Below are 69252 nucleotides of genomic sequence, written 5' to 3'. Positions count from 1 at the left end.
TGATTCCCTGTTTGCGTGTTACCAGAGTAAACTTTATTGGCTGGTTCGTCTAGAACGCTGCCACTCACTTCGGATTCAACTTCGGAATCAGGCCATTCCGATTCCGGTGATGTGGAACGTTGTGCGTGTGTTTCCATTTTTTTCGTCGCTGGCATTTTTTTTTTTTTGATACTTAACTGCAGGACAAATTTGTAAATGACAGTTAGCGAACTCTCAATTTTTTTTCTGCTTATTTATTACAAGCATAAACTCTAATGTGCTTCAATGAACGTCTCGTTCCACCACATCTCTCACTGTTTCTAATAAACATTATTTTGATGGACGTCTCATTACATGAAGTCTTAATTTAATGACTCGAGTGTCTCGCGCCATCGAGCTACTGGTAGCCGAAAATACTATCCAATACTACTCCGATGGGCGTCTCACACGGCCGTAATTTACAGCACCTTCTGAGATCCACGAGGTTTTGTGTCGGAGTTGCTGTTATGTAATAGTCCCACACATACATCATGTACTCATTTATTGGCGCAATTGTTCCCATGTATTTTCTACCTGCCACACAGACCATTTTGATGTGCTTGCTTGGGAAGTACGCCAGAAAGAGCGACAAAGCCCCCTCGTACCAACAAATTTCTTACGAACGCTATTAAACCTAATCCAATTTAATGTCTGTGTTAGGGAAGTGTGCCAGAAAAAATAACTAGAGTCCATCGTCCCGACAGACTGCAAATTCTTTACGGCAAAACGATTAAACCTAGACAGATTTGATATCTGTGTTGGAAAAGTGCGCTACAGCTGTAGTGTTCGATTATAATATGATTCTGTATGGATTCGCATGTTTGCCGTTTCATTGGAAGTGTACTTTTGAGCGTATATAATGTTACTACTTTGATGTTACATACATACGCATGTAGGATGTACATATGCTGCACATAACATGTATACATGAAGAATTGAATTATTACATGCATGGATACATGCTACTATCACTACAAAGAGACTTATTGTACACAACCTCTCTGATTTTTTGAAAAAATTATAAAAAAACATAGTTTGTTCATTTTTAATCCTCTAATTTTGATCCACTTAAACTTCCTAAAATTTGTAAAATTACTCCCTTGTCGTAATGCTTCAACAACAGAAATAGTTTTCTTAAAAAATGTACGAAAAACATACTTATGCTGGCCATAGCCTGTATGCAGAAGTACAAAATATATCGAAAGATTAACATAAAAAGCGATTTTTATGCATTACATTATATTACTTAAAGCTCGATGAAAACATGTCGCATTATAAATATTGACGAGCATCTCACGCAACGTAATCTTCCGCTGTTTATCATAGATTGAATCATAGGTAGGTAGTCGCACAACATGTGAGATTTTGGCTCTTTTCATACGCAGGAAATACTAAGTTACTAACACTTCATTCACGCACGACTACCGAGGTTAAGTTGTGACGACTGATCATTTGATTTGATTGATAATTTCATAATCTACAACTTCATGGTTCGGTCGGTGCGATACCAATATCTTCTCAACATGAAAAAATTTGCGTAGAGGAAAACGCAGTTATGAATCATATTTTCCTCTCGCTTACGAAGGTTTTACGTGTAAGATAGCCGGAATTCTTTGAGCGAATAATTCAGAAGTCCCCAAGTTTACACTTTCATTGTGTCCGGAAAGTTGCTAATGATGGCTTGTGAATTTAGAAGTTCATCTGATGGAGTCGACTAGGCAAAGTCGCTCTTATGGGAACTATTGGTTGCTAGGGGATATCGATTTAGTAGAAGATTAGCGTTAGCAATATCGAAACCGGTTTCGAATTTAAATATGATGGGTTCCACCTTGTCACGATTGAATGATTAGCTTCTGATTTTCTCTGGATTGCTCTGCAATAATGCTATGGTACCTATGCAAAAAATATATTTAAGTTCAAATTTACGATGTGATTCCAAGTGATAATGTATGTCGCGAAAATTTTGTGGTACCTAATACATTCATATGTTCATGCTTTGCTCTATAAATCATGAATTGAAAAGAAGTCCAGAAAAAAAATCCATAGAAGATCAAAATCAAAAGCTTTTGCCAAATTAGTTTGTGAGGCAAAACTTTGTAGGGCCATAATTCATTATCTTTCATATTTTATCAGTCATCTTTCTAAAATCCCAACCTTGAAATATTAGGTTTACTAATGATGCAGGTGATATACCCGGAACCATAGTGGATTTGTTGGCTCTATTTTATGAGCTTCAGCGTCGAGTGGATGACTATATATTTTTGTAAAGAAAACAGACCTTGAGACCGCATAACGGCAGATTAAGCTGTCAAACCGGTCAAGAACCGCGAAGAAAACACACAGGAAGCTGCGTGCGATGAACCGTTCCATTTCAAATACGTTACGTAGCCTTTATGAAATACGTCTATTATTAGAAAATATTGCGATAGACCGAAATCGCAAGTCGGAAAATATCAAATTTACCAATCTGTAAAAAACTGAGATTTGTACTTCCTAAAAAAGTACTTGACTAATAACACCGTTTCAAAAAATATCCATGCAAAGAAATATCATAAACACCTGCTCTCATGATTGGGTGGTACAAATTAAAACAACTAACAGATTCGCAATAAACACATTATCATCTATAGGCTTGATTCCGCTGGCCGTTGTACCGGGAGCGGCAATAGTTCCTTATGCGGTTCCAGTTCCAGTACCGGTGGCTCCGCTAGCGCCGGTTGCAGTTGCTCCAGTAGCACCAGTCGCAGTTGCCCCCATAGCACCGGTGGCTCCGGCGGCGGTTGGTGTTGCAGCACCAGGTAACAATAGCATGAGAGTGGTAACCCAGGTCATGATTGCACAATTAAAGGCATGAAAGGTTTATTATGGAATGTCTGCTGCATGCATGGTTTGGTATTTGGTCTTAAATTTTCGAACAAACAGGCGTGTAATTTTAAATAAAATGATATGACTAGTAAGTTTATTATCTGATCAACAGCTTTCGGAGGCAGCAATGCTGAGGCACAGTCCGCATCATTTAGTATAGGGCTCGGAGGCATAAGCGGTTCATTCAGCAAATCTGCTGCCAATTCAAATTCTTTTGGAGGCGGTGGATTCGGAGGAGCCGGCTCAGCTGCTAGTGCAGCTGCCGAATCAGGATCGTATGGAGGCGGTTTCGGTGGATTTGGAGGTTCTTCGTCGAACGCGTATGCTCAATCAAACTCGTACGGAGGTGGAGGCGGCCTTTTTCCGTAAATATATTTTTTTCTTAAATATACCGTTATAACAATTAATGTGTACTTGTAGATTTTTTGGCTAACTACATCCTGAGATGATCTGGAACGTAATACTCACATTAAGTTGGAGAAAAGATTGGATTCTACAGTGCGCTTTTGTAAATAAAAAATCAACACGGGTACATGTTGTTATAAAATCAGTGGAAAAATAAAAATTTAAATCATCGTTGCAAAATATGTCACATAATTATGTAATAGACTTTCCATGAAGGGTTTATCGGATGGGATAGCAAAAGGGACCAGTCGAGCAGTATCTGGTACGGAAACGAAACAGAAAAAACACTTGACGTTAAGACTGGTTCATAGGAACTAAGCTAAATACGAACGACTTTGTACTACGAGCGATTGGAATTGAATTTTTAAATGTGAATGGCAAGCGAATGCGTAGCGCAATACCACGCGGACTTTATAGGGTTCCGTGCTACTACGCATCATATTTTCATGGATTTCAGGGCAGCACACGATACAGTCAAGCGCGAATGTTATTCAAAGAGAAGCTGCTTAGCCTTCGCAGACGACCTCGACATTATTACCAAAAACTTTGGGACGGCGGAGGCATTCTACGCCAGACTAAAAACGAGAAGTGCAGGTAGAAGCTACCTCTCCAAGTGTTCCTTACATACTTTTTTTCAAATTCTGTTTGACTGAAGTGATGCAGTGATGTCAAATGAGCAAAATTAATGGAAAATATCAAACATGCTTACTAGGTAAATTAACATCTGAAACGTAAGTTATCCTCAATTAAAAGCCATCGATAGCAATTATTTGGAACACACCAGATGAATCGAAATTTTTGTTTTGCCAGTAGAGATAACGTACGGATACCAAGCTGTTCTCAGCTGATTTTTAGACATCTTCGCAGATAGCTTTTCCTCATGTTCTCGCTTCAAAACTCTTCCAAGACACTCTTGCTCTGAAATGTCTTTATTCTATGTGCATGGTCGACATGATGCTACACTCTTAGACTAACAATATCTGTACCTTTTGTTGATAACTTACCGAGATAAGATGTGTAGTTCACTGTGTAGATTGGAAATAAGGTATCATTCGCCATTGTATCGTGTGTATCCTAAGGAAGTAATCTCAGATCTTTGCTATTATCCACATATTTGAACAATCTCTGTTTTGTTATTCTACCAGAATGCAAAGTACTGCATATGAATGCCCTCAAAATGTTTCTTGTGATATGTTCATTTGCTTTCAATTTCGCTCCAGAAGACAGGAGCGACCGGTAGTGACGCTAAAGTTTACTTCACCGTCAACTCAATATAAAGCACGAAAATGCCCAAAATATATTGAAAAAAAAAATCGACTTGCAAAAATTTGAATTTCTCAACCTGCAGCACAGCCAACCCGATCAAATGAAATTAAAAAATTTACCTAAAAACCTAATACCTAAACGCACCTAATTCTGCGCATTGTGGCTAATTTTGAGCACCCAATACTTATTAATTAAACTTTTAGGGAAACAGTAAGCGTATTCATTTGGCTCCCTTTTGACAATTGAATTGGCGAGAATTAGCAAGGGCTGTCCCGAGCAGGAGCAAAGAGCAAAATAATATCAATATGTGTTATTGGAAATCGAATAACTCATATCAAAATTTGGTCTTGTTTTGGCTGACATAGTTGGTAAAATAACAAAAAATAATATCAAAATTTTACTCCTTCAAAGCCAAAAGAATAACTACTTGTGTTATTTGAATAACAAAGCAATAATATGACTGCATTCAGAGTTTGTAACAACATATTTTAGTATTATGAAGGTATTGAATAACACGTGCAGTAGTATATGAGATATTAAAAAATCATTTTATAAAATAGTTATAATCTAAAATCTCTTTAATCAATTAAAAAAATTGTATGAAATATATCGAATGTCATTTTAAGGCCAAAATAAGATATGATAGCAAAATCAGTTATTAAACTCATCTTACAACCACTATTTTAAATATCTACTCAATAACAAAATGTGTTATCAATGTATCTTCATATCTATTCAATAACAAAATATACCATTATAACACAGTTTGATATTGTTTTTATATTATTTTGCTCTTCGCTTCTGCTCGGGGTGAACTTGCTATCTACAAAATTGGTTTATTGTTTCCTATTAGCAGATTAGATTTACAAATCATAATACACTTGTGAATTTGATACTATTAATTGATAATTATAGTTCAATAATTAAATATCCTAAATAAAATTTTAATAGTGTCATAGCTAGTTGGATAACAATTTAAGTTTTGCTTGAAATTCTGATACTAGATTTGCAATTGTCCTGTGCTAGTTTTTGGCCTCAATTAGAGGCTAAGGTCAGAGAGAAGTACAATCCCGTTGGCTTCATTTCGCAACCAATTGGTTAGTATTGCGAGTGATAGCATTTTACCCAAGCAATCTGAAAAGAAAAATAATAGAATGTAACAAAAATATAAATTAGGGCCCGTTTGATAAATTCGTACAAAGCTCCAGCGCCCAACGTTCCTAATGCACCAAGTGTACCAATTGTTCCCAGTGTTCCCAGCGTTGATATCGTCCCTATGTTAGAAGGTGATTGAAAACGTTTTCCAATGTCATTAACAGCATTTACCAAGCGTTGACCAAAGGATCCGCCTTGAGGGCCACCTTGAGTACCACCTTGAATTAAAGTTGTCAGTCTGTTGACTAAAATGTCTACAGGTATCTGATACAAACCATAATAGTTTGGTCTTGGTCGGACAACTGTCCCATCAGGATATACGTATGCACTGGGTGTTTGGCCACTATATTGAGGAGACGAATAATAGGGCCTATTATAGCTCATGTAAATAACCGGAGACTGTGGCCTTGCGGACAGTTGTGTTGGTTGTGCCGGCTGCACTGGAACTGTGGGAAAACAATTATAAGTAACCAAACAATTAATGAATGACAAAAAATACAAAAGGTCGCATAGATAATAATCTTACCAATTGTAGTTTTTAATGACTTTTCATTTTGTTTTTTTTATAGCGACATGCCTATAATTGCAAAGACAATAGACAAATGAAATGATAGAAGAAAGTAATGAAACATAGGTGTTTTATGGTATTTCAAGGTCATTAAAGGTACAAATCTTCGCAATGATTTTGAGGAACGTGCTGCTCGACCCAAAGATGCTGTATTATGGTATCCAGGCTTGGCATGTACTTTTCGCTTCGATTTTACTCTTTCGATTACTGCTTCTCAGCCAAGCAAAATTAGAAAAAGTGGTGTATGAGGCATTTATAGAACAAGTAATTGTCTACAATATTGCTCAAGGAAGTAATGTTATTTTATCTTTTGCATTGTAGGGCGCTATAGAGTTGTAATGCCGTTGGCAGCAAAAAGAGCGCTCTTTTTCCACGGATTGAAACACGCTATAACGGGAGCCAACTATAACCGGATTCGAACCTTATGCTACATTATTTTCTTTTACCATTCTTCTTCCTTTGTCTATTAAAAAGATTGTCGTTTTTAAAAACTACTAAAATGTCAGACTTCATTAATATGTCAACAAAAAACCATGGAGTTGATCTATTCTAAAAAATAAACTTTGGATCGCATTTCATTACCCATTAAAAGTTTGCAATTTTTTACAAGAATAATTTGCCCTACGATTTCTCTGTTGATAACTTTTTTCATAATTATCGTGAGAATTTAGTTAGAATGTTATTCTAAAATATTGATTCTATAATTCTGGTTATGCCATGATGCATGGCATTGTGATGCTGACAATACCCAGGCCAATCACAAATGGATATGTTCGGTTTCGAAACTTCCTGATCTGCTTCATGATCCAAAAATTGGACAGAACTGCATTTGGAAACCAATACTACTACATATTGACTTGACCGAGTTAAGGCCAACTTCTAGACGTATTTTGTTAGGAAACTCGTCACAGCACTTACTCGAATAAGACGGAACTTGATACTGCACTCCCACATTTGTGTTTCCTTGACTGCTTTGAACACCACTGGCTTGACTGGGATTTTGAATAGCTAAAAATTAGTAAACGAAATTTAATCGTTTCTTGAAGATTTTTTTACGTAATACCTACAGAAGTAAGCCGGATCTTCATTCTGCACTCCACTGTTGACGCTAACTTGATTGGCTAAAATACCACTGATTTGACCGGGATTTTGGTTAACTAAAAAATCGACTTTTAAATCACAATTTTCCAATAAATATTGAATGTACCAACCTGTTGGGGTTATAGGAATTCCAGGTGAAAACTTTTGCGCTGGAATGGCTAGTGCGGTAGCCAACCACATGCCGATTAGAAGCACGCTAACGATATAGGATCCCATTTTCGAAAGAAGCTTGCCATGAACTGGTGGGTTAAATCATTTTTTACGAATGATAAAATTGTGCGTGAACCCCTGTATCACTCTCCTCTCGAGATGACGATCACAAACACTCGGAGGTGTTCACGAGATGACACATACGAATATTTTGAATATACAATTTAGTGTCTGTTGATACCTAAGAAGCTAATATTGATTTCAGAGAGCTACGTTAAATGGTGTGATAAAGTTTGCGTATTTTTAGTTCTACCTAGTCGCATATCAGCTCACCAGCATGCGGTGTGAAATGATATAATAGGACATGCCCAACATTTAGATTAATTGCCATAAGCTCAAACAAGTTTGTATTGCAACGCAAATATTACATCATCAAAGCTCCTGCAGTGTCTTCTGTTTTCCTAAAAAACTGATATAGGGTAGATGAACTAGTAATGGTGGATATTCGAAATATTTTATTATTTTGGTTTCCCGATATGAGATCTTCCTTAGTATCAATACTCAGTATTCATACTAAGAAAGGTCTCACGTTGGAATCCCAAAATAATGAAATATTTCGAATTTCACCATTACTGGTACACCCACTATTACTGGTACATTTACCTTATATTAGCGTGAAAATTATATTCAATTCGGTAAATGTTATGGAACAGCAACCTCAAATTTCAACTCAATCGAGTGATAGTCGGGTTCAAATGCGATATGTTTGCATAATTTTTAGATTGGTATTCGTAAATAACCATAATTGCACATTTCACGCCGCGTGATTTGCGGTGGTCTCAATAGGACATTTCACGAAATATAAAACAGAACGTTCAACTTCATTTTTGAATAATTTCTTTATACTACTTATACTTTACACTGCATTTTGATTACTATAATAACAAAACAATATTGCTTTCAACAAAAACGAAGTCCATCTTTAATAAAAAAAAATTACTTTCAATTATCACACCTGTTCTTGAGCGTATCAACAAATCTATTCATAAACTGAACAGAAATGATTACTAATTTTTAGCTAATATTCAATAGAAACTTCACATCATGACTGGCAAGCTTTTCTCTTATCTGAGATTCATTCACTGTTAAAGTTTTCGATCACTAAAGTTTTTGATCTGAATTTGCAGTTTCGCTCTTTAGTAGGCAAGAAAAATCTTGAATACGCGATCAGAATGCTATGACAGAATAAGCCAGAATAGATGAACAGAAGCCAATTAAACCGGATTTGAACACAATCTTTCTTTCAGGACACAGGGCATATTATAGTATTCTTTGGTTTTTACTTTTTCTGACAAGTTCATGCAAAAATTCGGGCTTTAATTAAGTAACAAAAAGACATATTTATTACAAACAATATTTTACCAGAATTAATGCCAAAGATAACAATACCAACATTGCTGTGGTTTTGTAACTTTTTAAACACTTCCTCAAACAAAAGTATAGATCATAAAGAAGATATGTATAATGTATGCTTTAGACGTTGTCGACTGTTAGTTTCGTAATTTTTATCGTACTTTTTTGGCCTTTTCAGTCTTTTACGGAAATTAGAACTGGCTTTTTCAATTCACTCCGACGTTTCGACTATTTATTTTAGTCTCGAAACGTCGGAGTGAATTGAAAAAGCCAGTTCTAATTTCCGTAAAAGACTGAAAAGGCCAAAAAAGTACGATAAAAAGATATGTATAATTACCGGTTAATATTGTAGCGAATTTTCGCAATTTCTGGCTTTTCAAGAAAATTTTCGAATATCCAGGTTAGTCTCATATAACCGGTGCTTACATACTGAATGTCGTTTCGTCTGGCAATTTGGTATCGTTTGCTTTCGTACCTCGCTCATTGTACTTTTCCGACTACGGTTGCTTTTGAATTCGCTTGGGCATACTTAAAAATGACGCGTTCACAAACCAGACTTATATTGAAGTGTTATAAATGAGGTATCTCATACATTCGAGTCATGACATCGCACAATGGGCAAAAACGAGCTCGTAATCCCAAGTATTAGAAGCCGCTGGTTTGAAATCTTACAAGGTACCTATTCTTATGTAAAAAAAATGCGGGAAATCGATTAGTGAAGGTTTCAACTTGCGCAGACTTCGGGAAGTGGTCCATTTTACCCTATTTTCCCCAAAAATCATGATAAAAGCTAATTAAACAGTATAAAAACTTATATGCCGCTCGTGAAACGAATTCAAATAGCTTCCAAATTTTGCCAAAATATCAGAAGAATCAAATTCCATCCATTCCATACTGTGCGAAATGCAAGAATAGTCCATTTTGCCAATTCACCCCCATATACATAGATAACTTAATTAAAGCAATTAAAACTAACTCAAAGGCAAAAACAACCTTCAAAAAAATGTGTATTTGATTATACTGAATAACTTCGGAGAAAGGTGAAAGCAATAAATTAATTGGATGCGCAGTTATTGTACAGAATTGATTTTTAAGTGTACTTTTTAAATAAATCTTTATATCTCGCAACTAACGAAAGATAGATAGTTACTATATTCAGCAAAGTTGCTCATTTTAGTGTGTTCTAAAATTTTTCTGCATACAAAAGTTTTTTTGGACGAATTAAAAAAAAACAAAAGTTTGTATCACCCTGATAGATGAATATGAGATTACCTTGATAGTTTGAAAAGATGCGCTGTATTATATTGATAAACTCCTCCAAAGACACCATCGTTGAAAAATTACGATTTTTACGCAACAGCAAAAGAACGTGTTTTTGTAGATCTAGGAGAGAATCAGGCAAAACGGACCGATTGTGAATTCAACACGCTACTAAATCGATGACAAACAACTCTCCCGATGTCTTTCGAGTAAACTGGTACTATTCGAGTTTCTCCCCCTGTCTTTGAATTAGTTTTAATCGCTCTAATTAGGTTGTATTATGTATTTAGGGGTGAATTGGGCATAATGGACTATTCTTGCATTTCGCATAGTATGGAATGGATGGGATTTGATTCTTCTGATGTCTTGGAAAAATTTGGCAGCTATTTGAGTTCGTTTCACGGGTGGAAAATAAGTTTTTATTCTGTTTAATCAGCTTTTATCATGATTTTTAGGGAAAATAGGGTAAAATGGACCACTTCCCGAGGTCTGCGCAGGATGAAACCGCCATCAATTATTTTCCTGCATTTTTTGACGTAGGATTACGTCTTACGGCAAGTTTTGAGATAGAGTGTCATTCCAAAAAATCGAAAAATGCGAACGTCACGAAAAATGATAGGTTTTGAGCGCTAATAGCTCAGCGGTTTTCCGATCGATTTTCAATATTCTTACACCAATCGATCGGAAAATCTTCTAAGAATTGACCCAAATGAAGAAAAGTATGGATTCTTGATGTTGAACTATTGAAAAATTGAAAATAATGAACCTATGTTTTACCAGAATTCTTGCTTCGTGATTGGTTGTTGGAAATGACGTCATCAAAGTAGAAACGCGTTTTCACGCTTCGGCTTATAATTCAGTCAATTTTCAATAGCTTTCCAAGATATTTACACCAATTGATCGGAAAATCGATTTTGAAATTTTGAAAGTATAGAAAACTATTGATTTTCAATGCGGGTCATTGAAAAATTGAATATTTTCATATTTTTGCCTTCCCTCGTCTATGCTTCCCTAGCACGGATGACAGAAATATATACGATATAAACTATGGGTTAAGCTTCCTTATGATTGTATTTAATTTACGCCCTATAGAATCCGATCGAAAATTGTTGAGCAAATGCTGAGCGTGTGTTAGAGCTGGTGGAGCCCTCGTTTCGCTGCCGTGAAGGAATATCTGGCTGCTGAAGTTCCGGAATTGGCAGGAAATATGCTGCTCGCGACAACGAATTGACCAGAATTATCGTCACTAATTCAAAGACAGGGGGATAAACTTCCAACATATCACGTCGACAAAATGTTCTTTTAAGGACAGAACATAATGTTCATGAAGATTTGAGGAATTTTCGCTTACTGATTTTAATTCTATTTAATTTGTTCAATCCAGGTTGGAACTTGATGAAATTTTTGTGTTCATTTGCTCCTGTCTGACAGATAAAATTCATCCAGTTCCAATCCGGATTGAATAAACAAATTCGCCATTAGACTGATTCTAATTGTTTGCTTCTTATCAAATAATTTAAACCGATCACCTCTCGAGCTTCTGTTCGCTTGTTGCTGCTGGTTGAATTGGCCGTCTCGGAAGGTAAGAAGCAGCCAACAAATATACCAGCTCAATGTATTCGGTCAAGCGTCAAAATGCATAAAACCATGGGTTTGATAAAATGACAGTTTTAGTAACATCTTTTGCATCTACATATAAGAATTGGTTTGTTATTCAAGGAACAGTTTTCGGTTTTCGGCTTTTCACTCGGTTTTCTTTAGCAACACAAATTTATCCATCACCAATGCCATAGTAATAATACGCAGCGTAATTTTTCTTTGGCAGCAAAAGGCGAACGGCTCACTGAATCACTGGTAACTTTGCTCTTTTGTTCAGACTGAAATTGAAATGCTCTATTTTATTTAACGTAGATGATAGAATGAAGGACCATGAAAAATAGGTGTGGCCGATTCTTGTCGCTTGCTCTGGTACATAATACGTGGTAAGCCGGCGAACAGCATTATTCAAACGCTAGCTGAGCTACTGCCAACATCGTTTGCCAGGGCAAACGAAAGTCAACTCGTGCACGTTTGCAGTTTCCGGTCGGCTACTGAGCGTGTGTTGGAGCTGCAGCACTCATTTCGCTGCCGTGATGGAATATCTAGCTACTGAAGTTCTGGAATTGGCAGGAAATATGCTGCTCGAGACAACGAAACGAACAGAAGCATCCCACGTCACTTGCAGCTGGCCACTTGGAGTGGTATTTCATCGTGATTCAAGACCATACACGAACGGCTTCGTTGATCGCATAGCTGCTAAGGCTTTCCGGTTGCTCCGTTGCAACAAGCCGTGCCTGGTTAGCGATTATCGGTACTTCAATTTACCGAATAGAGAACAACGTTAAGTGCGTTAGTGCAAGTTTATTGCAAGCAGAAGTTATGATAATCAAACAATCGGTCCTTTTAAGGGCCACACAACGATTAAAGAGTTTATTATATTTTCTTGCCCAGTTAATACCATAATTACAGTCAACGAGGGAAAAGCTGAATTTTTCACCATTGCGGACGACTAACCAATGACGGTAATAAGTTTTCGGGTCACGGGCGACATTTTCTGCGACTTCCAAAACGTCTGCAGCTTGTTAATGCTTTATTATCAGTGTTCTTTTGTAAGCCGCAGAAAAGTTGTGCAAAACTTTCAACTTTTTGAAAACTCGTGTACCGTCTACCGATTAACTGAGGAAAAGCACTATTCAACGTAGAAATAGATAGAAAATTTATTTACTGTTTGGTTCAGTTACTGCCTTGTTCGTTTTAATAAAATAGATTCAATCAATTAATGGAGATAACTCCAAAATCGGTTGAGGATTGAACCTATAAAATGTTACTACTTTGATAAACGCTACGTATGTAGGTTGTATACATGAAGAATCGTATTATTACATACATGGATACATCCCATTATCGCTACAAAGAGACTTACGTGGTCCTACGTCGCCTATGCGGTCGTGTCTTGTGCACAACCCCTCTGATTTTTTACATAAGAATAGGTATCTTGCAAGATTCCAAACCAGCGGCTTCTAATACTTGGGATTACGAGCTCGTTTTTGCCCATTGTGCATCGGTTGCTGGGGCACATCGCGCGCGTAATTTTCCTGTATGATTGTATGATTGTTGAATATCATAAGCTTGATGGCTTTTATATAGATCCCTGACAAATCAGTCAAGGTTTCTAAGTATGTTTTATGACCGAAGGAAGCCAAAAGGTACCTCGCGTAGCCATGGTTTTCGAGGTAATTGCCAAATAGACACGTTTGTCTCAGGACGGCTTTGCTGCAAAGCAACAAATGTCTATCGGTGTCTAATAATAAGGATTCCAACGGGCTCTAGTAGACCTGCAAATTGACCTGCATTGAACATGTTCAGCTTTGCTATTGGCCATCACAAAGAATTGGATCACCAGAAATGAAACTGCAAAAATACCAAAGGAAACATTTATAAAATTAGGCGTAGGGGAAAGTAGTCAATAGTGAGACAGCAGGACCAATGAGACAACGGGAATACCCGAGCAGGAGCGAAGAGCAAAATAATATAAAAACAATATCAAACTGTGTTATAATGGTATATTTTGTTATTGAACAGATATGAAGATACATTGATAACACATTTTGTTATTGAGTAGATATTTAAAACAGTGGTTGTAAGATGAGTTTAATAACTTATTTTGTTATCATATCTTATTTTGGCCTTAAAATGACATTCGATATATTTAATACAATTTTTTTTATTGATTAAAAAGATTTTAGATTATAAATATTTTATAAAATGATTTTTTAATGTCTCATGTACTACTGCATTTGTTATTCAATACCTTAATAATACTAAAATATGTTATTCTAAACTCTGAAAACAGTCATGTTATTGCTTTGTTATTCAAATAACACAAGTAGTTATTCTTTTGGCCTTAAAGGAGTAAAATTTTGATATTATTTTTTGTTATCTTACCAACTATGTCAGCCAAAACAAGACCAAATTTTGATATGAGTTATTCGATTTCCAATAACACATTTTGATATTATTTTGCGCTTCGCTCCTGCTCGGGTAGTTTCGCCAGAAAGCATTCAAGATCCATGGAATTACATTGGCAAATCAAGCTTGTGAACATACATCACGTGATGTAGTTTGAGAAAAAAATTAATATATTTTTTAACAAAAATCAATTTTGGGGAGGTCAAAGTAAATTTTATTGCAATCATTTTCAGGTGATTTTCAACAACAAAATGCATATTAAATCCAAATTAAATTTACTACATGGTATCATGTAGTAAAAATAATAATAAAAAAAATATGCCAATTGAATGGTTTGCTAACATCACTATATCTCCATAAAATACAAAACAAATAGACGTGGGCTTTCGCCATGTAATTTTTAAGAATTTTTTTTGTGTTGAATTGCAGATCAAACAACTAAAAAAAGTATTTAAATAAACTTTGTTGTTTGTTTTGTTTATAGATATTAAGGAAAGATTTCAACAGCTTGTGAGCGTTTCAAATGAGACATAGTTTGACAAAAATGAGTTTGAGAAAAAAGAAAACGAATAAAATGTGGCCGAAAAAACAAAATTTCGTCTTTTTTTTTGTTTCTCTGACTTTGTTCCGTGTACAAATCTGAAAAGTTTTTCTGTCATTTAGTTCAAATCTTGTGTATTGGTTCTTTTTAGGAAAATTTTAGACCTGTGTTATAATGTTTAACGCTTAGATATGCCCTCTCCCTATCCGGCCTCCCTCACCCTCAGAGTTAGAGTGGTAACAAAGATCAAAAATACATAATTCTTCACAACTCGACCGATTTTGATGTTTATTGTAACAAATTAAACATATTACAATGTGGTTTTCAGAAAAATATAAGATTAATTTTTTTAAGTCGCAAAAATAATAAAAATATTTGTTTCGACATGGTTTAAAGCCGAAGATACACCCATTTTTTATATTTTTTCTAGAAAGCTGAGATTATTTCACATAACATCAAATACTCAGAGATGTATTTTTTTTAGTTTTGAGGTACAATTGCTTAGAGAAATCTAGTATCAATAATGCAATGAAGGCGCATAGTGTTTTATGGTTACCGGAAATGGACATTTTTATCAAGCAAACAGATACAGCAGATCCCCAAATAAGGCGATGGGTGGTGCTATACTCCCACCGCGATATCTCAGCTGCTCAGTTGATTTTGAGGTTACGCCAGATAATAACAATGTACCAAAAATCAACTTTTTTTATTAATGAACAACTATGAAATCAACATAGGCGTGCAGCACCACGCACCGCCTTATTCGGGGGACTGCTGTACTTCTGATATCCGTTTATTTGCAGTTGGAATCAAAACACCACGCGTCTCCACTGCATTATCGCAACTATATTTCTTGTGTGTTTATGTCTGAAAAAAAAAACAGTTTGAATAAGTATCGAGCTATAACAATCTACATCAAAATTTCGGAAGCCAAAACTAATTGAATGATGCTCTTTGAATAGTTGAATATGCATTATTCAAACGAACAATGAAATTAGATATAGAAACAATTTGGAATATGGATTTAAAATCCCTTGATTTTTGATACCTGTTACGGAATTGAAAAAAGTGTGATATTTGTTCCAGAATTAATCACTCCAACGTGTTACACTTCGAAGTCTTTTGTATTTGAGCATATTCTTCGATCAGAAAAGGTTTCAATTACAATAAATACTAATTGTTTGTTGCACATCGCGGAATCCTATAGCTAGTCGACGTTTTGCACTTTTTTTACTTTGTAAATCTACGACGGAATTGGTTGCACTTATCAATCTAGGGCGCTTGACTGGCCGAAAACACCTGTTCAGTATTTCCGTGCACGCAGCTTGGCAGGTTTCTTTTTCAATTGAGCGGGTTGGGTAGCTCTTCTCAGCTCAGCTGCCGATGGGCTACCGTAGGCAGTGGCGGTGCTGGTAGCCGATCCACCCTTTCCCGTGCTGTACGAGTTGGCAATGGCAATGGCGCCTCCGCTGGTACCACCGAAATTGATCGGGAAATAGCTGCTGGGTTCAGCTGGACGATTGGCACCACGACGGGTTGGATAGACGGCAGTGTCATCTTCGTCGGAGTCCAACTGGACGGTAACCTTCTTCTTCTTGTCTGGGACAACAGCTGGAACAGCTGGAACTGCCGCCGGAATAGCCACTGGAACATCAGCAATTGGTTCGACAGCTTCCTGATCATTCACAATTGGAGTTTCATACTGAGGTTCATCCTCAACTGGGAATTGCTCTTCTGGGTAGGCTTCAGCAGTGGACTGCACGTTCGGGTCGTTCTGAACGGGCTGCTCAGCACTCTCGATATCTGTAGTTTTGCAATCTGGTGATTATTCGGCATAGGAACATGGATTGGAGAGAGTTTACCAGAACTCTTTTGCTACTTACACTTACCTTTCAGATAGGTTCCAGCTGCGATACTATTTCCGGCCGCGAAAGCAGACACTCCTGCTGAACGGTGTTGATTCCTCAGCTGTTGGTTTTGATAGTGAAATCCGTACATCGCTTGGTGAGGTACCATATAGGGCGGCATGGCGTGACGGTAGTACATGAGGGCTGCCAATTGAAAACATTTGAATTAATATCACAATCTTTCACTGAACACTTTACAGTAGTCCTTTTGCTCACTGATAACGCACCATTTTGAATTGGGATTGAATATCCAACGCTGACTCCGCAAAGCACAACAAACAAAGCCACAATTTTATTCATTTTCACTGGATTGGGTTTTCTAAACTTCACTTTCTGATTTTTTGATATATAATTTGTGTTCGACCGGTCGCGATTTCGTTGTCAGCTGACAATTTCGATACAAAAATCAGGAGCTAAACTTATGTAATGCTTCGATAAGTTTCCACCGATTACTGATAATTCAGGTACCGGGATCTGGTGCTTTTATACCAAAAAGTATCGAAAAGATTATTTGGTATTCATGCGAGGTAAATTATTATTGCCTCCTTTGTTCCCGTGAGCGCAAACTGATTTTGCATGTAAGACTATCCTGTTTATTAGATTTTAGAATAAATTTGAATTCAACTGGCAGTCGAAAGCGCAAGGCAAACACAGCCAGCAGCAGCGCCAGCAGCGCGTGGTGAGCGAAATGAAAGAGAAAATTACGCGCGCGCGTAGAAGAAAAGAGAGACGCCCGATTGGAGAAGAATCCTACTCAGCGACGTCTTCCTTCGGTGCCATTGATAGTTTGGAGGGCCGGCAGGTACAATGTGGTTGCCAAAAATCAGTTCACGTTAGATGCCATTTGAAAAACTAGTGCAGAGGTTGATGGTTTTCAAATTGAAACATTAGGAGCATTCGGATAAACTTAACAAGGAATTTTCAATATAGTAGTGTTTTTAATAAATTTTATATAGGTATCTGATCTTTTAAAACAATCTATGCATATGCCTGATTGGGTAATTTAAAACAATAATATTTGGAAAAGTGAAAACCTTGTTTTGTGAGCTTGTATCAAGTTCAGCTGTATGCTCTGCTATAATTTTGCACTTCGCAATTTAAACCGTGGATAGTTTATTTTGCCATACTAACCCTGGAGAGTCTAACTTCTCCAAATTCAAATTCAAAGTTAAACTTAGGTAAACTCCTCTTTCTATCAATGTAGCAACATGCTGTTAAAATCTACTAAAAATTAAATATAACACATTCTGAGGTTGTTTCATATCTGATATTCCTTGTAATTTCAATAAATTCACCCAAAAATTTAAACTAATCAGTCAAACAAACTCATATTTGTATTTGGAAAACATTTCAAATATGGAAAAGTGCAAGATTTAACGAATCTATACCAACGAGCTGCTTATGCAAAAATTGCCTAGGTTGAGTTCTTGTTAGTTCCCTGTTTTATAGTAAGTTCATCGCCACGGTTCTCATTATACAATAAGTTTTGTTAAAGAGTGTCAGAGATATTAAATATTCAGTGACTCTAAGGACGTAGAGTGACCAAAATAAATAAATTTCTTATTTTTCAAAAGTAAAAAAAGTAGTTTTTGCAAAAAAATACTGTTCTATTTTTTGTAAACTGTAAATTCCTTAAAAAAATGTCATACATTAGTGCAAGGTGAATATAGATTGGGTGATATAACATCGACAGCTTGTCGATGAGGAGAGCGCAGAGAAAAATATGGATAGCCAAACTAGCCAATGATTTGGTTTACATACATTCCAGGATTTACCTTTTTTTTAATCTACTCAAACCGGGCAGAAATTTCATTTGTGAACGTTGATTACATTCAAACTTCAGTGATTATCTCTTCGTAATCGATAAAAAGACAATGTAAGAAAACCGCTGTGAAACACAGTAACTTTACAGAATTTAATAATTACATTAATTTCTGCTGAACTCATCCTTTGAAACAAGGATGCTCTTCTGTTAATGTGCTCTTGAGATGAGATGTTTTTAAGGTGTTTTCTGTATTCCACACGTCATTTTAATGCAGTTTAATTAGTGAACAACTTGCAACCAACATTAAATGTAAATGATAATCTCAGAGGTTTCATCTGCTATAAAAGTAGTTTTAATAAAGATTTTGTACATCGATTTTCAATACTAGATATCGTATTACGCCAAGAAGGCTACTCATCGAGCTAATTCCGTAGTGTTGTGGCTATGAGCGATGAACGTAATTTGGTCTAAAGTTTTTATGTCATATAGCGTTTAACTCAGTCTTTTTTCTGAAACTTAGTTGTAATTATGGTATATCTCAGTTTTAAAAACTTTTGCAAATTTTAGTTTTATTTTAGACTCAGCTTGTTTGAATTTCAATAACGGCTGCTTTATTTTTGGTTAAATTTGCTATTATAATTATATTTATTTTACAATCATATTCTGTTATAATATTATAGTTAAAGATATAACTATTTTCAAATTATATCATACTCGACTAATTGGCATTAACATAGGTTTAGTTGAGAAAGGCATGCGAAAAGTTTAGAAAATTAACGTATAAGCCTTGTTGGTTTACAATAATGTCATCATTGCAATGCGATAGCATGTGTCAGAAACTTACTTCCTAAATGAACACTTGATCTTTACTATACCAAAGTAGTGAACAAGTGATGTACAATTCTTTCATGCCAACACTTTCAATCAGAGTATAATCAGATAAGCTTCAGCGCTTTTGGACGAATCCAAAATAATTTAACTAAATCTGCAATTGAACCATTCCGGTGTCTATATTTCTCAATCAATTTCAATTGCTCTGCTGCAGCACTGTTTAGCATGAAACTCACGTGCAGCCAAAAAAAAAAGCATCATATAAATCCTCATTCTCAATTTCGAGTGTCCGAATCAAACAGAACCCGCGTCATTCACTTGGTAACATCTGTTTGAAGTCAAGCGGATGTTCTGCACTGAGACCAGCGCCACCGCACCGGCCAACTGGCACTGCTGCAGTACGTGACCGACTCATAGCAATAAATGGTACCCATGCTGGACTAATTGGCGCCTACATCAGGACAGGACAGGTGACTCTGCCACCGATTTGCAAACCAATAGGCTTTGCGGGCGAAATCGCTTGCCAAACACTCATCTTGGCGGCGTTCGGTTATTGAAAAGAAGCGGCCTAAATTAACTTAAGCCGCTGGTATTGTATGATAATTTCTCCAGGCAATTTTGAATATGCAAAATATTGAATGTGATACCAAGGTAGAAATATCCTAGTCCAGAATGCTGGCTACCAACCGACAACGATTTCTATCTGATTGATTGGCGATAAAATTGGGCTTTTATGAGCCGGTTTGCTAGAACACAAGTGACTTGCGAGTTTATGAATAGGTTTCCATTGCAAACTATACTGAAAAATGTGTGCAATATACTGAGGGATATATTGAATAACGGAAACATTTGGGGGTTATTGAATTGTTAAGGTTTGTGTTTTCCATGGCGGTTCGATGTTCTAGAGATTGATAAAACAATGTTTTATGAAAGAGGCGTATCTAACACAACCTGATGATACGTGATCTACAATAATCTAGTCAGTATACTTGATTATCAATTTATACGTTATCATTTCTAAACTAATTTTGTGGAATTATCGATAAAGGAAAGGAAAATATTTCCAAATGTATACACAATTATGATTAAACCAAATTTATTTGATAGAAATTAATATGCCAAATTATTTAACAAAATGTAATGGTAGTTTTTTCTTCTTTCAAATACTGGATATTATGTCATTACTAATGGTTTCTTACCATTACTGTAGAGTTCTATAAGTTCTATAAGAAGTCGGAACTTTCCAACGGTTCTATTGGACTTTAGCTGACCGATTCACCTCTGTTCCACATTCCTACGAGTTCTTCATGATTTCTGTTCTCCTTTTGGTGTTAATTCCTTCACAAGATCGTGGCTGCTGGTTTCGCGTCCGTCAATTCTTGACATGATTCTAGACAAAATTGTCCATTATGACAATGCTTAGGTAGTCTTCCTTTTTCTTTTCATCGCTTGCTAGTATTCCCTGTACCCGGTTATTTCGTGCACTCAAGGTCTCAAGGCCTCACCGTCATGAATTTTCACACCTTCTCGCCATTGTTATATATCTTTGCAATGTAATTATAGGAAATTTTAGCGTTTTACAGTTTCCGGTACAGAGCCTGCAGTTCATGTGCTTATTTCGATGCCTGGATAATGCTACCGAGTTTCATGATGGAGTTTTTTAATTCAGCCGCCGCGGTCTGGGTCAGGCGCTTTCACGGGTTGCTTCTAATATGAAGTACAGACGCTTACTAGGTTGAAGAAATGATGTTCCGCCTTGCAGAGGAATCACCGTCAAAAGCCACTCCTGGCATGCGAAAGACGCTCAAAACTTGCATGCTACTCCTCATAATAACAACCAGCATTCACATCAATAAAGCCGATACTCGAAAAAATAGGACACCAAAATGGTCGCCAAAAATGCAATGAATTAGATTTTCTTCTAGCTTTCTGGGAATAAATGTTATGGTAACGTTACAGTTTGGTTTCTACTTCATTGATTTATTGAATCTTCGCTCCATAAACAAATGTCCGCACGTTACCCTTGACACCTAATCCATACGATTTTGGACACACTTTCGATACTTTTACCCACTGTATCTTCAAAGTCAGCCTGTTATCCAACACTTTACGTATTTCACAAAGTCTGGCCATCATGATGGTCCAAAACTTCTCAATTGGACGAAGTTCCGGCGAGTTCAGTGCGTTGTCAACCATTGATTTAAAAACAATATTGTTATGTCTGCAGGCACTTCTTAACGCACTCGTCCCGATACATTTGTTAAAGGCGAAAATACGATGAAAACTTGACGAAAAGACGACGATAGACATCAAAAGCATGACGAATATATGTAACATCAATATATAATGAAATGACATCAAAACAGTGACATAAACAAACAAGAAATACAACAAAAACGATAAAAAAACGTTAAAAAACGTTAGAAAATGAGGAAAGAACGACGAAAAGACAACATTTTGGATGTATTAACAATAAACCGACCAACGAAAAATAAATAGCAAAACAGAAAAAGCGAAACAACGACAAAAAAGATGACCGAAAACGTAGAAAAGCTGACCAAATAACGCCGAAGAGACTCTAAGACTCAAAAAGGCTACAAAAACGCCAGAAATAAATGTCAAACCTCGACGAATGGATGACGAAAATACGACAAATAGATAACAAAGAGACCATAAAAGACGACATTAATATACGACACTGAGATGACAAAAAGACAACGAACACGAATTAAAGTCAACGAAGAAATGACAAACAGATGATGAAAAGGCTTCGAAAAAATAACAATAAGATGACGAAAGAACGACATAGAGACAGGAAATAGACGACAAGAAGACGGTGAAACGGCATTGAAAAGACGACGAAAAAGTTGCCACCTGAACATTTGTTATATGTTGCTACGTTGCTTGGAAACATTGAGCAACAGTTTGGGAAAATTTGCATGCCACATGTTGCCAATCTAAAAGCACCTTAAGGTTTACCCAGTTAAAAATGCTACTTCCGGTTTGTCAAAAGTTGTAAGAGAGTCTTACATTTCTACACAGTTATTTAAAACTAACTATTACTCTAATTACGATTCCAAAAGTCGATGCAGCCTCTCTTGAAAACTACTTCGGAATTTGCACGTGACCAGTTCCAATTTATTATACCCTGGACGAACAATGAGTTGGCGTAATTCATGGTCAGGGAATCAAAATATCATTATCCGTACGCAGAAATAACCGACAAAAACGAAGAGCGACAAACCAGTTATTCTCTGCCTATAAAACAAACATACGTAGCAACCAGAATGTGTCGCGATAACAAAATATTGGGACAAATGACTATCCACTCACACCAGCAAGCAGGACAACTTTCGATGAGAATATATATTGATACACACTCGCTCTCACAAGCGCTTGTTGTTGGTGATGTAGGTATACAATAAAATATGTCTTTGTCGCCAGTCGGCTGGTTGAAGACAATACTTTATCAGCAACTTGAACTAAAGGAACGAAAAGCCCAAACCTTAAGGAAAAAAATTAGTTTGCTTTGACCTAAAGTCTTATGTATAAAAGTTTCCGACATTACCTTGGTAACTACCAAACACTACCGCTGCCGACACAGTGTGGCATGATTGGGATTGCTTTTGTTGCGTACAATACGTATTGTATACAGCAGTGTGTCATTTTCGCAGGCAACAACATAGTTGTCATGAAACATCTGTATCCACGACAAACAGCTACGATAACTTGTCTTTGTCCTAACTTCCATCTCCATGCAATAGTGACAAACTTTCATCATACATTGTCGCAACTTTTTGAAGTAGGGACAATATCTTTGTCTCTTGTGCGTTCGTGATTTTTGATTCCCTGTTCATGGTGTTATTTGCCGGAATAACTAAATTTTGCAAACGTCAACCGCGGGCATGCATCAATTTTCGGTACAGTGTGGCTGGAGCTTGTGTTGCTATCAGCTTCCTCAGGAAGATGCAGGAACGATACGAGTCGTAGACTTGCAAAGGGCATCCCAACAAGTTTTTTTGGAGGTGGGTCACGTGATCATACCGGCTTAGTCCAAAAACGAAGCGCACATAGCAATAGCTAGCAAGAGCTATTCGAAGGCGATCGAAGCAGGCTGTACTGAGGCGAATGTGGAAGACATCTCCGAAAAGAAAATGCGGTAGTATTAGCGATTTGGACATTTTTACTTTGTTTTAACCGGTGCCGCAGACATACACACATATAACGTCCGCAAACCAGCGTTAATCTTTCCGCACTGCTGTGTTATTAGGCCGTCTCATTGTAGATCGCTTTGGAATATAAATCCCAGATTACTGAGTTTTTCTGACCACTGAATATTCTTGCCGTCCATCTTGATGTCGGGCATCGTTGACCTGTCAGTTTTTCGACGTCTGCTTGTAAATAACAGTGAGTAATTCTCGCTGAAACGGGGCCACTACTGACACGAGGTCTTCAATTATTGGAACTTTTGCGCTTAATTGGTTGAAAATGGTGCATAAATAAGAATTACACTTTTGATATCTCGAAATAGTGGACCCCTCGTTCGTCGAGGGGCCTACAGGTTCAAAAAAAGTTTAATTTTGAGCAAACCTTGAGATCTACATCATGTGATATTTCATAAATTTGCCATAAAACAACTAACAAATGGCCCGGTTCTGTAAAGAAGAAGAGCCCTGTTCTTCTCATGGGATCATGGCGAAAACGGCGATTTTTTTATAAAATCCATCATGGCCAGGGATGGAAGATCAGTGATTTTGATAAAATCTGTGAGTTATCGCCACACGCACAGATCACGATCCGTTCAGATCATGACAAACAGTGAATCATTAGCATTGATCACAAGATTTTGTTCTCTAAACAGTTTCAGTAGTCGATCACAGTGTTACATCTTACCTAGCTGCGAGAAAAAAGGTCACACATGTTGTTTGTATTGTGTTTCATACGATGCACACAACCAATCGTCTGTATCTGTTATATTTCTCAACGCAATCATGCAATGAACATGATCAGACATGAGGTTTGTCATAATCTGCACGGATCGCGACAAAGTGTTTGTCGCTTACAAGTAGTGATCTCAATGAATCTGAATCTGATCGCTTCTACGATCTTGATCGCTAGAAGCGATTTTTTTCCATCACTGATCATGGCGGCCAAATCCAAGATGGCCGCCAATTTTTTTTCACTTCGTTTATAAGCCCTATCTCTCCTGTTTACAAAACCGTGTTGTTTGTAGTTTGTTTCATAGCAAATTTCGGAAATATCACAATAATTATATGAAAATTATGCACCTTGCTACAAATAACTGATTGTTTTATCAGTTAATGCCATTGCACACCTAATTTCATGAATGTTTCTTATAGCATTTTTTCTCAGCTTTCCAATGGTCTTAAAATGAAAATCGGTTGGGGGGCTCATGGTGAAAACGGCCATTTTTTTTATAAAATCCAACATGGCGACCAAATCCAAGATGGCTGCCAAAAAAATGTTTACTCCATTCGAAAGCCCTGTTCTTCTTCTTTACAGAACCGGGCCATTTGTTAGTTGTTTCATGGCAAATTTATGAAATATCACATGATATAGATCTCAAGGTTTGCTCAAAATTAAACTTTGTTTGAAACTGTTAAGCCCCCTGGCGAACGAGGGGTCCACTATTTCGAGGTATCAAAAGTGTCATTCTTATTTTTTAACCATTTTCAACCAATTAAGAGCAAAATTTCAAATATTTGAAGACCTCGTGTCAGTAGCGGCCCCGTTTCAGCGAGAATTACTGCTTTTGTCAGTATTAAACACCAGTCCATTTCGCCGGGATCATTCTAGGTCTTCATTCACACTGCTGATTATATAGCGCATACACAGGCCGCGAGTCGTCCAATCTAGAGTTGAACATGATCGGCATACATTTGGATAGAGCAATACCTGAAAACCATCGGAAGGCCGTTTATGTCGCAACAAAACAACAAAGGGCCAAAAACTGAGCCTTGGGGTACACCAGACGTTACTTTTACCATATTCGAGAAGCGGCCGTTGCAGAACACCGTTTGTTTTCATCCTTAGAGATACGACTGGAGTAAGTTCACTACTGCAGAAGAGAAGTTGAATTGTGATCCCAATTTGTCCAATAGTTTCCGATGAGGAATGGTGTCAAAAGCTTTCGAAAAGTCCAATAGAAGCAGGATTCCTACACCTTTTTTATCAATTATTGCTGTGAATCCTCAGGACGGCGCGGCGGTTTCGATTTACACGAAAACCAGCTTGGAATTCACTTAGTAGATTGTTTCTGTCAATATATGAAGTAATTTGCTGTTTGAGAAGTTTCTCGAATATTTTTGACAATCCGCATAATATGCTTATAGGACGTAAAGTTGTGATGACGTTTAGATGAGGTTTCTTTTCTAGTGGCAAAACCTTTGCTTGTTTCCAACAACTCGGAAACGTAAAGGACGCAACGAGATGGTTATATAAGTGAGTTATGTGTTGGATTACCAACGGTAAGATGACCTTAATAAATATGTTGCAAAACAGAAAGACATAAATGTGATTAAAAGACGCCGAAAAGCGTTAAAGAAGTGACCAAAAACGACAATAAAAATCTTCGAAAAGACTGTAAATAAAAGGAGCAGAGGCGATGAAGCCAAATCATGAAACCATCAAACCAAATACGCAAAAGATAATAAAAAAATGACAACAAAACACTGAAAAGACACCTGTTGGCCTACTCCATTTGGCCAGCGCGCTAACCTGCATTATCCCAACCCTGCGACTGACCTGATCGCTCACAACACTGGGGCGGTGATAAGAGAGTGACAGATAACGAACGACAGATCACCGAGATAAATAAAAAGAGAACCGTATTGGAGCAAGCGTGCAAGTAAAGTTAACTACCGCAATAGAATTTTATATTCCTAAAGTTATTAAAAGTAAGCCAACGCTAAATTTGACTTAGTGCTTATTAACTAAAACCCTAACTAGTGCTTATTAGCTAAACCTTAACTAGTGCTTATTATCTATGCCTTATCTAGTGCCTAATACGCAAACGTAATACTTTCATAACCTGCATTTAATTTGTTAATATACCGAAACCATCATTGAACGTCCCGTAGACGACGCATATAATAGTAACGATACATAAAGGGAAGTAAACGTAAGTTAAACAATCATTATACAAACCCAAAGTAAATTAGTATATTTACCAATGTTATGTAAATCCTTAGGAAAATTATATTCTCCCAGCAAAACAGATCTGTCTTTCATTTCAATTCGCGGAGAATTATAGTTTTGAAAATCCCGTTGAACTGTATTCAACAACACCAAAAAACGATGAAAAAATGCCAAAAAGTCAAATGTTAAAAACAACGACTTAAAAAGACTAATGTTAACTGCATTTCTGGCATATGTATGTTTATAAGAATCTGTGAATGCCATTGTTTAAGGGAATGTTTAAAAGAGAAGAGCGAAATATTCAGATTCAATTCTTCATAGAATGCAATGGTGGCTGTGAAAATACGTGGACGGGGTTCATAAGTACACTCAAGTCGCTTTTTACGCGCAGGATACGTCCCGCGTAAATCAAAACCGCGTAAAAAAACCGCGTAAATTCCGAAAACCGCGTAAAAAAACCAAAATTTCGCGTAAAAAAAACTTTGGATTTCAACACTACGCGAAAAAATAGACGTTTTGAGCAAATCCGCGTAAATTCCGAAAACCGCGTAAAAATAGTCGCGTAAAAAACCGCGTAAAAAGCGACTTCAGTGTATAAGGTACGACGCCTGCAACCATTGAGACATAGAGATTTCTTTTAAAAATTACTTGTGTGCATCATAAAGGTTGAAATAGTAATGAATGTCCAGCCCACAGATTATTGTATTAAATATGTAGAATCAGTAACAATTGAAGATTGTTTCATTTTAACGTATGTGATTATTTTTATCTGATTTTTGGGATATGATACGTTCGTTGACAGTCAACCATTTCATTACAGACAGCCATTAAAATGTGATTTATAATAGTTACCCCGAAGGTAGATAGATAAGAGAATGATTCGCTTTATTCATATATTGCAAAAGGTTAATAGAAAATCTGAGATAAAAATTAATATTAAAATTAAAAATATCAGTCAGTATGTTTTTGCTGCTTACATAACAATGATGTTGTCCATTCCGCATCGTACATTTGTATTTTAAGACAAATTATAAATTCTGTGCGTCTCCTATTAACTAATGATAATCAATCTTAAGAGTCTATATTTCTTTCACACAATTCCAGTTGACAGGTAGGTACAACTGTATGGAAAGACTTCCAGGAACATCAACTGTAGCCGCAATGTCTAGCGGTACATGGGATGTATGGGAATAACGTTGACACTAATGGCATGTTGCATCGTTTTTTGTCGCATTAAAAGTGTGTCTTATCTGCATATTTGTGCCCACAAAATCGGGAATTCCACGACTACTTATGCAAGATGGCCGATAACTCATTCAGAACCCAGGACTTGTGGACTCGCAGCTTGCTACGAGACGGCTACGTGAGGGTACTCACGTAGCAGGGAAATCAAATATTGCTACATCTTGGCCTTCTCTGGTGAATTTCAATTGTATGGTTTGATTGATTACCGGTCCAGCATAAATCATGTTAGACTGCAGGCTTTCGTAGTAACCTAACTGCGCTGTTTTTCGATGGGACTCTCGACTGAAGTCCATCTATCTACACGGATCTCAGCACGTACCAAACCGATAATCACACGATCGTGTGCCATCAAAGGAGAGGATAGTTTTGGATTTTCTTTGCACGAACTACGGCTAAAAAATACTACCCATCGACCATGAATGAATTGGCACAGTACAGTCCTTGTCGTTACCTTTTACCAAATGTACTATTGAAACTGCCAATGCATAACAAATACGACCAAAATGGCCAGACGACTAGTTCTGTGAGTACGGTTCAATAAACAGGTTCACTTATTCACCGTAGGTAAAGATCCGCTATCGCTGTCTACATAAAAGATACAATAAAGGTATGTATAAATAGAAAAAAAATTATTGTACAGGGACGAACGAGACATGAATTTTGAATCGGTCCAATTTTATGACGGAAGCAGTGTCTATCAAAATACAAAATGAAGTTGCCCTAGTCTCATGTCTCGTTCAGACATTCCATTAGTTTACAATTTTCCAAGTAGGTACCTGTGATATCAAATTCACAAACGATATTATTATAGCCTAAGCGATCATAGTCACTTTACAAGAAGTTATATCGTCAATCGATAGTTACATCACAACAGTTAACCTTAATATTCCTTTATAATAACCTCAAAATTAAACGTATTGTTTGGGTATTTATAAAAAATCTTTCAATTTTCAGCAATATGTCCGTAACGTAAACAAAATTTTATTTTTGTTGGCCACAAAATTATTGACCTAGCCCGGGTTGGTAGCAAAGGGATGTCAATTGGATGTTGTGAGATGAAAGTTCGATTGAATGTAAATTCGCGATCAATCAAAATGCAGTTTTTGTCATTCATTTGGAATTAATTTACTGAAGCTGACAGGCAATAATTACACACAAAAATTTCTTGTAGAATTTTGACCGATCTCTAGTGTTTCTATGAACGATACTAGTAGAATTTAAGGCTCTTTGTTAAAGAAGACAATCTAATGTTAGTCCGACACATGTTACTACGTTCAAACAGTTTGACGCATGCAGCCGTCCTTACGCCAAGCCTCCGACAAAATCAAACCAATTAATCATGTATCGAGCTCCCGCTAACAACAGCTGTATAAGTTTATTCAAATGAACCCGGTTGTCATGCTCCACCGAGGAGGTCCGGCTTCGGGAACGCATCCAGAATAACAATCGATCCAGACGACGGTTTGACCATTCCTCGCTATCTCCAAAATCGCGGATATTACGCAGGTTTCGCACATGCGTTCACATACGATTAATTTTTTACTTGTTCCTGTACCTATTAACTGCTCCACTAAATCATCTCTTTCGGATTAACACGCAATAAAACACACTTTAGTGAATAAATTTCCATATATTTTAACATATCCTGAAACGGCTGATATTTTCCCGTCTTCACGCTAATTAAGTAAAGCTAATTGAGTTACCTTGCGAAACACTTGGCCTGCCATCGGCCACCGAGAAACCTCCAGTGTACGATAAACTAACATCTCGATTGCCAGGTAGATGGTACGACTGACTGCCGGACATTCCGGCAGAGCCCTAAAAAGGAAAAGTAATATTAATTTCGCATTTTATAATAACAATAATCCTTATCATACCGAGAGCCCTCCTGGTCCAGCTTGGAATCCCTGCGAGGCTGAATTAGCTGCTGAAGCCCCAAAGCCTCCTAATGGTCCTTGATTGTAAAACGACTGAGCTCCGGCGTTGGCAGCACTAGCACCGAAGCCTTGTGGTGTAAATTGTTGATTAAAAGCGTTGGCATTCGCATTCGAACTTGCTGCTCCGAAGCTGTAACGAAACCGCGTAAAAATTATAACATCAAACTGAAGGATTATTTTCAGAAAGATTCATCCAACCGCAAAGGGTTGAAAAATTAGGTGTCAAATTAAGCAAAATTAAGATAACCGTTTACAATTTGCACGCATTAATTCAAATTTTGAACCGGAAAGTATCGCAGATTCCGGGCACGTACACCCAATCATGTTAATGAGGCCTTAAAGCTCGTCTCGTGTTCCTTTTGGCTGGCGCTGTTTGGAAATGGAAATACCCGGGGATCGCCGAACCGATCCCACGCTGAGCACTGACTGCAGCGCACCACGGCGACCAGCCCGGCCAGTATCAGGGTCGAATCGGTCGTAAAAGTGTGCCCGGTGTGCCATTTCGAATTTCATCAATTTTTATCAAACACCATTTGGCGGAATGCTAAACAGTTCGGACAGTTGCCAACACCGTCTGCTCAAATGCGACCAATTGGGGACCCCATCGCAATTCAGTTGCCATCAATCTTGCGGCTAAAATCATCACATGGACGGGGGCTATAATTAGATTTAACGATTTTTATAAATTTTCGATTCTAATATTGTTCTTGTATTATGTTATAGTATAACGCCACGGATTCATTTAAATTCAATTCCATTTTCAAATAATACACTAATTTTGTCTTATTTTTCCATGATTGATTCTATCCCAGTTTTATTTTTGTCTCGAAATTTACATTCGATTACGTATTCTTAAAATTCTGTTTATTTTTATCTCTTTCGTCTGGATAGCCATGCTATTTTAGGTCCAAAATGGGGAAAACTCGGACACATGAAGACCAAGAAAAAACAATGGTGTTCGATTAGTTGATTTATTCGTCGTAAAACTGAATTTGAATAGGTATAGACCTTTCAAAATTCTCTGTTGCATGATTAATGTAATTGAATTGGGTTGAACCTCTTTCTTCGTCAGTATCGCAAGGAATTTGTTGCAGATCCGGTTTATTTTCTTAATCTAACTACACGCTTATTGTTCTTAAGAATTCAATAAGTTATGTGTTATTCAAACAACATTTAAATAATTGACTTTCTGTTTTTTCTACGACAGACTTTGCAGCCAACTGTTAGATTACAGGATAATTGCAGGGCCAGTTGCTACGATCCTATTGATTGCAACTTTGCAACACCCTCTCCCAGCCGAGATTCCAACATACGACGACTGGCTTATTAGGCCAGCATCATACCTCGAGGCCAACTGGGAGGCACACATTTAAATAATTATCTAAACCAAAACTCGAATAAAAGATAATCTTACCGGCTCCGCGAAGTGGAGAAAAAATGTTTCAGAAACCAATATCATATGCCACTTCTATCATATTCTGGATTTCAAAATGTTCATTCAAGCAGTAATACTCACATTTATTAATGATTCCCATTAAATTAGTTGACAATTTAACTCAGTGGTGCCCAGACATAGGCGTGGTGCGGGCCAAAACAGATTGCCCCATGAGTACGCGGGCCGCAATGACCTCTGGCCATTCTTGCGCATAACAAAATGTAAAATAGGCGGCAGCAAAAGCCGATTTTTAGAAATCACCACAAGATTTAAACCGGAAAGCAATCAGATCTACAATATACACCAGGTATTACGACTGAACTGAGTGACCCCTGTACCATCAAAAAAATTATTCATAAGTCCCCCATCCCTCAAATCAGTCCGCGGGCCACACGAATCACCACGAAGGGTCGCATGCGGCCCGCGGGCCACAGTTTGGTCATCACTGGCTTAACTATTGATAACTGAGACTATATTGAATAACTCCACAAAATTGTTACTTACCCTCCAAATTGTCGCTTTGGCCGGGAGTGACTCGGGGACATCAACAAGTCCATTAAACTTCTCGCTGGCCGCCGTGCTGCCAAATTGGAATTCCGCACGTTCAGAGATGATTCGACAAGCACTTCCTCAAACGCGGCATCGTTCGTTTTTGCTTTCAATGCTACATCTAAAACGATATTTTTATACTCTATTAATCAATGGATTTTTTTTTCAATAGATTTTAGAGATCAATAAGGGGTTTGCCGTCAATTGAGATATATGATATGATTACCTTCGAAGCTGTCTGACAGTTTCGATTATTTTTCTGGACGTTTAAATATCAGAATGAACGACACAATAATGCAAAGATAATAAAAAATTAACTAACGTTAAAAATAACGTTTAATTTTTTCTTGGAATTTAAACTTTGAAACTTTGCTTACGGAAGACACGTGCACTTGCCATATTCGAACGAAAGGTGTTACGGATTATTTTTGATGAGGTACAAACGGATCGCGGAGAGAGGTGCAGGCGTATGTATCACGAGTTACAGGCACTACTTGGGAAGATTCCCATTGTACACCTGGCGAAAGTAGGGAGACTACGGTGGGCCGGCCACGTCGCAAGGAAGCCGGCTGACTGTGCAGTGAAATCCGTTCTCTTCACGAACTCTACCGGCACCAGGAATAGAGAGGCCCAACGTGCTAGATGGCTCGATCAGGTTGAAGCCGAGACACTCAACGAAATGGCGACGAGTAGCCCAGAACCGAGTACAGTGGATAGGAATTCTTAATACGGCAAGAGACCCCGGCTCCCAGCAAGTAGAAACGTAACAGTTTAAATTAACATATTTAGCATGATTCCATGCATTATTCCACTTTTTAAAACGCCAGATCTCTTAAACTACTGCATCAAAAAATCAATTTTTTCTAACCAAGTATAATAAAAGCAATTCTAAGTAACAAGACAATTCCAAGTAATAAAAGACGGTAATTAAAATCAAAATATTACCTGGGAATGGCCTGGTAATTTGTTTGTGTACATTTCTTTATGCAAAAAGTGTAACTATAAATATTTGATGACGCAAAGATTGATTCAAATATGGCCAAAAATGGGAAAATAACCTTGGTTCTAATTAATGCACAGTAGCCCATAAATAGCCGAAAAAAGGAATGGTAATGACATACCATGCGTCCATTTTCTATTTCCAATCGATGGAGACGTTTCATAACGCTCGACTGACAAGCGACTTCATGCGCCATGGCGTCTTTTCTTTAGCCCACGTCATTTCATACCAAGGATGGAGCCTAAGTTCCTAAGTGTCAGTGGTTTTATTAGCCATGACCATGTAGTACCGAATTAGGACACAAGATTGCAACTTTCTAGCTCAGTAGTGCCCTCAGTAGTAGTGCCAAATCAGATCAGCCCATGAAAACTGCGGGCCGTAAACTTCTTTCCATTCCTCAGGATAACATGATTTCCTAAGACTCACCTGGCTTTGTTTGAGGGGGGATTTAAACTACTTTGTCCATTAAATTGAACTCGCCATAATATTCATACCAGAAAGCATGAAGATTAAACTGGATGTCCCGATAGTCATAGTCATTAATTAAATTATCCTAGAATTCCCATCTACAATCCTCGCAGCAGTTCGCGGACCGCACCTCAAAGGGCTCTATGTATGGGTATGAGCACCTCATGAACTGTGTATAGCCATTGCACAGTAGACCAAGAACGTGAAACGTGTCACATTTTTCCTAGCGTCTTTTGTATTCATTTAAGCAATATAGTGTCTTCGAAACTTTTGTTTATATGAATATCCCCCATACTTTGAATGTGTCAAAAATTAATCATGGTTTACTTTAACAAAAATTACAAAACTAGGGTAGATGATCCATTAGTTGCGCTACTAAGCACAATATAACTTCATTTTGCTTGTCTATTGAGGTATATGCTTCAATTAATGCTTGTGGGATATAGATTTATCATATACAAGGTATTTGTCACAAGGCAAGACAATTGCTTTCGTTGTACGAGAAGCTTTATAAAGAAAAAATGAATTTTCCGGTTCAATTATATTGTACCAACAGTTGCGCTAATGTTTCCTTAATTAAGTTTGATGTTCCTTTAATTGTGGTGGTATTCCATATACATTGCTAGGTTGCTAAGTGATAAAACATCGTAGCAAAACTATAGATGAGCGCCTGTAGTTGTGCGCTCCAACTGCGCGTTGGATTTTGGCAAATTGGCATTTTAGCAAATAATGCTTTAATTTTAAATGGTGTAGTCTAACTACCAATACTTCTAAAAACCGGTTTTATATAATGAATGTAATTGTTTTATCTAAAATGCTACGGTGACGAAAATATGCATTAATAATGAATGGTAGCGCAACTATTGGTACTACCACAACTATTGGATTAAGTACCCTAATTTTTTTTGTGTAAGGAAATCCAGACATAGTTTCTTCGGCAAATCTGTAGAAAATCCAAAAGTAAGCAGCTTTGGTGAAGAAATTATGTCTGTACAGAAGCTCCGAAGACACTACATTGCTAAAATTAAAGCAAAAGACGCATGGAAATAAAGTTCCGCTTTTCGCCCTTTTGGACTACTGTGCATCGATGCCTACCACAAAATACAGCAGTCCCCTGAACAAGACGGTGGGTGGTACGGTACGCCCACTGCGATATCTCAGCTGTCCATGAATCAATAAAGTTAATTTTCGGTAGTTGATTAGGTTATACCACAGACAAACAGACATAACATTCGTTTTTCATTCTTCGTACCGATTAAACCGTCATAGCAAATTTGGGCTTAGTTGGGAATGTCTTCGTTTTGGTCAAAATGGCGCTTTTTGACGAAAGAAGGGGAATTTTCCATAAAAAATACTTGCTACTTCGAGGGATACTCCTGTTGCTATTTGATATTTGGGAATGCCTATCATAGATGGTGCTGGTGGTCAGGCTAAATGTGAGGTTCGATGATTTTTGTTGATTTATCTTCCAAGAGTTATGTCTGTTTTTCTGTGGTTATACTAAATACTAAGAAAATATCAAAAATCAACTTTATTGATTAATGGACAACTAACAAATCGCCATGGGCGTACAACACCACCCTCCACCTTATTCGGGGAATTACTGTAAGATCATTAAGCTTACCGCAGTAGCCTTTAACCCAATGGACAGTTGAGAAATCGCGGTGGACCACCTGTTCGCCTTATTCGATGGATTTCTATATAGGTATATTACTCAATATGGACAAAATATAGGTTCTTTTTCTTGTTCAACAAAAACATCTCTTCGTGGCTAAAGTTAAGAATCCAGCAAACTTACCACAATGCCGACCGATTGAGGATGTTTTTGAGAAGTCAAAACTTTAGTAAATACAAATGGTTAGCAAGCCTAAAATGCGCAGCAATTAGCTTGTCGCACCCGAAAATGCATAAAATGCGTAGACTTTTTCCTTTAAAGAATATAATTTTACCTAATGGAAGACAGGTCAATTTTCTGTTAATATCATATTTGCAGTTACACTGAAATTTGTGCAGATTTTTTGTTTATAAACCATTATTCAGGTTGGATTGCATATTTGAGCCATTCAATCCATTTGACAGCATCTAAGACGTTGCTTTACTTCACATAACGCAACTTTTTAGATTTCATAATACCTATAGGGGAAAAGTGTATAATGTGCCCCCCCTAAGAATAAATGGATATATCTTAGTCATACTTCCAACGAGTAACATGTAAACTACGTATAATTGTTAGTTTTTAAGCTGAAAGTCTATTGCAACTATTTAGATTAGTTGGTATTGCAGAATAAAAGTGCTACGAATTATTTATTAACGACGTCTAAATTTTAGGTTCTTCAACTATGCCGGGCAAAATGCCCTAGCTGCGGTATAAAATGCCCCATGCAGACTGGGTAATATGCCCCATTCGACCGAAACTAGATTTGTTTTATATAAAAAACTACACAGCAGTCCCCGAATAAGGCGGTTTCGATTAAGAACGTTTTTATTAAGGACGGTGATCCCGAGTGATTCCATTAAGGCGGTCGAACGTCATTATTGGAGTCTACGAAGCATATGGGATTTGACTTAATTGGTACCAACATGGAATAACTCGTTATCTTGACTGCATAGAACGTTGCGGTCTTCAAGAAGGTTATTCACATGACTGCCACCTTTAAGATGGTATGGAAAGAAGTGCAGAATCATCTCACTGCGTGGCGCTAGCGTATATGCAATCTTTTTATGAAACCTGTATCTCGCGCTGCTGACTATCTAGCAAGTTGCGATCTTCGGGAAGGTTACTCATATGACTGCCACCTTCAAGAAGGGATGGAAAAAAAGGAGAATTGTCTCATTACGTGGCGCTAGCGTATATGTAATATACTTATACAGGCTGTATCTGAGCTTTAGAACTTTTTTACTGCTAGCATTAAACTAGCAAGAAACAAAAAAAATACTGCATTACGAGCCAGCTAAATTAGTAAAAGGAAATAAGTGATAAAAATGCATCAATTTTCTATGATTAGGCCATTTTTATGAAGTTTTGGGCATCTGAGAAATTGGGGATGAAAAAAGAACAAGGAGGTTCTTTTAATTGACGAAAAAAATGTATTATAAGCATTTTTACCTAAACATTAAACGTGACAACCAAATCTGTTCTTGCTTTTCACATGTCCGTTATTATTTTCTATGCAAAAACCTACTAAAAGAAACAAAAAAATCGAAAGAAATTTTTTGCCGATTTTCAAAAATTCCATGTTTGAATTTCCATTTCTGTTCATGTTAAGCGTTAATACTTCTTACAGCCATTTCACGAGTCCTTTTGGCTGTAGAGCTCACAGACAATTGATTTAATAAAAAAAATTGACTTATATTCAACCAATTATTTTTTTGCCCCCCGATTTTTCAAGGCAAGCCAAAGGCGGAGGATGGGTGACAAAAACTTTAAAAGAAAATTGCAATTGTCTTATATATTTTTTCATGAATCGTTGAGAATGTTTGGAAACTAGCTGGAAATATATGCACGTGACTGAGACCCATGAAATAAGTGAGTTGGTGAGATTCTATGGTCATTAATAGATAGTAGATTGCCACGATTTTTTTGCAATCAGTGAGAAAAAAAATTGAGCGTTGAAGTTCGTGATTTGTCATAGTTTTGTAGTAGTGAGACAATTCTGCAGTTTTTTCCATCCCTTCTTGAAGGTGGCAATCAAATGAATAACCTTTCCGAAGACCACAACTTGCTAGATAGTCAGCAGCGCAAGATACAGCCTGTATAAGAAGATAACATATATGCTAGCGCCACGTAGAGGGACAATTCTGCACTTTTTTCCTTCCGTTCTTAATGGTGGCAGTCAGATGAATAACCTTCCCGAAGACCGTAACTTGCTAGATAGCCAGCAGCACAAGATACAGCCTGTATAAGAAGATAACATATATGCAAGCGCCACGTAGAGAGACAATTCTGCACTTTTTTCCATTCCTTCTTAGAAGTATCAATAATATGAATAACCTTTGCGAAGACCGCAACTTGCTAAATAGTCAGCAGCGCAAGATACAGCCTGTATAAGAAGATAACATATATGCTAGCGCCACGTAGAGAGACAATTCTGCACTTTTTTCCTTCCGTTCTTAATGGTGGCAGTCAGATGAATAACCTTCCCGAAGACCGTAACTTGCTAGATAGCCAGCAGCGCAAGATACAGCCTGTATAAGAAGATAACATATATGCAAGCGCCACGTAGAGAGACAATTCTGCACTTTTTTCCATTCCTTCTTAGAAGTATCAATAATATGAATAACCTTTGCGAAGACCGCAACTTGCTAAATAGTCAGCAGCGCAAGATACAGCCTGTATAAGAAGATAACATATATGCTAGCGCCACGTAGAGAGACAATTTTGCACTTTTTTCCTTCCGTTCTTAATGGTGGCAGTCAGATGAATAACCTTCCCGAAGACCGTAACTTGCTAGATAGCCAGCAGCGCAAGATACAGCCTGTATAAGAAGATAACATATATGCAAGCGCCACGTAGAGAGACAATTCTGCACTTTTTTCCATTCCTTCTTAGAAGTATCAATAATATGAATAACCTTTGCGAAGACCGCAACTTGCTAAATAGTCAGCAGCGCAAGATACAGCCTGTATAAGAAGATAACATATATGCTAGCGCCACGTAGAGAGACAATTCTGCACTTTTTTCCTTCCGTTCTTAATGGTGGCAGTCAGATGGATAACCTTCCCGAGAACCGCTACTGGCTAGATAGTCAGCAGCGCGAGTCCCTAATAGCAGTCTTACTGAGGGGTTTGCTGTATATTGAAAACATCTAAAAAATATTACTTATAGGAAAACAGGGTCAGTTTTATTTATTACAGAAATAACAAATTTAGCGATTTTCATAAAATATATGTAAGCAGATTAACAACAAAGAAAACAATTCATAGATTCATCAGAATTCTGACAATGAGTGTGAAACCATTCACTACATGTAATACATTTTTGCCATCCATCTCCGTTTATTGAGTTGCTGAATAACCAACCACAAGTAGGGCAGATGATATCTTCTAATTTACCCTCTGTTTTAGAATGGGGTTTACGGTTAGGTCTTTTCTTGATGCTTTTTATATCCTTGGATGCATGAGCTTGTTTAAGCTGCTTCCGATATGGGGAAGACGTTAAGTCTGCACATTCGTCCTTCTTTCTATTGCTGTTACGTTTCTTTTGTTTATGTGCATGTGGGTCTGGTTTGAGATTATGAATTGGCGGCGGAGTATCGAAATTTCCAGAGCGATTCAATTCTTTTAAAAAATCGCGATCCCATCGACGGCGTTTTGGCTGGGCAACATGTTCAGATGGAGTGACGTTTTCCTGGATATCGGATAATTTTTGCTTATGGCTGTTATTTATCCTGGAGGTTTGATAAAACACGTTTGACGATGACGGCTGTGGATCCTCTTTTGGTTGTTCGTTATTTTTAAAAAGACTGGTTAAATTTGTGTCACTTTGATGAAGCATTGATGAATCTGTGAAGTTTGGAGGCTCTAAAGCTGTTTCCTCGATACATGAGGAAATAGGATTATCATCATCGGTTTCTTGTACGACGAGTGATGTGAGGTTACCGTTTTCATCTACAAAATAAAATGTACTTAAATCCGTAGTCATGTCTTCTGAAACACTACATGGCTCTATAGTGGTAGCATCGATGGCAAGAGCAGTATCGTTGCATGAAAGTTGCTGAAGATTGAAAGGCTGATTTTGATCCAGGCTGAAGTGTGGATATGCTGCAGTACTAGTGGCTTCAGTATTCAAGGAAGAAACATTATTATTATCATCGTTGGAATGTTTTAAAAAGTCAGAGGAGGCAAAATCGTTATCTGAAAACACATATCGGCTGAACGGATATATGCCAGTTTTCCGAAAACCATTTCGAGCCACGGAGATAGTAGCAGCTTCAGTGTAGGCTTCATTAACTATTGCAGCAACATTATAAACCGTAATAGGGTTGCCGTTGTTTCGTTTCATAAATGAATCCAAAGCTTTTGAGTAGTACGCTTTGAACGGTCCCATGAACGAAACGTCTAGTGGCTGAGTTTTATGGGATGTGTGAGGAGGAATGGATAGGACACGAACATGGTTAGCTATTGCCTTCTCCAACACTTCCAAATTTTTCGTGTGGCTCGAGTGGCCGTCCAAAATAAGGAGTACCGGATCCTCAGCTGTCGGATGGGCAAACAACAGAAAATGATCAAACCAACGTGAAAAGGTGTCCATGGTACTCCAACCATTGGGGTTACTTGCAAAAATCGATTCGGGTGGAGCACCCACCTTCAACGCATCATTCATTCGTTGACGCGGAAAAATGAATAATGGTGGCAAAAATTGGCCAGATGCCGACATGGCCATCGTTATAGTCGTATTGACACCTCTTTCTGCCGATACAAGTCTACCAACTTGATGTTGGCCCTTTTTTGCCATCACTTTAATATTCCGTGTCTGAACCTAAAATAAAAAAATTAAGGCAACAAATGTTCAACAATGATAATAACTTCACATACCGTGCTGACACCGGTCTCATCAACATTCCATATCCTGCTTGGTGGGTAAGCATGCTGAGCGTAAATACGTTCTAAGAGATCGGCGAACTGAGTAGTGGTTTTTCTGTTAAAGCCTTTGGCCCGTGCGAGTGACGTATTTTCCGGTGTACGGAGAGTAAGTGTTTTATGGCGTCGCAGAAAACTTTTCAGCCAATCTTGTCCCGCTAACTTACATCGTTTGTCAAACGGGTGCTGGATTTCATTTTTCTCAGCCATTTGATATGCCAAGCTGCGCATCTCTCTAGACGATAAACCGTGAAAGCATTCACTCATTTGGATTGCATACGTGGCCAGCTCCTCCTCCTGTTGTGGCGAAAAAACTGTGGCAAAACTTCCTAGCGGTGGCAGCGTAATCTGTTTTGGATCTTCCGTTTTTTCCAAATACCGCCTCAGTGTACGCTTTGGAATACCGTACATATTTGCAGCCTGATTTTTTGACAAACCATTGTGAACTGCGGATATGGCTTGAGACATGTTTTCGATTTTCCACAATCGGTGTCTGGGTTCTGGTTTTGGTTTCCGTGCCATCTAGAACATACAAAAAAGGTATGTTTACACATTCGCAGTATCAATGGGGCACATTACACCACCACAAGTGGGGCATTATGACCGAGTTTGACTTGTTATGAAAAATTATAAATACTGAAGCAAATTCAGCGTTTCTTACCGTTTTTCCACCGGAGATAACTTTTTAGAACGTCACTTCACACAACTGAAACACAGCAACCAGTTCCTTACAGATTATAACACTTAAAAAGCTTACGAGAACGAACCGAAAAGTTAGATCGTGAGCTGCTCGAAATGAAATTTATTTTTGTTTTTGTTTTACAGTAAGTGACAACTGTCAAACTTGCATAGTAGGGTGGGTCCATCAATTGCTTGGGTTACTCGTTAATATTACATTTTAATTTGTGCTAATTTACGAAAAAAGCAGGTGGGGCATTTTGCCCCGCCGGGGCACGTTATACATATTTCCCCTAGATACTACCTTAGATTCAAAATGAAAGCAATGTTATGAATGGTTTAAACATTTTTCTGTGCTCAATACAAATCTTTATATTTCAAAGTTTTCTTGTAATAAACCGCATAAAACCTTTCGAAATGAAATAAGTACCAAATGTCTTCTTTTCGTTTCTAATCAATGGAGGCGCTTTATAGTGCTCAGCTGCAAAGTGACTTCAATGCTGCAGCAGAGATGAACCCAAATCAATTAATCCAAACCAAGTATTTAAATATTCAAGTATTTAAACAATCAAGTATTTAAATAATCATTTAAATAATCTTTCTCAGCAGAGACGAAAAAATTTGAGCCAAGTTGTATCATAGCCATGCAGATACTGCGAGCCTGTAAACAATTTTTGATTAACTTTACTTGAAATCAAGTAGGCAAACCTTTTAAAAGTGTCAAAACAAGGTTAAAAAGTTCAGGTATCAGCATCGTTGGCTCGAGCAGCACGTTCCTCACAATCATGTGGAAGATTTGTGCCTCACAAAAAAAGGTTACAAAAGTTAGTTTAGAAACAAAGTTTTATAATTCCGATTGAGAATCAAAATCAATATTACAATGATCAATATTTTAACACCACGTTGGCATGAATATATCAAATCTGCTATCTACACTATGGGAAATCATTTTGACTGGATTTAAGAAACGTGTAAGGCGATATATCTCTACATATTTGCGCTGGTTAGAGGAGATGCTCGAAAATTGGATTTTGTATTTAATTTATGATCATCTTGTGCATATGTTTAAATGGTAGGTGTTAAGTCAGGCCGAACCAAGTGACAAAACTCTGATTTCGAGAAAAACGCGTTCAAAGTATGCTGCTCTGTATGGTTTATAGCAATCAATCGTTCGAAATCATCTCATAACTCTGTCTGTTTGCCTGTTTTATGTAGTCTGAATAAAGTAAAATGTAGCTTAGAAAATTCTTGATCGTTTGCTGTCATCAACTCATTTTTCTTTTAAATTTTGCGGCTTGGTCCGGTCTAATTTACTCCGACCAAATATACGAACAGAAAATGTCATGCCAATCCGTCAAGTGTTTACGAAGATACACGCACACTTGCAACGATACGTCAGGGCATGTTTCTCAAAACTACGCCTATGGTTTCAAATTCGGTGAGCAAGATTTCTTGAAAATTTCTGAACTGATACATTTCAAATTTTAACACAAGCATTCTAAAAATATTTTTAAAAATTATTCGAAGATTTTTCCTCACCGATTAGTATTTGTCATTTTATGGATGATTTAAGTGAAAACTTCTGCCGAAAATAGATATTTTTGGGTCTGAGATTCTGGAAATTCTAGATTCTTCAATTCTAGAAAAATACAGAAAAAGGCCTTTCAGCTGTAGATAACCCCTTAAATGAAATGATGGAAATAACAAGAAATTTTGAAAAGCAGAAAATCTAGCTCATTCTCCGATCTAAAAGCTTAAATTTGAAGAGTGGTTTCTTGAACCAAATGGCAAACATTCGGCGGATTTTTGCTGTACTGAGGATCGTATTTCATTAGATTATTTTGTGGTAATTTTAAATGCTAAGATAACAATAAAATTTTCAAAAATTATTCAAAAACTGAGAAGTGAGCTATTAGCGGTAATATCAGTTACTCTTTAAACGGTTATTTTGAGAACAAATAGTTTTAATTTTAAAATAAATTTACTAGGACGTATTTGTTTGTATTTTTTGAAATGAACATTCTAAACGATTCCTGAAAGTTTCATCTTAGGTATAGTAGTATTGACCAATTTTAAAAGTATAAATTTAATTTTTACGCTCTAGATTTATAGTATATCGAGTGAGGGCGAAGTCCATCTCAACATCAACACATATGCGAAGAACAAACTGATAAATTATTGCTTTTAAAATAGTGCATTTGTCTATCCATTAATAGATTTTAGTCCCAATCAACTCGAATTCCAGTTGGTGCACTAATAAGCTAAGACTATACTGGAATAGCTCATCTCATGGGATTGCTGCCTGCATGGATGTATGTTTTTATCGCCGCATGCTCTTCAAGCTGGCCAAATTGATCGCGTGAAGAAGCATTGATAATGACGCTGGTAAATCCCATCACAAAACGTAAAACCGGTTTGTGCGAATTCACGTTTTCCAGCATAAGTGTTGATGAACAAAGAAAGGCACGAACGATCTGATATCAATCGTCAAACTGCATTAATTGATCGGCTGTGGTGCCGAGGTGTGCTTTACACGGTCCACTTCTTCCGGGGCTAACCACAACTAGTCACTAGACGACAAAACTACTAGCTTCCAGGGGAAAACCCCAAACGATGTGGTGTGAACGGCTGCTTCATTGATCGTCCTCTTGACGCTTTTAAAGCTTATCAGATTACACATTTGTATATATTATTGTCTATAAAAGCATCATAACAAACGTTGGTGGTGTTTCACAAAACGAATAAACTTAATAGTTGTGGCATGTTACATACATACTAATTATTTCTCAATCGCAAAACATGCAAACGATGAATTTAATTATACGAGTATGCTCTATTCGAAATTGTGCAAAACAAAAGAGTTTGTACGATTTAGAATACATAATATTAGACAATAGAATACAGGTACCAAGGACTGAACATATGGAATTAATATCTGAAATCGTAGCAGTTTCCTAATAAGCTTAACATATAAATGGTCACTGATTGTGTCTGCCGGGTATAAACGTATAACACAAATGACCTTAAATATAATTAGCAAATTGTGGGCTCTCAGTTCGTCATGTTAACGACCAAATCCAAATTCATTGCTCTTACGGAACGCCAAATATGATTGTTTCAATTGCAAAAATGGTTATCGATTAATAACCAAACAGTAGTAGTTTTATATAAATATATAAAAAATATCCATATAAATAAAATAAATAAAATAAAATAAAAAGGAAATTATCAAAATATGAAGGCTTCACACTAAATTGCAACTTCAATGTTACATTAGTTTAAGTCGGTAAATTTTGGCAAAATAATACGTAACGCCATTTTTGAAATATGAAGATAGGTTCATATTTTAAAAATGGCGATACGTAGTATTTTGCCAAAATAAACGGAAAATAAAATCTTTCTTTGCCGAAAGTTGAATCTAGTTGAACAATTAATTTGAATAACCACAACATTGTAACGTGAACGGTCTCGATAATTTAACGGCGCTTTACTTTTCAAGTTTGTATTAAATATTTTTTTATCTACCTTCACTGTGCCCACTAACGGCAACCACCAGCAATAATACCGAAACACAAATGAGAACTTTCATTTTACTGCAGTCGATCCACTACACTCCAGCGAGACAGCACTAAATCGCGATTTGATGATACTTCCACCCGGTCACTGTCACAGCCAAAACCAAACTGAGATTCGACCTTACGATGTTTGGCGTAGAGTATAGGCAGACCTTCTACCATTGAAACTTGAATTCCAGGTTTTTCACTTGATAAAGACTTTGTTTGCCTTTATAATCTTTCGCAGCATCCGTCGGCAGTTCCGCAGGAAAACAAAAACGCTAAGAAGTTCAATACAAAATATATATAACTTTATGTAAATCACAAAACAACGCAGACCAAGCGATAGTGTAGACGCATGATCTCAAAGCTCAAAGCTTTCTGGTTTGTCTAATGAAATTCATCGAAAACCGAAAAGGTTCTTTACCTTATCGCATTGAGTTGCATACGCAAAACAAACATTCTGACCTTGCCGAGAGTGGTATGCCTCGCTGATAGAGGGGCTGCTGCCGGCCCCAATTTCATCCGCAAAATCCGCTCATTTGTACAAACAAAAGTGCCTTGAGATGGACCGGTTGTTTACGTGCGGTCATACCTATATAAATTTATTTCTTATAACCAATGACTTTCCTGATTGTTTATAGCATACATTTCAACGCCTATATTTGAAACGATTTGCCGAATAATAAACCTTCAGTATACTGTATGATTGTTATATTCAACTATAGCAGCTGATAACGTATTTTGAAAACATTGTAAATAGAAAAGGATTGTAATAACAACCTGAGATTATATTTACTGCTAAGAGGATTCGGTTTCAATTTGCTAAAAAGATTGTCTTTTAGCTAAGCAACATTGGATTCATTTCTTTCAGAGGGCAATTGTTGAAACCGTATACATATTTATTTATTTATTTATTTATTTATTTATTTATTTATTTATTTATTTATTTATTTATTTATTTATTTATTTATTTATTTATTTATTTATTTATTTATTTATTTATTTATTTATTTATTTATTTATTTATTTATTTATTAAGTCAACATCAATAAACTACAGTTGTGCTAATGATGGTAAAGTTTCTTAAACTAATAACAATCACACAGCCAAAAAAGTTACAAATATACTCAAATTTTCTCAAACGTCATTTATAGAGTAAAATACAAAAAATTTCGTGACACGTGTCAAACGTATCCCGTGACAAATTAAATTCAAAGACAGCAGCAATTTTATTGAATACTCGCTGTACTCCGGTCTTAGCACTGTGCGTTAAAATGGTATTCGCAGCATTGCGTCATTCTACAGTGCCCTGGACCGTAAGTTTAGAATAATCGTTCCCAAAACAATCAGCATCCAAAACAGGACAAGCAGAGGATTCTTCCCTGCAGCATATCAGCAGCAAGCAAAGCTCTTGCGACGTACCTTCGCACCTGAAGCATCTTCAAATGGATCAGTCGGTATCGACGCTCATAACTCGGTAATCGGAACGGATCTCGCCAAGGTAGATGACGAAGCGCTAAACGTAAGAAGCGACGTTCAATCGACTCAATCCTGGCCATCCAGTTTTGGTAATACAGATGCCAAACAATGGAACCGTATTCGAAAGTAGTAAGGATGAGTGAGCAGTGCTTTGAGACAATACACGTTGGTGAAGCCTTTAGCGATGCGGAAGAAGAATCCTTGATTTCTAGAATCCACAATGTAGGAAATGTGTCGTCTAAACGAAAACTAGATAACGCCGAGATTATTCACCCGGTCGACACGTTGGATTTCAGTACCATCGAGCTTGTAGTTAATTATTACAGGTTGGCGCATTTGGACGAAAGAAATAATGGAACATTTTTCAGGATTCAAGCGAGCATGCAGTTCAAGTTACACCAATCCATAAAGATGTCAAGCTCTCGTTGAAATCGAATTGCCTCGAACTTGGAGCAGTTCCTCAGGTAAATCTTTAGATCATCGGCGTAGGATAAATGAGATCCTTTAAGTACATCATTGAAGTACAGCAGAAAGATTAACGATCCCAAATGACTGCCTTGTGGGATTCCAATTGAGGCCGAAAATGCACGAAACGCACGAAAGAGCACGATCCGCTAAGCTTTCCGCAATATAGCATGTGAGAAACAGGAGAATGCTCCCAAAAAGTTTTCGGTTTCACTTTCGGATTACGTTGAATTTTCTGCAGGTGTCGTCTAAAGCATTCCCAACTGGTTGTCTTGCATACAGCGTTCAATCTTATGTTATGCTCACGCAGCGTAAGGGAGCGAAACTTGGAGTAAGTGTAACCAAAACTTCGGGTGGAGCGGTCACTGACACGGGAATGCTTGTTCGGTCATATCTAAAACGACCTGAGTAAACTGTCTACTGAGTGGGTGATATCCCTCCAAGTCTGTCGCTTTGCGATGGACGGACGGGTCACTCACTTGGAAAAGCTCTCACTGACATAACTAAACAGGTTTGAGCCAGCTATCAACGACGTGAATGATATCCCTCCAAGTCGGTTGCATCGCGACCGGGACGGACGCTTCGCTCACGGACGGGTAACTCTCTCGGGAAAGGCCTTTTCTAATACAATCAGAAGATTCCTCTGCAAGTGTGATAACCCTCCCCGTCTTTTAGACGGAGGGGTCCCCCCTACGGGGTTGCCTCAGATACCATTAGGAATACAACCAAGGTATTCAAGGTAACAAAGAAACAGATGTGAATAAAAAGATTGTAGAAATTAACAGTGCTGATATACAAGAAACAAAAGGTAAAAATAAACATAAACAATTTTTAAAATGTGTAACGATAGATTAATGGTGGTGTAGGAAATTTAAGGCTGTGTGTAAAATGGCTAATATCCCTCGAATAGGTCCTCGAGGGACCTTTTATTCTTGGACTTTATTCCACAGATGCAGAAGCAGGGATGGATCGATCAGCTTGACTCAATTTTGATTCATTTGACAATACCGTCTCATCCGAGCAAAATTTGACAAAATGAAACCTGGAACATTTGTAGAACTAGTTATTATCTACAATTTTGCAGAATAAAGTTTTGCTCTATCTTTTGTATTAACGGTTCTACAATGCTAGTACTTCTTTAGTAACTAAATGAACGTTCATTTAATCACTAAAGAGTTACTAGCATTGTAGCGACGTAACTACAAAAGATACAGCAAAACTTTATTCCGCAAAATTGTAGATAATAACTAGTTCTACAAATGTTCAAGGTTTCATTTTGTCAAATTTTGCTCGGCTGAGACGGTACTATCAAATGAATCAAAATTGAGTCAAAGTGATCGAACCATCCCTGCGCAGAAGAGCAGCGCATCTGTATCCCAGTGTAGCCTGCGTGCCGGTCAGCATTCGGCGCAGCGCGATAGAATCGTTTGTTTGCCATCTGTTCTATGGTAAAGACCAAGACCCAGTACCATCCGCCTTCCGTAGTACGAGCAGCGAAAGCCCCGATATGGGCAGTTTAACTGCCACCTGCAACTAAAACATCGGTGTAATCGGTAGTCTAGCTGTCGATTCTGCCATGACGGGAAGAACACGATATCCCGTGTTATTTAACTACAGTGGCCGAGGCCACTTCGATCGTCAAGAGTCATCATCGAGATTTAACCACAGCGATGTTACCCTGCAATTTTATCTCCGCTTTGCTGTTAAATTTCGTGGTCGAACTCGAAAGGAGTTTTCATTCCTGGTCGTTCAGCTTTCTTTCGGCTTGTGACCAAACAATATCGATCCTGGAGTTCTTGGCGGTATTATTTGCTGTGGTATAACCCGGATTAATGGCTTGTTTCCGGCGGTTTCTGTTTGCGACGGAAACACCCATTGTATTTGGCAAAAGCCGCGACGCACACCAGTTTCCACTCGTATTAATACCATTTCCCTTCCCCATTCTTCCCGCTGAGCAGTTGGAGAGGTATCATGTGTCCTAAGCGCAGCCCTTTTATCCATCTTCAGCATGCGAAGCTCGCGGGTCAACCAAGGTTTACTGTTTAGCGAATGTACTATCTCAGGTCATGACGATTCATTACATGCCCAATTATATGTGAAAGAGTTAATGCCGACAACACCATTGTTTCCGTCAAGAACACCTATCCAGTCGATAGTCGATAGACAAAGTATTTGGTAATACTTCGGTGATCAGCATTTCGAAAGTCATACGAAACAGGGATGATTACCATTTGATTAGAATGATGGTCGTGGAGGGCTAGGATGAGTGCAGGGTGGTATCTTACAAGCTTAACCAGAGGTGGCGGAGCAAGCGAAATCATTGGGGCAACATCCTGTACGCTGACGAAGCAGAGATCTAGACTGCAATTGTTTTCGCTGGACACGTGATTGATCTGTCTCAATGTGGTAGAGCTATAACAATCGAGAAGCCGGCATGCTCCGAGGTGTGCGGTGGAGTAATTGGGATCCGGATGGAGAAAACCATTGCTGGATGGTTGCCACAGAAGTCCTGGTCGGTTGAAATCTCCTATAACAATAACCTTGTCCGTTACGATTGTCAAACCGATCGCCGACAGAAACTACCGGGAGTGAACATCGATCAGAGCATCGTCGCGAACTCGATCGAGCGGAATGTAAAATCTGCATAGGAAAAGTTTGCTATTTTCGAGCTCGATACACACTCACACCTGTTCAATACTGCTCCATTGATCATCTTCGATCACTTTTGATTTCAGTTTCTTGTTCACCGCAACAAGCACACCATCGGCCGTTAACTTTCGACTATTTCCAAGCACGCGGACAATAGATAGTGTACTCAACTCAAGTTCACTATACCCCATTTGATTGGTCACCACCTAATCACACGTTTCCGCATCTCGTCCATCACTATGGAAGCCAGTTAGTGGAGTCAACTTTCAAGCGAGTGCTCCCTTGGAACTTGAGAGATTGGCAGTTCCACTTCCCGAGTTTTCAATCCATAGTCCTTTTACGTCATATGGGTCTGTTCCGATTATTCCAGTCCGAATATCTTTGTCTTTGTTCCACGTTCATTGCCTAATAGCTTCTCGTAGTGGCGGCTTGTAAGGTCTGCGGCACCAACCCCCTGTTTCTCTGGAGGACCAACGAAGTTCGCAAGAGCTCTCCTTCCCTGTCAACATACAACCTTGGCTACCTCCGTGGTTGGGAACCCTATCTTCATCAAGGTTACTCGTATTCCGGCTGGTACCGCTACACTCAAAATATATGTGCAGAATATAGAATATATACCAATACTAAATTTCCATATGATAAACACAACCTTCCCATATGCTGCAAAATGTAGTGGAAGTGTTAGCAATGACTTTTATTCTATTTAAATGAGCAATCTGCGGCATAACTCAACCTTTTGTCTGACAGTTTGTTTAAAATTTGAGTATAGGGCGGTAACACAAGATGGTTTGTAAGCAATACCAACCAACTAGCATTTACTATTTTAATGGCTTATTTTTTATAATCGGTCAGAGGAGTACCGTGATTATTGGAGGATAGCGAGCATGGAGGAGAAAGAAACGTTATGAAAAGTTGCCTTCATTACCCAGAAAAGTTCTTCGAGATTTTAAAATATTATCTTTGTTCATAAGTACATAAGTTTTATGGAATTTTGAAACCCTTTGGCCTAAACGTATAGGGGAACTGTGGGTAAGACGGACAGGTTAAGAAGTACAGCTAATATAATAGTTTACTTCAGTTCAATATATTGTTTTCAAAAGTAGCTAGTGAAATATTTAGCAAAAAAATGTTTTTCAATGTGTATTTTGAGTATTAAAAATGGTCCAAAAAAGCGAACTTTTTAGTGCTGCGGGTGAAAAGGACAATGTGTGGGGGTAAGATGGACAGGTATTGTAAATCGCCCCAACTGAGAGCATATTATTATTTTTGACCCTTAACAAATTGAATACGTAAAAAATGGTGGTGTAGCGTGCAAAAAATAAAGGAGGCAGTCCTCCTTCTCCCACTAGAGGCAGTCAATAGAAAATTGTTTGGCAGCGGCAATATGAACAAGCATTCCAAAAACTGTTTCATATCTGGCCGCTGCTAATTTGTTTGGAGTTCACGTTTGGCGGTTAAATTTTCATTTATATGCTTGAGACATCACTAAGAAGCAAAATCAACAATTTTATTATTATATGTTCACTGACCATTTTACCCACACTAGCAGTTGTCCATTTCACCCCATCATTATACATTTTTTTAAAGTGTTCACAATTTTTCATACGCAAATGAAATTACGTATTATTTCAATGCAAACGTTACTTGAAAAGGTATTAAATCGAAATACTTCATGCTATCTATAGGCAACATTTTGGAATTAAACCATTCAAAAAGCTTAATTTCGATGGAAAAAAGTTACATCCAGACGCAGAATCATTTCCAATTTTAATTTTTCTGTACTTTATCAAAATTGGAAAGTTATAAATGATGATGAAAAGGTTCAGACATCATGAGATAGCAAGGTGGTTGGATGCCCGTCAAAACATTTACGAATTTTAATGCTTAACGGGTAGAATCAACCATCTGTCCGTCTTACCCACCCTGTTCGCCTTACCCACAGTTCCCATACGATAATTTTGAAATTGATATTTTAATAATTTTATTTGAGAGTTTGCCATAAAATATGGTTTATTTTTCTCGCCATGTAAGGAACAATGTCTAAAACCCGGAGAACATAAGCTATCACAAAAGCTATCGTTAAATTTACATTTTGGACGTTATGCAAAATTCACGAAAAAGTTCCAGTTTCAGCGGAAAGTTTTTTATAGGAGCGATAATAAAATAGTGATACTCAAACTCTGTTATGCAGTTTATTCGATTCACAAAGTCCTACAAAAATTTGCATCCAATAAAAATACCCAAAAGAAAAAAAAATACTTCAGCGAGCTGGGATTTCTTTCTCTTATTTTACTGACCAGTGAAATCATCGTTCAACAATCGACAATCTGTATCGCCGATATTCGTTTGAAAAAAAAAAATACTTTCGAACCTGTTTTATGGTTGCGTACACTCGGTGATTCACACGGAAAGATTCAAAAATGACGGCAAACAAACAGAAACCTTCCAATTTATTACTTCCTATTTTAGCCTGCGAATGGCTTAGCAAACTAGCATAAATTAATGCATACTTATCTTCGGAATTATACACTTTTCTGAATGCCAGCAGTTAATAATGGGACTGCCTCTAGTGAACATGCGTATTGAGATTTGTAAGATGTTGAAGATATCATTTGTGTTTCTTAATTTATTTCAATTGTTAACATGTGCAAGTATAGGTAGGGACAAGTTTAAGTTTTGATTGTTGCATAGTTTCATGTGTATACATTGATTTCAGCTGGGCTTGCGAATGATAATCAACACTTTGAAGTACAAAAACCTGTGAACAAAGCCGTAACGTTTGTTCTAAATCCAGCAGCTTTTAGGCAAAAACGACAATTCAAGTTTGTTAATGATATATTTCCACGAAAATAACTCTTTTAAGTGTATTTTTTCCAGTTTTGGTCTTACAGCAGTTAATGCAGCTGTCAAAACAGGACGTGACCAGGCTGAAGCCTTGGCAGGAGCACAAGCGGCTGGTTGGGGATCTCAACCAGGGTACGTTATCGTTAGTGATAATTAACACGATCTAAAATCCTAAACTTAAAATATCTATCATTTTTATTGCAGTTTCGGGCTGTCTGGAACAAATGCCAATACTAATACCTTCACTCAAAACGTTGGGTAAGTAATTTTGTTACATGTTTGAAGACTGTTTAATGAGCTTTATTTCAATTGGTAGGGGCTTCGACTTCTCCAGCGCCAACGCTAACGCTAACGCGTTCAACCAAGGGTTTGGACAAAACGGTTTTGGTGGCAGTGCGGCGAACGCAAACGCGCAGTCCTTTGAAAGTGGTGGTCCACTGGGATCTTTTGGAGCTTCCGCAGCCAATTCCGCCTCGCAAGGCTTCAATGTAGGACCCGGTGGGCTTTCGGGGTCGGCCACATTTGCAGGAAGCCAAACGTACGATCTACCAGGGGACAGAGAAATTTCTATCTCTTACTCGAATGGATTTGGAATCGGACCAGATGGGCGTCCAACTATTTCCAGAGGAAATGCAATTAGTGTGAGCTAGAGTATCAATCACTTTGGATCATTTTGTCAACCGCACCACGAAATTAAAAACGATGTCGATAACTCAAAAGAGGAAACTTGATTTAATAGTTACGGGTATACTTAATTTATCTTCTTACGAACATTATTTTAAAGTTAATTGATTAGCATGAACTATTATCTATCAGCAAGTTATAAAATGAGTATTACAGAACACATTACAGAAATTAAGTATTGTGCTTGTTTTCAAAATCGACGTAATAAAGTACTTGTTCCACTTGTTTATACTTTATACATGTTTATATTGTACTCTGGCCAATGGGCTCTCACTAATGAATCGTTCGCTCTCTGAATCTAAATCAGTATTTTATATGCATGCTGCTGCGAAGATTGTAATGCACGATCCCCTTCCCGCTTTCTTTATTTATACTTAATGCTCTGAGCAGATTACAGTAAACCCTCAACACATACTACGCCTTGTTTTTACGTGGTTTTGTGCAAAGGTAAACATCTACTAGTTATTCCCACCTTAAGTCGTATTAAAACGATTTCTATAGACAGAGCTGTTCGTAGTCGCCGTGTAAAAAAAACTTAGTGTATCAAGCTAGTGTTCATCCATACCGTAGAGTCGCACACAAAACTCAATTAGTATACACATTCATTTAATTTAAGTCAGTCGAGCGTGAGCGATTAATCCAACCAGTTATCACCATCACGCACTGGTTTATTCGATTGCGAAATACACGTGTAAGTGTCCTAGTTCAGTCGTGATAATGACGCGTTTACTAACCTGTGCAGTGTTGATAATCTTCGCCCTGGGAGTTCTGTCGGTCAGCGGACAGGAAAAGCAAAAACCCTACACAGCGGCAAATGAAACAAACCTGGAGGAAGTGGTCGTCGAAACGTCACTATACGTCAGGAACAAACCAGCCTCAGCCTCTCGGCGCCAACAGTTCGCACCTAGAGAGAAAAGAGTGCCACGAGCGAAACGCGAGATCAGGTTTGATCAGATGCATATGAGCTCGACGGTCAACTGTTATATAACAGATTCATGTTGTTTTTTTTTTCTTGCAGTCACTCAACTAGCTACAGCGAGTCAAAACTGAAATCGAATGCGCTGAATCCTGTGGTGGGGCATCATAAGTCTTCCGTTGAACACCCCAGTGGCTTTATACAGTCATTCTTTGCCAAAGACTTTAGCAACGGCGACGCAAAAGGCCATCAGCGTGCCTTCGATAAGCAGAAAATGGTATGTTTAGACATAAAATATCAGCGCTATGTTTGCAGGGCAAGTTTATCAAGAATTGCTGGGCCAAGAATTTTTCGAAGCATGATCGATTATTTGGTTTGTCCAACCCTTCTTACGCTAATAGCACGTGCATCATCTATCAATCATGATGTTATACTACACACAAGCATACATTATTGTACTGAAATAGCTCATTTGTGTATGGTTGCTTTCAGTTAGTTGAAGTGTACGTTCAATGTGCTAATTGCAAAACTCGCTGCTTCTCATACACTAAACATCCAAACCCTTTAGAAGCTAATTTGAACATTTACGGGTATTTAAGCCCTACAACAATAATGCATTTTGGGTTACTTAACAACTCATGCCAGCAACGTTTAATTAGCCTTCTTAATGTTTGCTATTGAAACTCTAAAGTATGACTCTAGCAATTGAAAGTTTTTTTTTTGTGATAATTAAGCTTCCAGTAACCAGAATGTTTAACCCTTAAGCCCATAACTTTTTCAAGCAGAGATAATAAACTGAAACTTTCAGGAAAGTTTTGTTTTAGGTCAACTAAAAACATCGCAGACATGTATTTTCAATTCTGACCCTACAGATGGTCAGCGTTAAGTCAGACCGAACTGAGTGACAAAATTATTATTTCGAGAAAAACGCGTTCAAAGTTTAGTACTCTGTATGGTTTATAGCTATTAATCGTTCGACATCATTTCATAACTCAGGCTATTTGTAACATTTATGTAATCTGATTAGAGTAAAATGTAGCTTAGAAAATTTTTGATCGATTACTGTCAATAAGTAATTTTTTTTTAAATTTTGCGACTTGTCCGGTCTGATTTAACACCGACCATATGTCCCGCAACCAAAAAATATATGTGTTGCAACGGTACGCTGAAAAAGTGCTAACGATGGGGCTTACACCGGGGTGGAGGGAAAGCACTGAGAGGGAGTAGGTGGTGTACAGATTTAACATAACTTCATTGTTCCAAAAAGACTAGAACATTAGATGACAGATGACAGATGATGCTGTCATTGACGTTCCGGTTTTCACAGGTTTCGCCTATCCACCTACCGCCTATCGCCTATCTTCCGAGGGTAAAGTTTCTAGTTTGAGCTGGCTGAAAGTTAACAAGACTTGCTATGTTTCTACAGATCTAATTTTGATATATGTAACATATAAGCTTTGTGCAAAAACAAGTCGATTAGATTTTTTCTCAATCTTCATTTGTTTCTTTGAATTCAAGGTGATACCTCTAACCTGAGATTATGAAAGAAGTAGATACGTCAGTCTTTGATTTCCTCATACATATGAGTAAACAGTATGCCATCTGCACTGTCTACTGGTGGTAGGGTGCACTAGACTGGTAAAGAGATTAATTAGTCCGCCAGCTTTGTTAACTTGAAAATACATCCATGGGTAGAAAAGTTAAAGTTTTATTGTCAGATCATCCTGGCACAAATTCTCCACACGATTGTGAGGAACATGCTGCTCGAGCCAAAAAATGCAGATCATCCTGAACGATTTGGTTTATAGTGACCATAATAAAATATCCTATAGAATATTTAATAAATTTTCAGCAATCTACGCTGGTTTGCAGCATATGCGCATTAAATTTTATCGTGCATATTGATATAATAGATGAATAAAATCAACGTGCCATCAATCACGTGCCTTCCTGTGACAGGAAAACCGTTTGATAATAACTTTCTTTCTGTGATACACTTTGCTTTGACGAGTTTTCGTTTGCGAACTAAAACAAAATACTAGAATATGGCAATATGGCCTCACATAAAAAAATGGTTTTAGTGGTGAACTTTTGAACTGTTGAACAGATTCTTCATAATAGCGGCAATAAATGTGATTGCTCAGGGTGTTACCGTTTTAATAGCTCTATCAAACTAACAGATTTATTGCAACCGTAATAAGTACCATCATAAATAAAGGTAACACTCCGCTTTCGTTCAAAATTTAGCGGTTTTTGAGTGTCTCGGCGCCTCTGTAATCTATAGTCTCTGTAGTAATAAGATCAACTTTTAATTGGTGCGCCATATTGTATTGCTACGCCACACGTATGGTAAGTTTTCAGAAGACGTGGCACAGCCAGCTAATTTTATCGTGGTAATATAAGGAACCACAATAAATTTGCTTTGTTAACAGTTTTATTATGGTTTTATAGCTAGCTATAAGTGTGAAAAAGCAGAGGTAATGATTAATACCGCAATAAAACCTTTGAAAATTCAAGTAAAACCAAGTGGCTTTAGAATTGTTGCTTGGCATGTTAAAATCGGATTGTATTGGGTGGTAAATACGACACGACACGGCATGTCGACATGCAGAGGGCACGGCGGTGAGTCATTCCACTGAACTGTTGAATTGAGCCAGGAAGTCAGCTGTGTGGAGAGTTTTACCAAAAAGCCAATGTCGAGCTGGCGAACCGAGGCTCAGCTCGAGAGTGCTGATCGAGACATCGAAGCGGACGCTTCTTTTTCGCTTGGGCGAGAGGTTATAAAGTGAGTAGCTTGGCCACGTTAAAACGAGCTCGGGTTCTTCAAGTTTCTTCGACGAGCCGGAACGTCATTACTGAACCTCCGGGACTGGACTATTTCCCCTGAAGGGCCCAATCAGCACAGCGGACAACCAGTCCGTTAAAACGGGATCGCGGCAGACGTTACCAAAGCCGCTAATCTCATCCTCGTCACGCACGCACCAGCGACTCGGGGATTGACCAGCGTCGTGGACTATCCGGTCCATAAAGACAGCAGTTTGGGAACTCCTGGGCCGCAGGTGTTCTCATTATTCAACATCGTAAACACCAATCTCGTGGAAACGGGATCACGGTGAGCGTTATCCAGTTAGCAGCTTTAAACATAATCTCACCAAACCCAATTGGCGGCACACTAGACGTAACCAGACCATCGTAAAATCTGGCCACGCCAAATACGACCAATAAACGTGCAGCCAACGACAACCACTCCCTCCATTTACGTCGAATAAACTAACCAGGAAAGGTACGTTTTTGATAGGTCAATCCACACATCTCAAATCTCCTCCGTTACCACAACGCCCTGGGACTCAAAAAACAAAAGAGGAAACAAAAGAGGCCTTCCGTACCCACTCCACGACTGCCAGACCAGAAGTCGGAGCTTGGGCAGCTTCCCCTTCCGGGTTGCTGCGCCTTTCCGAGGCAAGAGCTTATAGGCAATACTACCCCCTCGTGATACCACCCAGGATACGAGCAATGTTAATGGAGTTCGAGTTACTAACCCCGGCGAACAAGTTTGTACGCTGACCAGGAAGGGGCTACTCATGCGATTGGTGCAAATACAAGAAGGTATGAATGATCCGTGGAGGCAAGGACCAATTTTACCAGAGCGGTTGATCCTCCAACTAGCTGTGAACGGGCTTACATCGATATTACCGAGCAAAATGCAAGATCGCGTGTTGAATTGGAAGGCGATCAACGATAGGATGGGTCTGTTGAGGATAGATGGCCGTTTCTTCACTTACTGCATCGTCAACGTGTACTACCCACACAAAGGTAGACCCAACGATGGGAAAAAAGCTGGAGGCAACGAACGATAACTGTTCGCCGCGGGACATCAGCGAATTGAATTGACTACGATCCTGAGGAAGAACAATCACCAGAAGGAGTCTAATGACACACGAAAGTTCTGCTTGAAGTTGAACAAATCTCGTGAGGGATACTGATGTGATGTGCAAGGATGCCAGGTAACTTTTTGAAAAGTCTTCACGAATCGAGGAAAATTGTCTTCATTTGTCTTCTTCCGGCTTTCCAGATTTTTTTGCCCATTTGAATTGCATGGTGAAGACATGTCTTCAAGCGAAGACATTTCAAAATAAAAGTCTTCTTTGCAACAAAAATGTCTTCAAAATGAAGACATATCTTCACTTGTGGCATCTCTGGTGATGTGGTTGGTAAACTAACCTACGATGACAGCAAGCAGGTCTTAGGAACCGAGCGTTGTTGATACCCTGTGAGTAGTTGAAAAATAAATTCATTCTACTTCAGGCCATGGTTAATACAGCTAGGTTTTCTGATCATACGGTCGGTTATTTGATTTGATTTCTTATGTAATGTTTAGTTTTCATGATGAGTAAGTAAGTAGTTAGATTCGGATACGTCTTCTTCTTCTTCAGCAGCATAGAGCCGCGGTGGCTCGTGCTGTTTCAAGCACTCGTCTCCATTCAACTCGGTCTTGGGCCACTCGTCGCCAATTTCCTAGTCGTCTCAGAAGTCGCAAATCGCTTTCGACCTGGTCGAGCCATCGTGCACGTTGGGCACTCCTGTTGCTAGTGCCGGTGGGGTTGTTGAAGAGGACTATTTTCGTCGCACTGTCGTCCGGCATCCTTACGACGTGTCCGGCCCACCGTAGCCTGCTAACTTTCGCTAGATGTACGATGGGAGTCTCCCCAAGCAGTGGCTGTAGCTCGTGATTCATACGCCTCCGCCATTCTCCGCTTTCAGTTTGTACTCCGCCAAATATCGTCCGCAGCACTTTCCGCTCAAACACGGCAAGGGCGCGTATGTCCTCCGTAAGCAGCGTCACGGCTTCAAGTCCATAAAGAAGGCCCGATTTCCCGCTTGGATGCGCCGCTGGATCTCCTTACTAGTGTTGTTGTCCGCGGTCACCAGCGATCCCAAATACACGAACTCCTCTATCACTTCTAGTTCGTCGCCGTCAACGGTTACCGTCCGTGGGAGGCGCGCATTTGTTTCCTTTGAGCCTCTTCCTTTCATGTATTTGGTCTTCGACGCATTTATTTTTAGCCCAATTCTCCTAGACTCCGCTTTCAGTCTGGCGTAGATTGCCTCCGCCATCGCAAAGTTCCTGGCAATGATATAGAAGTCATTTGCAAAGCCTAGAGGTTGGCTACTCTTGGTAAACATCGTGCCTCTCGTTTCGATGCCCGCTCGTCGGATCACCCCCTCAAGAGCGATGTTGAACAGCATGCAGGATAGACCGTCACCTTGTCTCAACCCTCGTCGCGTCTCGAAGGGACTCGAGAGTGTCCCAGAGATGCGTACAAAACACATCACTCGATCCAATGTAGCTTTGATCAGTCGCGTCAGTTTGTCCGGAAAATCGTATTCGTGCATTATCTGCCATAGCTTGTTTCGATCGACTGTATCGTATGCTGCTTTGAAATCAATAAAAATGTGATGCGTGGGCACGTTGTACTCCCGACATTTCTGCAAGATCTGTCGGATAGTAAAAAATTTCGGATTCGGATACGTACGTACTCCTGTTACTCATGAGTAATGAAAAATACAACATGAATAAGCCAGTTAGCCGAATAATGCCCTTGATAACTGACATGCAGAATATAGTATTCGGATTTCGAGTATACTAAATGAATAACTAAAGTAATATAAAATAAAAAAACAATTACCATTCGTTGCGTTGTTCTCAAAGAATTCAAGAGGTGTTTCGGAAGGCAGGCAAGGTAGCAAGGCATGTGGTGTGCGGCAGCTCGGCACAGCTAAAATTTTTATATGTATTTCATTCATTTTCATAGTACATATTCACCCCCATTCTGCATTTCAAACGAAACGGGATGGTATTCTTCATTCCGCCAGCAAAATCAATGGGCAGCAATGGCAAAACAACTCGTTCGAAACAAGTCGAACGAAATAAAAAGCCGTTTGAATTACAGAATAAGGGCGAATATTATTATACCTCTCGAAATAAGGCGCTTGACTAGTCTTGTCACATTTTGTCGCACTTGGTTCGTAACATCGTAACATTCAGGATCGAAATGTTCCGAACACACTCCTTGATTTTTCTGTGGCTTCCACTCACTACCACGACCACAAAAATGCACCCAAGCTTTATTTTGTTCTGCATTTTTGGGGAAGTTGTGGTACAGAACATTTGAATCCTTCCTAGTTACTGAAAACTTATTCGTACAGCCTTTTACCGCGCAAAAATAGGCCATTTCCACGTTCACAACTCCGAGTTTACCGACCGAGATACTGGAAAATAACTAACTGAACAAAGTGTTTATTATTTTTTATAATAAACACTTTCGATGGTTGCTAACCATTCGCTCCCCGCATTTCTGTTCTACAAACTGTGAAAACTAGATCACATATTTTAACTCACCTTGCTTCAGACTTTGTTCACTACAGGCGTATTTTTCATTTCCACTGCAAGCGATACACACCGAAACCTATGAAGTATTCCACCACGCACACATATAAAGATTTTTTGACATTAGCTGAGGCCCTCGCTGAGGCTGTTTGCAGTAGGAATAATATCAAAAACATCAAATATCAAACTCCCGGATCCTCTCCTCCACTCTTCGGTCCCCTCTCACTCCTACATAACCGATCCTCAGCTAATGTCATTCTGGTTAGTGACGAAACAGCAAATTACTTCATGTGGAATGTTTAGAGATGAGGAGAAAAGCCTGTTCACAACACAATTTGTGGAGCATCGATTTCCCACTTCAGCAATTTGGCGATGAAGATGGCTTTAGAAGCATTTCTTCTTTTAACCAGAGTGTCTCCAGAGAGTCGGATCAGACCATTGGAGAGATCTTAACGCGTATCCGATGAATCGCGACCACAGATTTCGGCAAGAAATCGGATACCTGGAGGCTAATAGAGCCGCAGGACAGGACCGACTCCCGGCATAACTCTACAAAAATGTTAAGGAACTACTAGCAATGTCACTTAATTGGATAATTTTCAGGATCTAGAACGAGGAGAAATTACCGGAGGAGTGGATGGAAGGTGTAAATAGTTTTCCCCATCTACAAATAGGGCGATCGGCTGGATTGCTTTAATTACCAAGGCAGTATGCTGATCAATCACCTAGAACATGCTGTTTCAGATCTTGTTACGTCATGTATTCCCAATAGCAAGAGATTTCATAGGACAGCACCAGAAGGGCTTTACGGAGCCCCGTGTCTCGCGTTACTGCGAATCAAATTTTCCCTCTCCGACAAATACTCAAAACTTGTCAGGAGTAAAACGTGCCCACGCAACATATTTTCAAGGATTTCAGGGCAGCGTACGATACAGTCAAAATCGAAGAGACAGCTCACTCAGATAATGTACGAGAATGGTTTTCTGAACAAACTGATGCAGCTGATCAAAGCTATCCTGAAGCGAGTGATAGGTTTCGGGAGCTCGTGAGTCCTCTCAAATCACGCAGAGGGGAAAAGGGATGAACTATCCCGTATGTTATTTACCATGGATAAGAAGGTGTAATCTGGCTGCGGGCATCGAAACGAACGGAATGGTCGCTAGCAAGGGTAATCAAAACTTCGCAGACGGCCTTGACATTAACGTTGGCAGTGATTATTGACAGCGATGAGCAAGTGTTCATATATTTGGGATCTCTGGTCTTGGGTAAGGTCATTAAAATAGCTATAGTCGACGCGTGCATTAGAAATCAGTGATTAAGCGGTATGTAGAAATAGTATGAAACTGGAATGAAATCCAATATTTTTTGGAAAACGAACAAATAATTATCGATACCCGATAATTTTGATTAACGAAATACTGAAGTCCAAGTCTAGATACATTGAATTAATCTACCTGAACATGTCTTATCCAATGATTAAAATGTAATCGAACTTCAGCTGTCACGTACCAGGATTGCTTTAATCCACGAGTGAGAAAATTAAGTATGCATTTCAATACAACGTACGTACCACGCTAATTTTCAAACGTTGTGATGGAAACGAAGAAGCTCAAAAAAAAAAATTTATCTTTCTTAGACACATGGCTTACATTTTCATCTACTACACATAAAATTTCGCATTGTATACATAAATTATTCCATCATTCCGCAGGTCAAGTCAACAAAAACGACCAACAACCAACTTGCATAACGATGAAGCGGCTGCATGCGAGGTCCGGACATGTCAATTCCAGTAAAGCTTGGAAGTCAACCCGCCAATCAAACTTATGGGAAATTGGCGGTACGCTTTGAACAACGTTAGCTCTATTTTTAGGTGAAGACATTTCGCAAAGCCGTAAAATATATTCCCATAGGTAGAAAAGGTTCGCAGCAGAATTGAGAACTCATGTGAACTGCAAACTTCCAATATCAAGCTTAAATAATCTCCGGCTTTTCTTTGAATAATTTGTTACCATTGGTACTGTAAGTAGCACTAACGATATGTAGGGCTTTATTCTTTTCTCTGAAATGTGATATAACAGCAAAATGTGAGCAATAAAAACGGTCATGACAAATATATACATACAGTGGATTTGATCCGGCTAATTTATTATGCATAACAGGTACTACCCATCCGTGATGGTGTTGAAGATCCTACCGTACTGCCGCACAACAGCCATGACTTGGTCAAGTTCAATGAAGCTTTACAGTAGTGTAGAGTTGTTTCAGCTTGCGTTCAATCTTTTCAGCAGATCCATAAATCGTGACGTAACTCACGGATTTAAATTTAATGACCAGAATCTTTCTCGCATAATGAACCCGCTTCAACTGATATGATCACATTAGATGGCACTAGTTTTAATACAGAATTATTACTCGAGCTAGGTTATTACTTTGGTTCATTCAACTCTTGTGTACAAGTATGATCATTAACCCGAAGCATGAATGTAAGTATAAATTTTAAATATTTAAGGCGCTATTTTCTTTCAAACGGTATCCATTGACCATTGAAAAAGTTCTACCTATTTGGTACTACCAAATGATGGAAATGTGTATCCACTTTTGACCTGAGGGTGCGAGGGGGGGAGTTCCAAATGAGGAAAAAAGTTTTTATTTGTGGACTTGCATTATAAGAAATTCCGAAACGAAAACAGATCTGCAAGTGGCTTGGGGACACAAAAAGAGGATAGGCAGTATCAGGTACTCAGCTAGTAGCAGAAGAATCGAGTCAGAATACTTTTGGAAAAATATTTAATGAAGAGGTTTTAGCTAATTTCGTTTCTAATTCTAATAATAAGTTCTAAATATGTAAGTTGATTTTTTAAAAATTTAAATTAATTTATTTGAAAAATTTTGCTTTTTGTCGAAATTTACTTTTCATGAATTACCATGACTGCTAAGTATTAGGGTTAATTCATGACTTCATTAAGTTATGATTTTTATTTTTATTGAAGCTTACATAAAATAGTACAATCTCGTATCAAAATTTGTAATTAACTAATCGAAAACTATTGAGTAAATTACATACAAATATTTACATTGTTACATTGCATACATTAGCTGAACGTAAACGAGCTACCGTTCGCTGTTGATGGGTTTCGACCAGAGCCTGCAGTTGAAAACCCACTAGAATATGATAACGTTAGATCCTTGTGATAGGGAACACGATAAGTTTGACTGCCGGAGACTGCCGCAGATCCGGAGATACCGCCTGCACCGACAGAAAACGATTGCGAATGTGATGCAGAATTGGAAGCACCAAATGATCCTAATGGGCTTGTATTCTGGAACGAATTCGATTGCGCGTTGGCGGCGCTGCTTTGAAAACCATTGGAGCTTAACCCGTGCGTGAAGCTATTAGCATTCGCATTGGAGGCAGATGAACCGAATCCCCTATGGATTAAAGTATGGATTGATTTTTTTCGGATTTAAATTGAATTCAATATGTACCCAATTTGTTGGTTGATGCTGTTGGCATTAGCATTAGCTGCTGAAGCTCCAAAACCGCCAGAGTTTATACTTGCTGTTTGAGCATTTGCAGCTGCCGAGCTGATTCCCGAGCCTCCGAGATGGGACCCAAAACCGTGATTAACGGAGCTGGCACCTGAGTTCGATGCCGAAAATCCAAACCTAAAACAAAATCTACCTTAACTGACTCGACGCGAGCGACAAGATAAACCAATGTTACCCAGGATATCCGGAGTTGATACTACTTGATTGAGCATTAGCTGCCGAGGCCGATATACCGGTTTGTCCATCAGCTGTATTTACTGAGTTGGCGCTTGCTCCCGACGCGGTGATACTAGAGCTATTAATATAAACATTGTGACAAAATTGTTTATTGTTAGATTGAATAAACCGGTTAAAGAATTGATAAAGATTCAAAAGACAATAGTTAAATTTAGAATTTTGCTTTGGAATAAGCCCTAATTAAAAGTAAGTATGACATATACTGCTCGTTGGTTCTGGCTAAAATAATTCGAACAATCGAAGCTTCATGGTCTGATGAATCGTTTTGACATCAAGAGTATATTTATATTCAAGTGCATTGATATTATGTTCAAATTACCAATACAATTCACAACATTACTTTTGATTTTGCTTCAAACTGCTTCAATATACAAAAACTTTTAAAACATAACTTCGACCTATTTTACATCAGTCACATTTTTTAAATCCAAATGTGTATCAAAATATATTATTACCATGACCTAATACAACGCATTCTACTCCGTTCACGCAAAACCAATACAAAATGGTTTTGAATAACTCGGAATTCCGATTAGTTCGAGACTATCCCCGATTTGAAATATGTTCCTAACGTCAGATTTTATCTAACGTGTCCCAAATGTCTATGCTGTGTTCCCTAAAACGGGGAAAGTTTCAGGTTGAGTGTTTGCTAACCAGGTGCCGCGTACAGAGCGAGAATGTTCCGAGTTCGGAACATATTTCTCGAACTAAAAGCTATCCCGGAAAGTGTCCCAGATTTTTATTCGACCCGGAAAATGTTCCTCAGTGTAAAATTTTACGAAACCTATGCAATTGTTATGCATACTACCAACTGTGAGATAAAAACTTTAGTTGCTAGTACTTACTACCACTGCATTTTAAATTTCACGTGTGAAATGAGAATTAGAATATCTTTTCAATTACCCTCCAAATCCTCCGTTGACTGTCTGGGTGTTAGCAACCGCTCCGGATGCGCTACCCGTAAATCCATTTTGTCCACCAGGTAATTGACTAGATATTGAGTTTGCCCCTGCACTCGCCGCTGAACCACCGAGCCTGTGGAAGAAGTTATTTATAAAATCAACAAATTTTTCATGTTTCGACGTAGTGTTTACCCAGCATGACCGCTATTCACGGTAGCCGCTTGAGCATTGGCCGCAGACGCTGATATTCCCATTTGTCCATGCTGATTTACGCTTTGCGCTCCCGCTCCAGCAGCTGTGGTAGATATTCTGAAAATTTGGTTTTCACAGATGTAATTAGTAGAATTGTGGAAATTGCCTCCTATAAAAATATGGTTTACACATGTAATGCTCTTCTGGCATACAAAAAAAAAAAAAAAAAAAAAAAAAAAAATTTGTACGATTCAATCTTAATTAAAAGCTTGAATGAAACTTATATAGGCTGAAACTATTCATTATTGCTACAAACCAAAGTTTAAATTTTTGAAAGGTGAAAATATTAAAAATTGTTCAAATCAAATTGGTGTACCGTGCCTATAAAAAAAACTTGAACACCCTTCATTCCTTGTATGGACTCATCACTGCGACCAGTATAATTAATCTATTGTTATATCGCCCGGGTGTTTGCTGTATCCTGCACTGCATTTTTAGCATGATCACTATTAAGTGAGATTAAGCGAGATGCTTATTAATTTTAGGCGTGATTATGTTTTTTGGTTTTTACGATTTCTTCAAAGCTTGCTCTATAGTATTCCACCCCGAGCAGGAGCGAAGAGCAAAATAATACATAAACAATATCAAACTGTGTTATAATGGTATATTTTGTTATTGAATAGATATGGAGATACATTGATAACACATTTTGTTATTGAGTAGATATTTAAAACAGTGGTTGTAAGATGAGTATAACAACTAATTTTGTTATCATGTCTTATTTTGGCCTTAAAATGACATTCAATATATTTCATACAATTTTTTTATTGATTAAAGAAATTTTAGATTATAAATATTTCATAAGAGGATTTTTTAATATCTCATATACTACTGCATTTGTTATTCAATACCTTAATATGTTATTCTAAACTCTGAATACAGTCATGTTATTACTTTGTTATTCAAATAACACAAGTAGTTATTCTTTTAGTCTTAAAGGAGTAAAATTTTGATATTATTTTTTGTTATTTTACCAACTATGTCAGCCAAAACAAGACCAAATTTTGATATGAGTTATTCGATTTCCAATAACACATTTTGATATTATTTTGCTATTCGCTCCTGCTCGGGACCTTATTCCTCTTACACTTGTGATGTCTCCAATTATAATCTTCCAGGACCCTAACTACAACAGTGATTTTTGCACTGTCAAAGAGACTTCATCAGGGTAATATACAGGGTGTTCAATAAGTTCGAATACAACTTTTCATCGTTTCATCTATCGGTACCGGGAGACGGGCTCGGCCAAGGACCGTGCTAGATCCGGGCGGCCGCGTTCTCTTCATGAGAAACTCTTCATCGTGCAACAGCCGCACTATGTCCAAAATGATTGGCTGTGGGCACCAACGTTGGCCAGCATCACCTCGTCTCACATGAACATCCCGCGGTTCCAGAGCGCCGCGTCGGTGATGGTTTGGGGGACTGTATTCTAGCGTGGAAAGCTTCCACTGCTGTTTATCGAGAAAAACGTGAAAATCAACGCCGCGCGTACTATAAGACTGAGGTACTGGAGAAGGTTGTGGTCCCGGCACTTCGTGACCTCTACGGGAAAGATCATTACGTCTTTCAACAGGACGGTGCACCGGCCCACACGGTGAATATTGTCCAAGCGTGGTGTCGGGAAAATTTGACTGATTTTCTCGATAAGACTTTGTGGCCTCCCAGCTCCCCGGATCTTAATGCCCTGGACTTCTATGTATGGTCGTACATGCTAGCCAAGCAGAGCGAACATAAAGTGAGCACTATAGACCAATTTAAGAAGCTCATTTACAAGATCTGGGACGAGATGCCCATGGACTAGGTGCGTGCCGCGTGTGATTCTTTTGAGAAACGTTTCAAGCTCGTCATAAAGCCCAAAGGGGGGGGTGCTTCCACCAAATATGTCGTAAAGGTTCTCAATAAAAACTCTACTTCAATAAAAATTTACTCAGAAAAGAATATCTTGTATTTTCATTTTTTAAAACACATTTTTAAAGTGTATTCGAACTTATTGAACACCCTGTAGAGTTCAGCGTGATACTGTGTACCCCTGCTGGAATGACCTTCCTTAATCTGAACCCTGTTGGTATGTATGCGTTCACATTAAAAACTGATCAAACGCCATACACAGTTGACGGTTAAGTTGACCGGGTAAATTGAAAAAAGCAAACAAAAAAAATAATACGTTTCCTCATGCTCAGCAGCTTTGACAATATAGCTCATAGGCAGCTTATCTCTCTCCAGCACTCATAATAGACTATTTTAGTTAATACTATCGAGCCAATTTCCTCTTCTACAATCTGGATGTTGAGAATTCGCGCATATTCGACATGTTTTCAAAACGTTTGTTTTCGTCAAATCAAAACAACAAGGTCATAGGGTGCGCGCCTTGCGCGTATGTGAAAATGAATAGAGTTACCAAATATTCAGATTAAACGTGAATTCGCCTGATCTGAACGAGGCGTTTTTCATATTAGCGGGGATTGAGTGTAGAAGGATAATCAGGGATCTAAGAATAAACCCACGCTAAAATAATGGTCTGTGTTTCTACTAAGATTCAAACCTACTCGTTTATCAAACCAGACTCTGTTACCTTGCAAATACAGAGCCCCATTTTGCCTCTATTTTGTTTCACTCATTTTGTATTCAGTTTCCAAAATGGCGTCTAGGCAAGAAAAATAACGTAACAAGATTCTTCCCACGCCGTTTCGGTAACATCACTGAAAGTTCGGTGGTAAGGTGGAAAGCAAAACCAGGATGCTGCAGCGACTGAAAGAAGAAAGGCCAAGCTTTTCAAACGTAGGGTTTATTTCTAATTCCCGTCGTAGCAAGGAAAGCCACTCTAATTTTCATCATTTCTTAGGTGGATTTAATGAATACCCCAAAAGTTCTTGTGCTGATTTGACTCAAACACATTTACCTTCCGATCCGTGCACTTTGAATTTATTAAAAAGCGATTAGTACAGCATTTTATTGAAATTACGCAACTGACTTTATTTCTTAAATTCGTCGTACCGTTTTAAAATCCGTCCATCAAAATTTTTCATCGTCCGAACTAAAAATCACAATAATGTTTACGAAGCTAGCGCGCATGTATTTGTGTAGGACGGCATGACAAATGTTATTCTGTAAAATTTCTGCTGCTCAAGCAAGTTTTCCAAGCTGCAAAACAACAACAATGCGTTGCGTGAGTTGTTTTCGTTTTATGAATGACGGAACTTGAAACGATTAGTCGACATTTTCTTCTTCGTCGCACGAAAAAAAGTAGGAAATTTGGCTGCTAAGAATTCTTTAATGAAAAAAAAAACATTTAAATAGAACTCAGCTCACTTTGATTGATCGCGTATGATAGTCAACAAACTAAAATATTAGGGAATAACTAATTTTGCATATTGTGTCATAAAAAACGCTGATATTTTTAATAATTTTTTGTTGGATAGGACGGGAATAGGCAATTACGACGAAGCAGCAACATACTCTATTCCAAGTCGTTTTATCAGAAATATCAGAAATAAAATGGAAATATGACACACAACGGTGCACAGAGTCAAGAATCAAGCTGTGACAATCGGCTATTGGTTCTAGCGCCGTAGAGGTCAGGGGAGGCTGGAGTTCCCGGCATTTTTCGACATATCATCGGCACATTAACCTTCTGCGGCTGAGGTGGTAGTCTGACAGACAGAAATCAGATAAATACAACTGATACGTTACGTATTGTATTTTGATTGTGAAGTTGGCAATGTCTTTCCGACTCATATCTGCGTTCTCAATTCTAACATAATTAAAATCTGAATTTACATAATTCAATAACAACAATTATATAGTCAAGTTTAGGAGCCCAGCAGACTACCACGTGCATAATCGTTAAGGTCAGGGCACCTCAGCCGCAGAAGGTTAAAATTAAATGCATATTGGAGCACGTGATCTTATAACAGTGTAGAAAATAAAAATTGCTCTCAAGTTTTCGTTATCAAAGGTATTCAAATACAGTTTTGTTAGAGTTTAAAAAATTGAGTCGATTTTTCTAGAGGAAGTTTAAGCTCTTCCCTGGGGTGTTATTCACCCCTATTCTGTATTTCGAACGAATCTTTATTTCGTTCGACTTGTTTCGAATGAGATGTTTTGCCTATTTGAATTTGCTGGCGGAAATTTCGTTCGAAATATAGAATAGCGGTGATTATGTATGTATATTGATGTGTTCTGTATGTTCTATGTGATTTTTTGTATATTTTACCTTACCCGTTTACTCCTCCATTCAAATGCGGGGTTTCCATGGGTTTGACGGTTGTTCTACGTCGTGGAGATCTACCCCTGGAAAATCAATCAAATCAAGAGATAGTCCTTGGAAGAAAATATCACATAGGTCAAACCCGAACAAGAAACCAGTTATTTCACGTCCTAAACTAACTGCTCCCTTAATGATTGCTACATCAGCATCATCATCATCATTATTATCATCCTTATTGTTGAAGATAAATCTGGCTCTCTGTGCACTGACTAGAAATAACACATTTAAAACTAACAAATATTTAAGTACATCACGTTCATTCATTTTGGCAAGATAAACCAATAGTCTAAACAAACACCTCTAGGACTTTTTAAAATTACAATACTTTTAAAACTGCAAATTTAAATTATAACTCTCTGTCCTGGCTCTGTTCTCACCGACGGATAAACAATAACTGCTAAAACAATTGGCGAACACCTAGAATGCCGTTAATATTCTGTTCATTATCCAGTAGCAGGTATTGGAAGTCCGCAATCGTGCACGCGTGACAATTGATCAATTAGTTAAAAAGCGCCAGCGCGGACCTCAGTGTCTCGCAACGATATTGGATCGCACAGCTCACGGTGTCCTTAACCGGTGACAAGCGGTACTTAATATCCACCCATACACTGTTGTTTGCGTCGCTGATAATTATATCATATTGCGATCCAATGCAGAATTATAGTGCTCGTTTTCAATGACTGGAAAATCCTACTGCCACGTCAGCGACGCAAACCGACGTGTTGTCTGCAACGTGCATCCTGCGCATAAAAACCGTA

General features: G+C 38.2%; 5 protein-coding genes across 5 annotated transcripts; 2 read left to right on the top strand and 3 right to left on the bottom strand.

The window, feature by feature from the left end:
• Positions 1-16053: 16053 nt before the first annotated feature.
• On the bottom strand, positions 16054-16957 carry LOC128736341 (uncharacterized). Its single transcript, XM_053830818.1, has 3 exons — positions 16885-16957; positions 16640-16801; positions 16054-16568 (listed from the first exon to the last, which is right to left on the bottom strand). Exons 1-3 carry the CDS (start codon positions 16955-16957, stop codon positions 16054-16056), a joined length of 750 nt encoding a protein of 249 aa, XP_053686793.1.
• A 12321-nt stretch (positions 16958-29278) lies between these two features.
• LOC128735062 (uncharacterized) lies at positions 29279-44177 on the bottom strand. Its single transcript, XM_053829538.1, has 4 exons — positions 43828-44177; positions 31533-31698; positions 29534-29723; positions 29279-29474 (listed from the first exon to the last, which is right to left on the bottom strand). Exons 1-4 carry the CDS (start codon positions 43889-43891, stop codon positions 29337-29339), a joined length of 558 nt encoding a protein of 185 aa, XP_053685513.1. The 5' UTR covers positions 43892-44177; the 3' UTR covers positions 29279-29336.
• A 1296-nt stretch (positions 44178-45473) lies between these two features.
• On the top strand, positions 45474-51946 carry LOC128736340 (uncharacterized). The gene is made up of 4 exons (XM_053830817.1): positions 45474-45664; positions 51330-51428; positions 51501-51554; positions 51613-51946. The coding sequence occupies exons 1-4, from the start codon at positions 45474-45476 to the stop codon at positions 51944-51946; spliced, it is 678 nt and encodes a 225-aa protein (XP_053686792.1).
• Positions 51947-52602: 656 nt separating this feature from the next.
• On the top strand, positions 52603-61625 carry LOC128735064 (uncharacterized). The gene is made up of 3 exons (XM_053829539.1): positions 52603-52924; positions 52999-53173; positions 60996-61625. The coding sequence occupies exons 1-3, from the start codon at positions 52698-52700 to the stop codon at positions 61032-61034; spliced, it is 441 nt and encodes a 146-aa protein (XP_053685514.1). The 5' UTR covers positions 52603-52697; the 3' UTR covers positions 61035-61625.
• A 754-nt stretch (positions 61626-62379) lies between these two features.
• Positions 62380-68758, bottom strand: LOC128736339 (uncharacterized PE-PGRS family protein PE_PGRS54-like). The gene is made up of 7 exons (XM_053830816.1): positions 68577-68758; positions 68446-68517; positions 64168-64284; positions 63977-64108; positions 63012-63131; positions 62774-62953; positions 62380-62716 (listed from the first exon to the last, which is right to left on the bottom strand). The coding sequence occupies exons 1-7, from the start codon at positions 68756-68758 to the stop codon at positions 62380-62382; spliced, it is 1140 nt and encodes a 379-aa protein (XP_053686791.1).
• Positions 68759-69252: the final 494 nt, after the last annotated feature.

The sequence above is a fragment of the Sabethes cyaneus genome, chromosome 2, assembly GCF_943734655.1.
Source record: "Sabethes cyaneus chromosome 2, idSabCyanKW18_F2, whole genome shotgun sequence".
Classification (NCBI taxonomy): domain Eukaryota; kingdom Metazoa; phylum Arthropoda; class Insecta; order Diptera; family Culicidae; genus Sabethes; species Sabethes cyaneus.
Note: the sequence above shows the minus strand (reverse complement) of the source record. Positions and strands in the feature narration are given on the sequence as shown.

Bases quoted from the DNA above. Each gene is read 5' to 3' on its own strand.
- LOC128736339 (XM_053830816.1), bottom strand. From the start codon at position 68,758: ATGAATGAACGTGATGTACTTAAATATTTGTTAGTTTTAAATGTGTTA. The intron at 64,285-68,445 runs GTAAGGTAAAAT...CCAAATTTTCAG, and splicing joins TTGAATGGAGGAGTAAACGG to AATATCTACCACAGCTGCTG. The intron at 62,954-63,011 runs GTAACATTGGTT...ATTTTGTTTTAG, and splicing joins ATCAACTCCGGATATCCTGG to GTTTGGATTTTCGGCATCGA.
- LOC128736341 (XM_053830818.1), bottom strand. From the start codon at position 16,957: ATGAATAAAATTGTGGCTTTGTTTGTTGTGCTTTGCGGAGTCAGCGTT. The intron at 16,802-16,884 runs GTGCGTTATCAG...TTCAATTGGCAG, and splicing joins TTCAATCCCAATTCAAAATG to CCCTCATGTACTACCGTCAC. The intron at 16,569-16,639 runs GTAAGTGTAAGT...AATAATCACCAG, and splicing joins AGCTGGAACCTATCTGAAAG to ATTGCAAAACTACAGATATC.
- LOC128735064 (XM_053829539.1), top strand. From the start codon at position 52,698: ATGACGCGTTTACTAACCTGTGCAGTGTTGATAATCTTCGCCCTGGGA. The intron at 52,925-52,998 runs GTTTGATCAGAT...TTTTTCTTGCAG, and splicing joins CGAGCGAAACGCGAGATCAG to TCACTCAACTAGCTACAGCG. The intron at 53,174-60,995 runs GTATGTTTAGAC...ATCATTCCGCAG, and splicing joins CCTTCGATAAGCAGAAAATG to GTCAAGTCAACAAAAACGAC.
- LOC128735062 (XM_053829538.1), bottom strand. From the start codon at position 43,891: ATGAAAGTTCTCATTTGTGTTTCGGTATTATTGCTGGTGGTTGCCGTT. The intron at 31,699-43,827 runs GTAGATAAAAAA...ATATCGTTTTAG, and splicing joins CGTTAGTGGGCACAGTGAAG to ATGTAGCATTGAAAGCAAAA. The intron at 29,475-29,533 runs GTATGATAAGGA...TTTCCTTTTTAG, and splicing joins CTGGACCAGGAGGGCTCTCG to GGCTCTGCCGGAATGTCCGG.
- LOC128736340 (XM_053830817.1), top strand. From the start codon at position 45,474: ATGAGTGAGCAGTGCTTTGAGACAATACACGTTGGTGAAGCCTTTAGC. The intron at 51,429-51,500 runs GTACGTTATCGT...TTTTTATTGCAG, and splicing joins GGTTGGGGATCTCAACCAGG to TTTCGGGCTGTCTGGAACAA. The intron at 51,555-51,612 runs GTAAGTAATTTT...TTCAATTGGTAG, and splicing joins ACCTTCACTCAAAACGTTGG to GGGCTTCGACTTCTCCAGCG.